This window comes from Dermacentor variabilis, chromosome 2 (genome assembly GCF_050947875.1).
Source record: "Dermacentor variabilis isolate Ectoservices chromosome 2, ASM5094787v1, whole genome shotgun sequence".
Lineage (NCBI taxonomy): Eukaryota > Metazoa > Arthropoda > Arachnida > Ixodida > Ixodidae > Dermacentor > Dermacentor variabilis.
Genome location: NC_134569.1, coordinates 63,739,455 through 63,792,171, shown reverse-complemented (window position 1 = coordinate 63,792,171; position 52,717 = coordinate 63,739,455). Strand labels below are relative to the sequence as shown.

General features: G+C 45.4%; 1 protein-coding gene and 1 long non-coding RNA gene across 2 annotated transcripts; both read left to right on the top strand.

Annotated features, from left to right (window-relative positions):
- Positions 1-35,914: 35,914 nt before the first annotated feature.
- Positions 35,915-42,657, top strand: LOC142570334 (uncharacterized). Its single transcript, XM_075678723.1, has 4 exons — positions 35,915-36,008; positions 38,371-38,477; positions 41,041-41,103; positions 42,535-42,657. The coding sequence occupies exons 1-4, from the start codon at positions 35,915-35,917 to the stop codon at positions 42,655-42,657; spliced, it is 387 nt and encodes a 128-aa protein (XP_075534838.1).
- A 260-nt stretch (positions 42,658-42,917) lies between these two features.
- On the top strand, positions 42,918-43,772 carry LOC142570861 (uncharacterized). The gene is made up of 2 exons (XR_012825699.1): positions 42,918-42,974; positions 43,662-43,772. It is a non-coding gene; the product is annotated as an uncharacterized LOC142570861 (long non-coding RNA).
- Positions 43,773-52,717: the final 8,945 nt, after the last annotated feature.

Below are 52,717 nucleotides of genomic sequence, written 5' to 3'. Positions count from 1 at the left end.
GTGCTGAGTGAGGCAAATTTGATATACGCTTGATCGCGTGAACTCGCGTAACTTTAGCGGGATAAAGCTTGATAACGCAGCGCGCGGGACGGCAGTGCGTCGTAGACTGCTTCGAAATGCTGCTGCGTGTAAAAAGCCCTCCCGTTAGCGGTCAGGGCATCTGCAAGAAAGCGTGGTTCGCTCGAGCGACGAAGACTAAGATCGGGGTTGGCAGCTGTTGCAGTTGAAAGGCAGGTGAACATCACGTGGCGCTACACCGCTTCACCTACAAGAGAGCGCGTTTCACCAGCACGATTGCTCGAGCCGCTATTCGCATGTTTCGTGAGGCCAGAATGCATTGATGAAGAAAGTTTGGCTAGTTTGCGTATTTCACAAGATAAACAAAATTAACCACAAGGGAAGCCAATAGACTGTAAGAAACAGATAGGACAGAGCTATAATCTGAGCACCCGCGCGACCCGCTAAAGAAGGTTTCAGCAAGCGGTCTTTGCAGTCAGAACCACAATGTGAAACGTCACCGAACGGTTGCATATCTAGCGCAGTCCATCACTCTGCCCGTCGATGTGACAGGACGATGAAAATCAGTGAGATCATGTGAACTCACAGTCAAAACTTTCCAGCATTGGCCATTGGTTTCTGGGGTTAGCTCATGAGAGCCCATGCGAATCGTATAGTAGCTGGTCTGCACGTTCCCTTGCTGAGCCTTGAGTGGGTGACTCCAGAAACCTTAGCAACTGAGTATTCCGTCAACCGAAAGTTCTAATTCGAATGTAAGCACCCACATATGTTTTTATAGCAAAAAGCAAAGTGCAAATCTTAGGAGCGAATAAATTGCACCAACCACGGCGAGAATCGCATTTGAGACCATTCGTCAACGAAGTGTTAACATAGACTACACCGGTGCAAAAAAAAAAAAGTGCTGCAGCTTATGAAGAAAGAAAATATCGTACATCCGGAGCACTCCATCGGAGGTACAAGGCTTGCACTTGGTACGCACGAAGGAGTTGTGGAGTGACTAGGGAGGGAATCCTCATAGCTTTTCGCTCCTAGTGAACTTTCCCTCGGTCAGCCGCCTTCGCTATTGGAATGTCCAACTTAACGATTTGTTGGTAGCTGCTCTTCCGAGCAGTTTCAGCGTAAGACTGGTTTTATGAAGTCGGGTTCAGGTTTGTACCTGGTTGGTAGGCTACATGAGAATGGCCCCCCTTCACCCTTCCTCCCGTGCAAGGTAGCCATCCGGAACTGCCTCTGGTTCACCTCCCTGCCTTTCTATGCATCCTTTTCTCTCTCTATGATGGCTGATTGCTTCGCTAGTGCCGCGGACTGTTCAGATATCAGCCTTGATGGTGACAGCTACAATGTTCGCGACAAAAGAAGTGTCCCACATCTTTGACAAGCACGATTAAAGCGAAGCTTTCTTTGCCGAAGTATAACAACGGCTTCTGTGATTCTCGAAGATTTCTTATACTTCGTCCACCCCATTCTAGGGCCACTGGATATGTGTAACTTGACGCCAGTTCTAAAACAATATGACCCATTCTTAGCCAATTCGCTAAAGTAAGTCTGTTCCTCTATGAAGAAAGGGGGTTGGTAGGCTTAAATGTAGTTGTAAACCTACTCATTCCTTATTGGAATGTCCAACACAGCGATATATGACTCGTGCAACTGTCGAGAGACGGTCGATCACGTGTTGTGTTTTTGTAATCTCTATGAGAACGAACGCGGCGTTCTTCATAGGATGTTAAACCGATTAGATAACAGACCATTTTCAGATACGAAGATTCTCGGACCATGACCCCACGCGTCGCAGGCTTACAAAGCGACGCGGGCACTACGTTTCATGAAAGCGACTGGCCTGAGTGAGCGATTATAGGCCTGAAGTTATGGACATCCGCACGTATTCACCCCGATAGTACCTTACCCATCCCTCTCCTTTCTTTTCTTCCCTTAAACTCCTTCCCCTGTGTAGGGTAGCAAACCGCACGTGCGTCTGGTTGACCTCCCTACCTTTCCTTTCTTCCTTTTCCTCCTCATCTTCCTTCTCCTCCTTTTATACGTATGTGTCGTACTTCGCGCTGCATGCACTTTCCGTGAGCACTTTTCCCTCGACAAGGAGACAGACAGAAGCAAGGAAAGGCACGCTATTTAACCAGTTGCATGTTCGGTTTGCTATCCTGCATTTGGGAAAGTGCGTAAAAGACTGAAAAAAACACGAAGAATGGAAGAGAGAGAGAGAACTAATTGCGTGCACACTTGAAGGCGCACAGCAAGTCTGTAAGCTCCCAGAGACTCGTAGAATTCAAGTACTATAGCAATGCCCCGGTTACTTTCTGCGCCAGCCACGCTCGGCTATGGCCCAAGCATACATCACAAGGAGTTCTCAGCAACAGAGGAGGAGGCTGTGCGCGTGTTTTCCACGGCTGCTGCTACCTTGCTAACTCAAGCAAAAAAAAATTAATTATGGGCTTTTACGTGCCAAATCCATGATGTGAAGGTGAGGCCCGCCGAAGTGGGGGACATTGGAAATTTTTGAACTAGCTCGGACTCTTTAGCAGGGAAGAAGTTTGGGCGTGTTTTTGGGATACATACAGACTGGAATACATAGCGCAAAAAGTGACACAGGGACAAGCAGGAACACAGGACGAGCGCTAACACGTCTTGTGTTCCTGCTTGTCCCTGTGTCATTTTTTGCGCTATGCATCCCACTCGGACTCTTTAACGTGCACCTAAATCCAAGTATACGAGTGTTTTCGCCTTTCTCCCCATCGAAACGTGGCCGCCGTGGACGGGATTCCCCCCCGCGAGTTCGTGCTTAGCCGTCCAACACCATAGCGAATAAGCAACAACGTAAGATCTAACTCAAGCAAGCCTTGCGGCATTTATATTACAACATTGCGTTGGATCAGCTTGTTTTTGGCTAATGTGATATAGTTAATCGGTACGTTTGAGGCTAGACTGTATGCATTCTTTGCAGAAACTGATAGGAGATGAGACTAAGAAAAGACGTCGCGCTCAGTCAATAGCAGGGTCTCACTTCGAGTCCCGGCCGCTGTTCATATATATTTGTTTCTCCAATATATAACATTTTTGGAAGAAAAAATTTTATTTAGACCAGGAGCAGGCCCTTTCGCATAGGTTCAATTTCTTAACACAAGTTCAATATTGGCATTCATTAGGTCCACGAATAAATGCGAGCAAACTACGTCGTGTCTGTCACCGAGACCGGAGTTAGACAATCGTTTAGAATGGCACGAGGGCGGATGACATGCCTGTCCAAACACTCCCGACAAAGAGCAATCTTGATCATTAATCACGGAAAATATATGAAAAGCCTCCGGAGCATTCGGTCTGTGGAAATGCGAGTTTGACCAGAAGCTCTTTTTCTGGCCAGCACACCGAAGAACAATCGGCTTGAAGTCGGGGATGAAGGCTGGAGTATTTAAACAGCGAAGCTTTCGGTCATGTCGGAGCTGTGCAAAGATACGCTTTCTTTTTGCCTCTAACTTTTCGGGGCTAGGCGTGTCGACATCGCGCTGCCCGCATGGCATGCCGGATGAAGCTAATGGGGAGTTAAACACAATTTGTATCTCAAAAAAGTTCGGCAGATGTTACACGTACTCTGTAACACAAGAAGGCGAAAGCCTCCTGCACATTTGGTAATACATGAAGTAATACGATCGGGGTGAGACTTGTTTGTAAGACATATTGATAATGTATTAAGTTATACAATCGGCGCCGCCGCCGCCGCCGCTCCGACTGTGACGTCAACGCGCAGAGCGCGCCCTTGCGCCCCTCCGCTTTTCGGTGGAACAACACCTCGTTCGACAGCAGTTACTAAACTTAAATTTCCGCAGAAACATAAGCTTGCTTAGTTTTGGGAATGAGCAAGCATTATACCGTTTGTAGACCTCGGAACGTCGTCAACGCGCTCATTTTCATACACTGATGACGTGGCGCCAACTTCTCCGCCCCGCCACGTGCACTGGTAAATGATGCACGCACTAGTCAGCGACATGGCTGTGACGTGACGTATGTAATCAGGCACGCACTAGGCATACCTTTACTAATCCCGAACCGTGAAGCAGCGTTGGATTCAGGGAATCGGGCTCGCCTCGCACCCCGGAGGTCCGGGTCCGGTTCAAGCCCAGGCCGAAGTATACCAAATTTTCTTTGCAAAACGACTAATTTATTTTGTTTACAGGAGCCTACTTGAGAAATATTAGATGAATCAGAGCATTTTTTACGTGTTTTTACTGTTTGCGGTGTCGACCATTTTTGTCACGGCGCTGTTTCGCCAATGTCACCGCCAAAGGCACCGCGAACATAGACACCTAAGGCTTTCGCCTTAAAAAGAAAGTTATACCTGTCCCGGTGGTGGGACTCCAACCGGCCTACCGAGTCATAATAGCCCAACCACGATGGCGCTAACGGCATTATATATTTATATTGACAGGCCAGCTTGTTTATGTTTCTCCGGTTACCACTTTTCACCGGCTAACAAATGTTAAACCTTATCGTTCGGCGCAGGCCCCGCGTGCATGTATCAGAAGTTTCTCGAATGTTATTAATGGTTCTATCTGCGGTCGCTTGTCATCGAACCTTGCTTAATCTGGTTGTATGCGCTGCGCGAATTGTGAGCACATTCGGAAGGGCACAGCGACTACGCTGGAACCTTTGACGAGTAATGTATAAAAACCCGACGCGCTTTACCCGCTGATCCGGTTTCGACGCTCGCCGACTGTGCTCGCCCCTATCGCTGTGCGCGAGTGTAACTTGTTTTTCTGGGCACAGATTCGCTCAATACGGAGTTTCTTCATGATTCAGAGTTTTTGCTTCTTTGTTCATCACTACAATGTGGCAATATCACTATACCACACAGGCATTTATATAGCTTTACTGAATAACAACTTAACCACTGTCTGTTCTCCCTCGTGTATGCTAAGATTTGCTGTATCATGCCATCGCAATGCTATCGTCGTCACCGTCATACCATCGTCATTGACGTCAAGCCATCGTCGTTGTCGTGCCATCACCTTGCCAGTGTCTCAGCTCAAGCAGGTGCTCGCCGCATTATACTATGATGTATGGTGATGAGGCTTTACTCATTGCAACGGGTGGCCACACTATTTCGTCTTAATAAAAATGTGAATGGAATATAGACACGGAACAATCAAGAGTACACCACCAGCGCGAGTGCCTTGATAGTACCGCCTCTAGAGCACACTGACATGCAGTGTCATCTGGCAAGCTTTAACGCTCTAGTTGTCTCGTCTCTATGCGCAGCTAAGGCCCCAGAGATGGCGCTAAACAGTAGGCGGAAAACGTCGTGGTTTTAGCCCACAATGCAAGATATTTTGTAGACACTGGCCAATATGTGTGGCAACGGAACGACCAATCTAAGCCTTAAATTTAGCACAAAGAAATCAGGAATTACGATCCTTAAGAAAGTAAGGAAGGAAGGAAGGAAGGAAGGGAGGGAGCACGGAAGGAAGGAAAAAGTGAAGAAGGAAAGGCAGGGACGTTAACCAGTTTAGTTTAACCGGTTTTCTACCCTACACATGGAAGCGGGATAGGGGATGAAAATAGGAAAGGGAGAGAGAGAGAGAGACGACATAGCACAGCACACACATCGTCAGTTAGAGTCCATCACTATTGCGTGGTACGTGATATTGTCATAGCCACAGCCACTTGTCCAATCCCGTCTCTTTCAAAAACCGAAGTAGTCCCTTCTTCGCCTTTAGCTGCGATGTCTTCTGTCGGCGACATGTGAAAATCGTTTCGAATGACAATGGTCTAGTGTCAAGGTGCGCTAGAACGGATGCCAGGGACTGTCGCTGAACATTATATTCAGGACAGTCACACAGAATGTGTTCTAGCGTCTCCTCGCAAAAACAGGCATTGCAGAGAGAGTTCTCGGACAGTCCAATGCGAAATGAGTAAGATTTAGTGAAGGCCACCCCTAGCCATAAGCGATAAAGCAGGGTGGCCTCACTTCGGCTGAGTCCAGTTGGCATACAGAGATGCATCAAGGAGGGCAGGTCGTGTTGACGATTGCTCCGGTTGGTCTGGCTGCTTGGTGTGCACCATAGAGAGAGCGTGATCTCCCGTGCAAGCACTCGAAGTCTGCTGGCTGCGCCGGACCGTGAAAGTGGTATGGCCTCTTCCTGTGTGTCTTCAAAAGCTGTCCGAGCGGCTTTATCGGCGTCTTCATTTCCTATGACGCCACAGTGACTTGGCAGCCACTGAAACGTCACGTGATGTCCTTTCTCATGTGATGTATGCAGTAGGCCTCTAATATCGAGCACGAGCTGTTCGAATGGCCCGCGACGCAGAGCTGATAGCACAGATTGTAGGGCTGCCTTTGAGTCGCTGAAGATTGACTATTGTTGAGGTGGTTCCCGATTGACGAAACAAAATACAGCGCGAAGAGCAGCTAGTTCCGCAGATGTCGATGTCATTGGGTCGTCAATCCTAAAGCTGATGGTAATAGCTCTTGCTGGGACAACCACAGCACCGGACGAACACTGGATATTTGTGGAACCATCAGCATAGATATGTACACTGTCCGCGTACCTCTTGTGCAGAAGAAGCAGAGACAGTTGTTTCAGCACAGGCCACGAGAGCTCAGATTTTTCCCCGATTCCTGGTACACTGAGATGGATTGTGGAGCTGACTTATTAAGACAATAAGGGGGTATCGATGGTTTAGATGCAGCGGTGAAGCACGAGCAAAGTTTGTCGTTGTACTTGACGATGGCTTTAGAGAATGGTGCTTGGTGCCTGTCTGAAGGTAGTGTTGCAAGGTGGTGATATGGGGCACGTGCAAAATGTCTGATGTGCGTTGTGAGGGCTTCCACCGAAAAGTGAGTTTGCATTGGATGGTCCCGATCAATCACAATAGTTGCCTCTGTTGAGGTACATCTGGGCAAACCCAGGCAAACCCTGAGTGCTTGAGCTTGTGCTGCCTGCAGAACACGAATATTTGTCTTGCATGTGTTATTCAGTACAGGTAGACTACATCCTAAAAATCGAGAAAGAGATGCTCTGTAGAGTTTCAGCATTGCTTCTACTGACATCCCCCACGTCTTTCCTGTCAAGTATTTAAACAACTGGGAAGTTGCTGTCAGGCGCCGTTTCATGTAGGCCAAGTGCGGGCTCCAACAAAGGTCTCGGTCAATAATTACGCCAAGAAATCTGTGGGTTCTGACATAGGAAATGGTCCGCCCATTGATTGAGATGACATAAGGCGTCATCGGTTTGCGAGTAAATGCCACTAGTGTGCATTTTTCTGGTTATATGCTGAGACCTTGTTTACACAAGTAACTCGCTGTCAAAGTTGCTGCTCTTTGAAGCTGCGCACGTATCTGAGGACGTGTGACTTCCGAAGTCCAGACACAAATGTCGTAGGCGTATATTGAAATTTTTGATGGTAGCTGGCAAGTATTCAGCAAGCCCAACAAGAGTGAGGTTGAATAGTGTTGGGCAGAGAGCACCGCCTTAAGGAACGCCCCTGCTGGTATAGCGTCGCGTAGTTGGGCCATTGTCAATTTACACAGAGAATGATTTTGCAGATAGCTAACTTCCAACCCACAAAAAGACTCGACCACCGAGGACAACCATCGCAGGACCGTCGAAAATGGCTTCCATGTAATACGTCAAGGTATGCGCCTTTCACATCTAAATATAAAGCTGCAGATAAACGCTTACGGGACTTTTCGTGCCGGACATATGAAACGAGATCAACTACATTGTCGATGGAAGAGCGGTCACGTCGGAAACCAGCCATGAAATTCGGATAAATCTTGTAGTGTTGAAGGTACCATTCCAGGCGGACAATGATCATCCGTTCCATTATCTTTCCTTCACAGGGGGCCAGCGCTATTGGGCGGTAAGAGGTGAGCTCTAGTGGGGATATGCCCTGCTTCAAGAGTGGCACCAGGCGGCTTACTTTCCTTTCTTCAGGAACATTTCTCTCCTGCCATGAGGAGTTGTAAAGACCCAACAATTTTATCCATGCGGATTTTCTGAGATAGCACAAGGCTCAGTATGATATACCATCTGGACCCGGAGATGAAGGACACCTGCAGAGACCTAGTGCCGCCTCGAGCTCCTCCATTGTAAAAGGAAGGTCCATGCGGCAATCACGGGAATGGGGGACGTCGCCTCGGGCTGGAGGATCTGGACGAGTCGCTTGGTCTGCGATCCGTGCACAAAAGTCTTCTGTGACATCGATGTCTTGCCGCCCTTGGAAAAGCACGAGCACCTTGAATGGAAAACGCTGTTCCGGAAGGCAATGCAGACCTTGCACCGTTTTCCAAATGTGAGACAGTGGCTTGCGGGGGTCTAGTGTCTGACAAAACGTTGTCCAACGTTCCGACGCTAACCTATCCATACGACGCTGGATCTTCTTTTTCATCCTCCTGGCTGCCCTAAGGTCATGGATTGATTTCGTACGCCGATATCGACGTTCCGCCCAGCATCGAAGTGCTTGAAGTCGCTCTAATTCCATGTCGAAGTCATCTCTTGGAAGAGATCGTCATCATGCGAGTGGCGTTTTGCATCGTATATTTAATTGCTTGCTCTAACCAAGAGGGTAGGGCTCGCGGGAGGCATCTTCCATTTCAGATTTGAAGTTGGCCCATTGAATTGTCCGAATGGTATTCCGTGGGCCTGATCTAGACGACAAGCATTTGATGTTCAGACAGGTGGGAATGTGATCACTCCCATGTGTCTCAATATCTGGAAAGCACACATCTGGCGAGAAAGTTAGAGACGAAAGCAAAGTCGAGGCAGCTGCCGTATGTCACGCCTCGAAGAAAGGTGGGGCTACCATCGTTCAGGAGAGTAAGGCCATAGTTGTAGGCGATGCTTGCAAATCTTCGTCCTCTTGCATTCGTCCTTGTGCTTCCCCATGCTGGATGGCGTGCACTGAAATCTCCTATGATGACCCATGGGGCGGAACAAACAGTCAAGATATCCGCTAATCTTTTAGTATCAAAATTGCTTGAAGGCGATATATACACGCCTATGAGAGTAAACAAGAGTTTGTTCTTTTTAACTGTGATGCATATATATTGATTATCGTCGTGGGGCGCAATTGGTTGCAAAACATAGGTAAGTTCACGACGAACAAAAACGACAATTTTGCTGCATGCACCATTTGTCGAAGAGGTGATAATTTCGTACTCTAACAGTGTGAGTGGTTTAGACAAGTTGGGCTCACAAATGACGATGAGAGGAAACACATTGATGTACACAAAATGTGGAAATATTAAAGAGGTGACTATGGCACTCTTGCGTTCCATTGGATGACGGATGCTGCCGTGGCTTCTTTTCGGAAGGATGGGATATGGGTAGCCATCTTTCTAGTGGAGGGATTTTACGCCAGGTTCATTAAAGTTGTACGCCAGGTTCATTAATACTGGTCAAATTGCTGATCTTAAAGAATTTGGAGGTTACAGGAACAGTCTAAACAAGGAAATAAGGAAAACCAGAGATAACTATTACCTACAAATTTTTTTATATTGTTAAGGAAACTCAGAAAAACTGTGGAGGAACCTTGGTAATATAATGGAGCGGACACAACGCACAGAAGCTATTCAAGAAATTGGACTAGAAGGTCATCTGCTGTCCGAGACAGACGTGGTGAATGCGTTTAACGAATGCTTTCTGAACAGAGAAACACAAACGCATACACGCCCGAGAACCACTCTCTCCCTACCTGGAAACTCAAACACAATCTTTTTCCATCGAACTAACGTTGACGAGGTCTGCTCTGTATTTATGGCAATGAAAAACTCTAAAAGCTGTGATTCGCACGACCTGCAGATAAGACCCATAAAATATGTCATACACAATATAGCCCCCATCCTAGTCGATATCTATAATACCTCTATTGCTGAAAGCATCTTTCCATCAGAAATGAAAATTGCTAAACTCATTCCAATATACAAGAAGGCAGACAGGCTCAATATACAAAATTATCGCCGATATAAATGTTGCCTCACTTTTCTAAGAGACTTGAAAAAATAATATTGATTCAGTTATCATCCTTCTGTGAAAAATATCGCATTATCACGAAAGCTCAGTATGGCTTTCAAAAAAGCAAGTCAACACAGCGCTTCTAGACCAGAAAGATCATATACTTTACTCAGGCCTTCGATCATATTAAGCATAACTTATTACTAACAAAGCTTGGGACGTATGGCATCAGGGGCCTCCCACTGCAGTTAATTAAGTCATATTTAGAAAAAAGACGGCAACATGTGCACATAAATAACCTTAAATCGTTTCCTCGAGAAATAAAAACAGGAGTCCCGCAAAGAAGTATTCTCGGTCCGCTGCTTTTTTACTTATATATAAACGATGTTGTTCTGATCTATCGGAAGGCGAAATTTATCATATATGCAGACGTACAAGTGTGTTTATTTCATCGGCATGTTATACTAGCTTCATAACTAGCGCAAATGAGTTTTTCCAGAACATATTCACAAGGTCTACAAAAAGATATCTAGAATAAATTCAAATAAGACAAAAGCCGTAATTTCTTTGCGAAAGGCACGAAGATTCCACTAAGCCACACTTTAGAGATGAACAAAGTCAGCATAAAATAATCAATGAAACTGAAGCATTAGGTACTTACTTCTCTAGTACGCTACACTGTGATCGACATGTAGACTCTGTAGTACAAAAGCTTAGCCATATCACAGGAATGCTAAACAAGAAGAGATATCGTCTACCAACATCCGTAAGAATATTAATTTACCACTCATTATTTGCATCACACATTAATTATACACACCTTGCGTGGGGCACACCAACTGAATCTAACGTCAGGAATATACACTTACTACAGAAAAAGATCATATGTATCATAGCAAACGTGCCATATCACAATCACAGTGAGCACCTCTTTAAACACGACAACGTACCCACAATCTACTCCCTATACCACCGCTCTCTACTTCGTATATGGCGCTCAAACTCAAGCTCTGAAAACAGCGTATTTAATAAAATTGCTTGTCTGCAAAAAATACAGCTCCCTATATTACCCGTCATGGAGAATATTGGTCTATACCACATTCAAGAACCAACTATGGCTCGCAAATGACGAAAAGTAAGATACGTTACTAAAATACCAGACTGCTTAACTTGTTTCATGACGCCGGCATTGACATCATTAACATAACACGGTCAGAACTGTTGTCACTTACCCGAACCTTCTAATAAATGAATCAAGTGTTTATTTCTTTTCCCCTGTATTCACATATGCGTGTTGTTTAATGTTTGCAGTGACATAACTTTGCTCAATCTATTCTTTCTTCTAATCACTCCAATATTAATCGAGCATTATTTCTTTTCACCTATAAGTATGCATCCTCAAGTGTACGCAATTTTCACTTTTATTTACGTATTGCCAAGTGTATGTAATGTGGTGGTTTGTACTGTCTGCATTCTCTTTCTTGCTATTATCGAATTTCCTTGTTCTACTATCGAAAAATATCTTGACTTGATTAATTATTGTACTTACCATTTACATGTAATGTTTATGCATACGGTTGATTGCGCGACTCACTGCCACCATGTAACACGAAGGCTAAGGGCACCTCAAGCTGCCTCACTGCAGCATTTATCTTAGCCCCCTCCCCTCATTGTATTTTAGCAATGGAAACAAATAAAGAAGAAAAGAAAACATAGGGCACTTTCGGGCCACAATAAATATGAGGTGGTGCGTGCAATCTGGAGCCATGGTGCCAGCAGGGATGTTCGTAACTGCCATTCTGTTCCTAAAATCGGATTTATTGAGGGGGTTGGAAGTAAACCAAAGATCGGTGGCCCGGTTGGCTTTGGGAACCCTCGGCAAAGCCACAAATGAGGCAGTACAAGGGGACAAGGATTGGGCCTCGTTTGAAGTCAGAGAAACGTGGAGAAAATTAGTTTTGAAGAAAGACTCAAGAACATGGATCAAAATAAAAAGGCGGCTAAAGTACACAAGTATCTGTACCTAAAAAGCGTACACTCAGAATGCAGGAAGAGGTCAAGAAAGTTGGCACCCAAGTACAGGGTAATTGAAAGTGTAAATTACAGTGGCTAGAATAGGAGTAGTGTAAATAGACATCCAGGAGTAATAAGAAAGAAGTGAGAAAAACAGAGACCGCGAGTTGTATGCACAGAATGGAAACGAAAACCATGGAGATTTACAAGGATGAGACGAAAGAGATAAGAAAGGCTAATCGGCACAATAACACGAAGAAAAGTGCCTTTTTGAGGATCCAGCTGGTTGCTTAGGACCAAAACATACCGGAGCAAACATTCGCAATTAGATGGAGCATGTGTATGCTGCTACAAAAATTCGGAGACCACTCAGCACATCCTAATGAAATGGGAAGGGATTCATCCAGCCAGACCTGTACGTAACGTACAACTTCCAGAAGCGCTTGGTTTTAAAGTAGACGGAAGTATCAGCAGCCGAGATAAGCAAGAAACGTTTACACTATTGGTGAAAGAAAAGCCGGCAAGAGACTGATACAACCGGTGTAAGAATTGGGATCGGGCATGTCAAAAGGAGTAGCTGGCCCATGCCATCGTCCGACTCATCCGCGCTAAGGACGTTGTTGAAGGGAGGAACTTGTTCTCATCGAGAACGAGGAATACGGTATTTATTTACAATTTCTACGTGAAGGGTGGAGAACGTTACATGTCATCAGTCTAGCAAGACTGAAAACGAAGCACACACAGCAGACGAAAACGGCTGCTTAAAACCCCCTCTGTCCTCTCTACAATATCAATATGAAGGGTGGAGAACGTTACATTTCATTAGTCTAGCATGACTGAAAATGAACCGCACACAGCAGACGAAAACGGCTGCTTAAAACCCCCTCTGTCCTCTCTACAATATCGATATGAAGGGTGGAGAACGTTACATTTCATCAGTCTAGCATGACTGAAAATGAACCGCACACAGCAGACGAAAACGGCTGCTTAAAACACCCTCTTTCCTCCCTGCCTTCCAACCTTCGTCCAAACGGAGCGTTCAAAGTCGTCGAAGGACCCGCCTTTGAGGGTGAGGGTTCACACATTCACTCCCGCACTTTTGTTTCGCTCGTAGACAGGGGTTGTCCTCGAGTGATGTCCACAGGTGATTCCAGAGCTGACTCCGCAGTTAGCTGCCGCGTATGTGAAACGGCCGTGACGATTACCGGAGTCTGTGGGGGAACGCCGTAGGACACCCTTCTTCAGGAGCTCTATTGATCCAGTAAAGGCGACAGCGAACGCGCTAACAATGCATGGTCCGCCAAACGTGTCTAGCCTTACTGGCGTCGTAGCGCTGTTGGAAGGAGCGCGTTGTCGACTTCACGAAGTGATTCGTCGCAGTGGGCTGGGAAAGGATAGGAGGTCACTATCCACGCTGGCTGATCGTAACAGCTCATCCATGGCCATGAAAATCTCAGCTGGCCAGTGCTGATAACCACTGGCAGCAAGAGATTTCCTGGTGGCAAGGGGGATGACTTGGCTTGCAGCAACCAGCTGCAAAATGGTGACATACACACCAAAACATCTCGCAATGACAGGCAACAACAAAGTGAACCCTACAACACGGCTCTGCGCTGAGATGAATTATCTAGGATCCAGCTTTGAACCCGCCAGGATTCAAACAAAACATGAGTGCAGAAACAACAAATACTACATTTCGCTAGGCAAATTTCAAATAAATTTCGTGCCGACCAAGTTAGTAATCAGTTATGGAGTCCATCTAAATGAGAAGGGATCGTCTTGGCTTAACACAAAAAAGAAACAATAACAACAAAAAAATTATACGGCATCCCTAAACGCAGAACAAGTTTCCAGTTAGCTTGCTCAAGCTATCCGCATTGTTATGCAAGTTTCCCTTCTTATAACAAACGGCGAAGTATTGTTGGAGGGCGATGCTTCATCGGAGCAAGCGGCCATTCTTTTTAACATTTGACTGAGCCAGGGAAGAGGGCAGAAGTCAGTCTTGAAGATGAATCTCACTCCGCACAAGTAACACCACAACTTCTGGGCTGCCCAAACCAAACAGCCACATTCATTCTCTGCAGCGCTATAGGTTTCCTCTCTTACGGTTAGTTTACGCTGGCATCGAGAATAGGGTGTTCCTCATTATCATCACCTACCTAAATACCACTAACGTTGCACGTTGGGCTTTGTTGGTATATCATGATGGAGTCAAAAGGCATAGCGCATCAGAAACAGGACAAAAGAAGAACACAGACAACACACGCGTTTTACGCTATATATTATAACTTTTAACAACGAATATTTATTGCGGGATCACAGCATACATGTACAGGTTGTCCCACATAACTTGAGCCAAATTTGGTTAAAGATGAAAGGCACTCCGGACGCGAGTTGAACCGAATGCATAATGTTGGCACTGGCCTAGAGTTAATCAGGCTATTTTTATTTTTCCCTTAACTAACGGATTAGTTATGTTTAATTATTAAACCTTTTAAATATTGGCTGCAGACTCCAAGTGAAATATGCAAAGTTGTAGAACACCTTGAGAAAGCTCTCAATAAATTGTTTTCAACGCGATATATCTCATGTGGTCCGTTTTTCCGCGTCCCAAAGAAAGCCCGCGAAATATGAACAAATACCACGTGACGGGGTGCTTGCGCACTGTTATTGTGCTGCTCCCAAGCGTGCGAAGGACAATGGAATGACATCGATGAAACGACAAAGGCGTTATAACGAAGACGGCATAATTATAATAAGATGACGACTTTTAAAATATGACGATGTTGAAAAGACCACATCGTGGCGGCAACGACATGAGGGAGATGAGATACCTGCCGTGGTGGCTTAGCGGCTTCGGTGTTGCGCTGCTAAGCGCGAGGTTGCGGTATCGAATTCTGGCCTTGGGGCACCATTCCGATGGGCCCAAATGCAAAAACGCCCGTGTCCAGTGCATTCGGGGCACGTTCAGGAGTGCCATCCTCCCTCCCACTTTCTTGGGTGTTTGTGTATATTTGAATTTGAATTTATTTGCAGCAAACACAAACAAAGGCAAAGTTGTGGGTGAACAAGGAAAATAGCTGTTCAGAACAGCTTAAGGAGGCCTGGAAACCACAACACTGAGCAGCACACGGACAATTGGTGAAGAGCCCAATTACCACACAACACACATTGAAATGTAACAGCCTTTCATCTTGCAGGTTCTAGAAATTAGATATCTGCTTAAATATAGGGAAACAAAACAGAAAAAAACAACTTCGAATCAGAGATGAGGTCGTAACAGATCCATAAATAATGCAATACCATAGGATACCTAAAAAAGTTCAACGCAAACAACACAACTATATGACAGGTTAACAGGAATTTAATGCCAGTGGGATCCTATTTATAAATATGCTTCTCAGTTGGCTTATTGAAGTGTTAGTCAAGTCAATGTTTTTGTCATAATACATGGTGCTCAGTATTGGGGGCAATAAGAACTGCAGCCTCTGTTTACCGTAATTTGTACGACATTTTAAAACGTTCCGCTGTGCCGGTCCTCGTGTATTATATGTGGTTACGTTTTCTACTAGCTTAATACATCATCATTATTAGCTATTGCGAGTTTCTACTGTCGGCATAGTTTATATCTGTGCATTGAGGTAACCGGAATAAGATTATGCTTCGGAAAAAGGCCCGCTGTGTGCAGTGGCGTAGCCAGAAATTTCGTTCGGGTAGGGGGTCTCACGTTGGAACTCAGCCTCCGCCTCGTAGAAGTTGTCGTGGGATCAAATACATGAATAATACCTCCTTTGCAATTGCCAAAGATGCTGCAAACGAATTTCTGAACGCTACGCACTGTCGAGACAAGTAAAATATGTAATTTTTCATCAAACAATTTACTCGTATGTCCCAAAAATTGCGCCCGAAATAATTGATATCAACGTTTCCATGCTTTTTGTCTATTCCATAAGTAAAGAACATATCACATAAGCTTTGGAAGTATATCAGTTCGTAACCAGCAAAGCACCGCATGACGCTGATATGAAAAATGTAAAGGCCATAAGATGAACACTTTGACGACAAATGTTTTAATGACACTTTTTCAGTCAAGAACCTTGTTTAAATTTTGTTTATATCCTCCTGAGACCGGGATGCATTTGGGTGCACAGATTGCCCCCAAACTTTCAGAAAAAATCAGTAGGGTTATGAAGGTTAAAAGTGTTAAATATTTTTTCAATAGCCCTGATAGTTTCAGCTCAGCGCGATGTCCAATATATTGAGCACTGGGATGCTACCCGGTCTTTTTTCACCCAGCGCGCACGTAATGACGTACCGCAGATATTGCGCTCAGACTCGTGTGAAAAAATATTTTAATAACTCGAAAGGCAAAATAGTGAATAAAGTACGTAAAAGAGCATTCCTCTGCTCAACAAAAATTTTGCTCTTGAGTTCACTTCCTGAGGGCAATTTCAAAACACCTTTTTGTCCTTGGTGATGCAGCAGAAGAGCCGACATTTGGTGCAAAAGAACTTTGTTTTTATGTCGCAGCCCTGTAGTCTGCAACGGGCAGCGTTTGCAGTGTCTGCCAGCATTGAGCAGGGGGTAGTGCTCTTTTCTTGGGGTTCTCGAGGAGGCAGTCAAGCCTGCTTTGATGGCGGATGCCACTCGGCTTCGTTATCACTCGCCGTTTCACCCTGCTTCTTCCCTTGAGCCACGAGAGTCTCAGCAAGAGATTGGTGGAACTGCATATATTTGGGTATGCGCAAGCAGATGTCCAATAAGTTGGACAGCGCGGTTTTATGAGGATGAAAGCCTTGGCACAGGAGTACTGTCTCATATCTGAAAAATGTCCAATATATTGGACAAATCCCCATAGCGGGGTCCAACAACGACCAGGGAAAACTCTTAATGAGGCTGTCATTTGTTCCAATGTATTGCTCAGGAGCAGTGGCGTAGCCAGAAATGTCGTTCGGGGAGGGGGGTGTTACGTTCGACCTGCGGGGGCTGGCGCTCTTCGGGGAAGCGACCGCCGAAACCTGCCCGCTCCTCCGCGGCGACTCGCTTTGTAACGACGACAATGCGCCTCGTCAACAACCCGTTTGCGCCGGCATGTCTGCTGCGGTGACTCCGCTTTGTAAGGACGACAATGCGCCGCGTCCCCAACAGAACGGCGCCGGGATGTCTAGACGCAGTCGGCGGACAAAGTATTGTTACTGGATTCGCCGTCACCATCACGGTTTGTTTGGAGCTGGGGGACTCCTGGAAGAAGATGTTTTGCGGCGCCGTCTGACGGGCCTTAGAAATCGTCAGTCAATTGACAGACGCAGCGGCCACTGACAGCGGGGTCAACTCTAGGATCAGATTCGCCTGCTCAGGGCAAGACCCGTGTCTGCGAAAACCCGCTCCCCTTGGTGTGGTCTTTGAAACCTGTGTGAAAGTGAGTGTGTAAACCCTCCCCCTCAAAGGCGGTTTGGCTACGATGGCTTTGGACGCTCCGAATTGGTCGAAGGTTGAATGGCCGTTTTCCCTCACCTAGGGATCTAGGGAGGACAGAGTGTTTATAAGCAGCCGTTGTCGGCTCTTCAGTGTGCATTCTCTATCATTCATGCTAGACTGATGAACTGTAACGTTCTCATGTAGATACTGTAAATAAATTCCATATTCCTGGTACTCGATGAGAACGAGTCCTTCCCTTCAGCAACGTCCTCAGCGTGGATGAGTTGGACGACGGCATGGGCCAGCTACCATCTATTTCATGCCCGACGCCAACCATTACAACTGGCTAGCAGCGGTGAGACGAACTTTGCGACGTGGTACTGTGTCTGCGGTGAGTGCTTCGTTCTTGCTTTGACTCTCGAGGCTTCTTTTCGTGGTTGTTCTGTTTAGAACAGTAGGGAAGTTGTATTGTTGATTGTTAGCTAGGGTGTGTTTACCTAGTTACATGGACATGCTGTTAAAGCAATTTGAAGTCGGGAATGACATAGGCTTGTTCCTACGAAATTTTGAAAAAACTTGCGAGAAGATGAACTTCGGTCCAAGTACATGGCCACAGCGGTTGCTGTTTATGTTGCCGTGTGAGGCTGCGGAAGTAATCGCTAGACTCAGTGCTCAAGATACATATGATTATGCGAAAGTTAAGGCTAGTCTTTTGAAGAAGTATCGCGTTTCAGCAGAAGCTTTTCGGCAAAGGTTTAGAAGCACGGTCAAGAAGGCTAGCGAGGAATATCCGGAGTTTGCATACGGCTTAAAGGCCAACCTAGTCGAGTGGTTGAAAAGCGCGTATGCGTACGAGAGCAGAGACATGATTATTGAATGCATGTGTCTAGAGCAGTTTCACATAAGCATCCCACAATCTGTGCAGCTGCGGGTGCAAGACAGAGAAAATGTACACTCTGTGGAAAGGGCGGCTTAATTAGCCGAAGAGTACGCAACGCGTAGAAAGCTGAACGCCGAGGACGGAAATTGGGACGGTTGAAATGGACCGTGGAAACCATTTCCGATCAATAAGGGTTTGCAGACTAGACGACCGGAGCCTGTGGACGTGGAGGAAAAGACCTCAGAAAAGAGCGAGAAGTCAAACGGGGAAACCGTACAAAAAGAGCAGAAAAGAAAATTCGAATCTTTTAGACAGATCCGCTGCCATAAGTGCCACGAACTAGGACATATCGCGGTAAACTGCAGAAGGCCTAGCGTAGTTTTCTCCTACGTGGATGAAAAAGACGAGAATATGGAAATGTTAGGCCCATATTTTCACCACCTGCAAGTTAATGGGAAACCATGCCGGGTGCTGCGAGACAGTGCCGCCACTATGAACATTGTTCATCCGTCTTACGCGACGTTAGATGACTTCGCGGGAGAAGTAGCATGGATCAAACAGGTTGTAGAAGAACACAGCGTTTGTCTGCCCATGGCCAAAGTCAAAATCAGTGGACCGTTCGGGGAGCTCGTGACCGAGGCTGCTGTTTCCAAATTTTTGTCGCTGCAGTACCCTTACATTTTTTCGAATCGGTCGGGTCAGTTACTGCGTGACAAAGGGCATAAAATGGGAGAGGGCGTAGTACAGGCGTTGACGCGAGGTTAAGCTCGTAAAATCGCGTTTCTTTCGGCTGAAAATGCACAAGCTTCTCCAGCGGAAGTAGCAAAAGAGGTAACTTCCGTAACCGAATCCGAGCTAGGCTCGAGGGACAAAAAAAATGGTTGAGGAAACACAGCCAGCTGACCAGCTCAATAAGTGCGTATCACTACGGTGTCAAAGTTCACGCCTGCAGGAAGAGCCAGCTGACGCAATCGCAAGCGAGGCAGGGTCTTTAGTATCATCGGCCTCAAAGAACTTTGATCAACTCTTACGTGTGGACAGAGAGTCACTGGCAGCCGAGCAAAAGAATGATGATAGCTTAGCTAAATTGCATCACACAGCTAAAGAAGGCATTGCTAGGCGCAACGTGACGATCAAGAAAGAGGAGGATTGTTGTATCGGCACTACAGAGATCGAAAGGGTAGGATTTTAGATCAGTTAGTCGTACCTACTAAGTACAGGGAGAACCTTTTGAGTCTCTGTCATGGAAATTTGTGGCCTGGCCACCTAGGCATAAACAAATCAAAGGAAATATTGCTTATGGAATACCACTAGCCTGGTTGTTTCAAAGAAGTAGAAAACTTTGTAAGATCATGCGACGCCTGCCAGCGCTCGTGTAAACCAGGAGAAGCATGGAAAGCTCCTCTAAACGTAGTGCTCTTATGATCAGAACCTTTCAGACGACTTGTGATACACACGGTAGGGCTTCGACCAAAAACAAAGTCGGGTTACAGGTACTTGTTTACCATGCCGTGTCCGACTACAAAGTTTCTAGAAGCAATCCCTCTGAAAGAGCTCAACTCCACCGAAGTAGTAGACGCATATTTGACAGTATTCGCACGAGTTGGGTTTCAAGCCGAAATTCAGGCGGATCAATGGTTAGTATTCACCAGTGCACTGACTTCTACATTCTTACAAAAGTGCGGGGTAAAGTTGATAAACACTAACGTCTATCACCCTCAGTCAAATAGTGTAGAGAGGTGGCATTCAGTGCTTAAACAAGTTTTGAGGGCGTTCTGTTACGAGCACAAGGCGGACTGGGAGAATTGTCTTCCGGCCACTTTGTTTGCTTTGCGAACGGTTCCTCATGAGGCTACAGGGTTCTCGCCAGCAGAACTAGTGTATGGGAGGACACTCCGTTCTCCACTAAGAATGTTAAGAGAAATGTGGGAGGAAAGAGGAGAGAGTCCAACAGTGGTACAATACGTGCTAAATCTGCTGGTACGGCTAAGTGCAACCCAAGAACTTTTCGAAAGAACATGGGAGTAGCTCAAGAACGCCAATTTCTATTACGACAAGAATGCGAGGCTTCGTACGTTTAACGCCGGAGACCAGGTAATGATCCTCAAACCTGCTAGAAAGAACAAGCTTGAAGTTCACTGGGACGGACCCGTTAAAATGTTGCACAAACCTTCAATACTAACTATGGACTGAAAATGCCTGGTCGCAGAAAGGAGGTGAGGATACACCACTACAATATGATGAAGCCGTACCTGGAGCGGTGCGGAGTCGTTGCCTGTACCATCAAGGAGCAGGATGAAACTACTACGGAGTTGAATGAGTATAAGGCAACCTCTAACTCTGAAATCAGCCTGGAAGAAGTGGTAAAACATTCATTAAGCTCACACGCTCTTAGACCCGAGCAGCTAAATGAAGAGGGCAGTTAGGGGAATATCTCTATAAATTCAGCGATCGGCCAGGTAAAACCGAATAACGCATGAAATAGAGCTGACATCAACCAAACCCGTAAGATCAAAGCCTTACAGGGTGTCTCCACAACAGAGAGAAATTATGGAGGCAGAGATACAGCACATGCTAGATTTGGGAGTTATTGAGCCTGCTGAGAGTGACTACACGTCGCCACTAATACTTGTAGAAACCCCTAATAAGGACCCTCGTCCGTGTGGTGACTACAGGAAATGAAATTCAATCACTACGGATCAGCTGTTCCCGATACCCAACACTGAGAAACGAATCGAACGAATTAGCACTGCTAAATACATTTCAACGATAGGTCTCGTGCGAGGTGTTAGGAACGGCATGCAGAGGTGCCGACACGCAAAGTTTTATCATCCAGCTGCAGCTGCGAACGCGGCGAGCTTCCCCGAAGCGACCATGGAAGCCTTCACCACCTGCCGCGGTGACTCGTTTCGTAGGGACGACAATGTGCTTGTCAACACCCCCTCGGCGCCGCTATGACTAAACGCGGTCGGTGGACCAAGCATTGTTCGTGGATTCGCCGTGTCCGCTGTTTGAAGCAGGGGAGCCCCTGGAAGGTATCTTGCGCGGCCGTCTCACGGGGCTTAGAAGTCATGGACGCACGCGGTGGCATTGTCTGCATGGTCAACACTGGGATGAAGAGGCGCCATGCCAGGGCCAAGCCCCGTCTCTCCAAGAACCCACTCACCTCGCCGTGGTCAGTAAAACCTGTGTGGAAGTGTGTATAACCCTCCCCCTAAAAGGCGGGTCGACTACGATGACGTTAGACGCAACGAATTGGCGGTGAACTGTCGTTTTTCCCTTACCATGGGATCGAGGGAGGACAGAGTGTTTATAAGCAGTTGTGCGGCTGCTGAGGGTGCTTTCTCACGCAGTCATGCTAGACTGATGAACTGCAACGTCCTTATGTAGATAGTAAATATACTGTAAATATAGTAAATAGTAAATATAGTAGATACTGTAAATAAACCCATATTCTTCGTTCTCGATGAGAAGCAATCCTTCGCTTCAACAACGTCCTCAGCGTGGATAAGTTGGACGACGGCATGGGCCAGCTACCATCTATTTCATGCCCGACTCCAAACCCTAGCAGGGGACACTGGCAAGTTCCCCTTTCAGAAAGTGCCAGCCGCTATGCCGCGTTTACCTCACCTGTAGGCACTTTTCGCCCTTTCGCCCTCAGCTTCGGGCTGAAGAACGCACCGTTTAGCTTCTCTATTTTAAAGGATATTGAACTAAAAGACTTACAGGAATTCGCCTTGCCATATCCTGATGATGTAGCAATTTTTCGGAGAGCTGGAAAGAGCTCGTATAGCACGTCAAACAGGTGTTCTCACGGTTGAGGGAAGCAGGCTTAACGAAAAAGGCGGAAAGGTGTAGGTTTGGCTGCTCGCAGGTTACTTATCTGGGCCATGTTGTCGGCCAGGGCACAAGACGGCCGGCCGAGCTGAAAATAGCTACGATTGGAGATTTTTGACAGCCGCGCACGAAAACAGACATTCGTTAATTTTTGTGACTTGTGGGGTACTATCAACGGTACATTCCGAATTACTCGCAAATAGCTGTCCTTTAACGGACGCCCTCCGAAACGGAGCACCGAATAGCGTGCACTGGGATAAGGACAAAGAGAGCGCTTTCCAAAATTTGAAGACGCTATTGGCATGTCGTCCTGTGTTTCGCGCGCCAGACTACGCAAAGGAATTCATAGTTCAGTGCGACGCAAGCGACAGAGGTATGGGCGTGGTACTTAGTCAGGTCGGCGATGATAATGAGGAACATCCTATCCTCTATGCCAGCCGTAAGCTAACTCTAAGAGAGGAAGCCTACGGTGCTTCAGAGAAGGAATGTGCTTGTTTGGTTTGGGCAACCCAGATGTTGTCGTGTTACTTGTACGGAGCGAGGTTCATCTTCGAGACCGACCACTGTCCTCTGACGTGGCTCAATCAAATGTCACACAAAAATGGCCGCTTGCCCCGATGGAGCTTCACTCTCCAAGAGTACAACTTCTCCGTTAGATATAAGAAGGGAAAGTTGCATAGAAATGCTGATGGTTTGAGCAGGCTGATTTGAATTCTGTATTTAGGGATACCGCCTAAATTTTGGGGTTGGTATGGTCAATTTGGTTAAGCCAAGAAGATCCCCTCTCATTTAGCAGGACTTCTTCCATGATTGCTCAATTTTCAGCACGAAATTCCTTCAAAAATTGGCGTAGCGAAATGCAGCATCTGTTGTTTCTGCACTTATGTTTTCTTTGAAGCCTAGCGGGTCTAAAGTGAGATCCAAGAAACGTCATCTCGGCGCATAGCCGTGTTGTGGGGTTCGTTTTGCAGTTGCCTGTCCTTTTTGGATGTTTTGGGGAGGTGTCATTATTTCACAGCTGGTCGCTGCAAGCGACGGCATCCCCCCCTTGCCACCAGCCATTCTCTTCCTGCCCAGCGGTTATCAGCACTGGCCACTCGAGATTTTTCGGGCCATGGAGGAACTGTTATGTTCGACCTGCGGGGGCTGGCGATCTTCCGGGAAGTGACCGTTGAAACCTGCCCGGCCCGCTGCGGCCACTCGCTTTGTAAGGACGACAATGCGCCGCGTCCCCAACCAAACGGCGCTGGGATGTAAAGATGGAGTCGGCGGACCAAGTATTGTTATTGGATTCGCCGTCACCGTCACGGTTTCTTTGGAGCTGGGGGACTCCTGGAAGAAGATGTCTTGCGGCGCCGTCTCACGGGCCTTAGAAACCGTCAGTAAATAGACAGATGCGGCGGCCACTGCCTGCGGGGTCAACTCTGGGATCAAGAGGCGCCTGCTCAGGGCAAGACCCGTGTCTGCGAAAAGCCTCTCACCTCGGTGTGGTCAGAGAAACCTGTGCGGAAGTGAGTGTGTAAACCATCCCCCTCAAAGGTGGGTTGGCTACGATGACTTTGGATGCTCCAAATTGGTCGAAGGTTGAACGACCGTTTTCCCTCACCTAGGGATCTATAGGGAGGACAGAGTCCTTATAAGCAGCCGTTGTAGGCTCTTCAGTGTGCATTCTCTTTCAGTCATGCTAGGCTGATGAACTGTAACGTTCTCATAGATACTGTAAATAAATCCCATGTGCCTCGTTCTCGATGAGAACAAGCCCTTCCCTTCAACAACGTCCTCAGCGTGGATGAGTTCGACGACGGCATGGGCCAGCTACCATCTATTTCCTGCCCGACGCCAATTCTTACAGAGGGGGGGGGGGGGGGGAGGGGGCTCACGTTGCAGCTCGGCCTCCTCCTCATAGAATTTGTCAAGGGATCAAATGCATGAATAATGCATTGCCATTCCGAAAGATGCTGCAGACGAACTCTTGGACGCTACGCACTGTCAAGACAAGTGAAATACGTATTTTTTTTTCATAAAACAATACACTCGTATGTCCGAAAAATTTTGTCCGATATAACTGGTATCAATGCTTCCATGTTTTTTGTCATTTTAATAAGTAAAGAAAATATCACACGATCTTTAGAACTATATCAGCTCGAAACTAGCAAAGCAGTGAATGCCGCTGATATGAAAATTTTAAAGGCCCTGAAATGGGGAGGTGGGCGGCAATAAATGGAGGACAAATATTTTAACGAGGCTTTGTGATTCAAGAACCCTGTTTACATCTTTGTACATAAGCAACGGCCAGGGAAAAATTTCAATGACGCTGTCCTTTGTTCCACTGCATTGCGCAGGAGTAGCTCGCACCGTGTATTGTAATTGCACCGAAATTATAGATGCAAGACAGAGCACATATAAAAAGCAGGAGTTCTTCGAAAGATACGAGGGCGAGTCAAATGAAAGTGAGCCAATGGGAATATATAACAAACGGGGTACTTTATTTAAAAGTAGTCTCCATGAGCATTTAGACATTTGTCCACGCACGATCTCCTTGGCAGAGTGGAACACCGCACATACAAGGCGCACAAGACTGCACAGACTAAACCCGTCACTTCTACTCCAACCTCCAGCGGGTCTACACCGACGTGAAGCGTCTCTTCTGTGTCGGTTATGGCTTGGAGTTGCCTTCACGAATGCCTACTCAGCACTAATTGGAATGGCTAATACTCCTGCATGTGATGTTTGCGGATGCAAGGAGAACATTGACCACTTACTGTGCCATTGTCCACACTTTCAAGCACAAAGACAGTCTTTGTCCAACACATTGAGGAAACTAGACGATCGTCCTCTAAGTGAACAGACCATATTAGAGCACCGTCCCGACCGATCATCGGCTCAGAAGGCAGTGAAGGCACTTTTGTGTTTTCTCAGAACTTCTGGTTTGCTCGAGCGACTCTAACTGAAGTGCTGTGCGTACGCGTATCTACACCTTCTCTCTCCCTTCTTTCCCTTCCCCTTCTCCCATCCCCCAGTGTAGGGTAGCCAACCAGACTATTGACTGGTTAACATCCCTGCCTTTCCTGAATTCTCCTCTCTCTCTCTCTCTGTCCAACCGACTATAGTCGCGTCATTCCCGTCTCATAAAACTCCTTGGGCTGCTCCTTCAAAAAGTCTGTAACTGACTCTTTTACGTCATCGTCCGATACGAATCTGGTTCCCTTGAGCTGCTTTTTTTTCAATTGCCCCAAAATGAGGAAGTCGCAAGGCGACAGGTCTGGGCTATATGGCGGATATTGTAGCGTTTCTCACTTGAGCTTTGCCAGTTTAGTATTAACATCAGCGACGTGGGTACGGACATTGTCGTGGAACATTGTGACCCCATTCGTCAATTTTCCACGTCGTTTGTTCTTGATCGCAATGCGCAGCCGATCCAGTGTTTCACAATATCGGAAACAATTGACATTCTCTCCAGGTTTAGTAAATGCTATCAGTAATGGCCCCTGACGATAGAAAAAAAAAACGTCAACAACACCTTTCCGGCGGAAATGACGGCCTTTGCTTTTCTGTGGGTGATGAATTCGAATGTTTTCATTGTAAGCTTTGCCGTCGTGTTTCAGGCTCGTAGTAGTGGCGCCATGATTCGTTCTCGGTCACAACTGCAGACAAGAAGTCGTCGCCCTAATTGTGGTACGGGATCAGATTAGTCAAGGCAGCGCCGAACTTCTCCGTTTTCTGGCGGTGGTTAAAAATCTTGGGCGTCCATTGCGCACACAAGAGCCGATAACTGAGATGTTAATGAATTAGGGTGTGCACCGAACCGTGACTGATGTTCACACGCTATGCCATTTCATCGATGCTTATCCTCCGTTCTTGTATAACCAGCTCATCAACCTTTGCAGTTGTATTGGGGGTGATTGCACGGTGGCTTTGGCCCGGTCATGGATCGTCTTTGAAACTTTCACGTCCTTCTTTGAACCGTTTGCTCCAACGCTTGACAGTGGCCAATGAAATGCAATGTTCAACGTACACGCAGCCATACGGCGGCCAATTTTGTTTTGGAAAAGACATTCAGCTGTCAAAAACCACACGACACCACGTTGTTCAACTTTTGAAGTGTCCATTATGTCACGCAACCATGTTCAACCCAGTGCATGAGAGCATTAAAGAGCCTCTATCCTCACACCTGCGTGTTACTTTTGTAAATGAGAGATGCCTGTGTTCTACAGATAATGAACAGAACCATTAGTGCGCGTGGTTGGTTGGCTCACTTTCATTTGACTCGCCCTCGCACATTTTAAATGCGAAGATACAATGGAATATACAACTCCGAAGATACAGCTTGATAAAGGGCAAAAAAGTGTCACTGGAAACAAAGTTCGCTGCACGCACAAACAAAACCTCGCAATAAATTATTTAAATATACGTATAAGTCTCCAACGAATCTACGCATCTAAGAAAAAGTCGCGTTATATAATGCGTCAAACAAGGCCAATGAGCATGTTGCGCAATCGCAGATTCACAGATCACAGAACCCTAAGGCCCGCCCCTCCTGCCTCCACTCCCCCTCGATGTATCGCACGCGACGGAAGGTGCCGCGCCTCCTCCCCGCTTTTCTCCCTTGCGCACACAAGACTAAGACACCACCATCGGATCACCCATGCCAACCCCCCCACGCCTTTTCACTCGCACATACAGCATGCGGCGCGCGGTGACGATGTAATCGCCCTTGGACTTTATACTTAACATGAGGGGGACGGCGACGGCAGGAACGCGCCTAGAGTGTCCATATAATTGCTGTCGTAATAATATCATAAGAATATCCGGCAACTGAAGCGTCTCGTGCCCCATTACTTTGCGCAAAAGAAGAAGCAACAAAAATCGAACGTTCAGTATGCGACAATTCGCTGCGCCGCAGCGTCTTTTGTGCGTGCGTGCGTGCGTGTGTGTGTGTGTGTGTGTGTGTGTGTGTGTGTGTGTGTGTGTGTGTGTGTGTGTGTGTGTGTGTGTGTGTGTGTGTGTGTGTGTGTGTGTGTGTGTGTGTGTGTGTGTGTGTGTGTGTGTGTGTGTGTGTGCGTGTGCGTGCGTGCGTGCGTGCGTGCGGGGGCACCGAAATGAAAAAACGCAAAGGAAAGCATGCTGGCCACAATTGAATGCCTACTAGGTCACCTAATGTGGCTGCCGAAGGAATAGCGAAGAAAACGTGAGACGTTTGGTCCACAGAGAACCACATGCATACTATCGTACACCGATTTTCAGGAGAGGTTGTGCTCAAGCGAACGCGTTGCAATACGTCGAGTCCCCACAGTGATGGCTGCGAGCGACCGTTGTTTCTTTTCTCGTCTGCTAACCCGAAAGCATCCGAAATGCTGGCGGGCGAAAATCTATTCGGCCAGAGAAAAACGAATGCGCACCGAAGAGCGCCGCGCGGTGGTCGGGGCAATACGAGAAAAATGCATGCGTTCTGACTGGCTCTCGCAGCCCTAGGATATAGAGAGAACAAGAAAATTGAAGAGGCTCAATGTGTCCTCACGAATAAAAGTCAAAGTAGAAAAACAAACAAGAACGAAGTTACCTTTGCTGGCTTTAGTGTCTTGACACGGATGCAGTTGAAAAGAATGTTGATATTCTTTTCTGTGACATGACGACACAAATGAACTACCGCAAAGCTTCGTCTCATCGGACCACGCTGCGTGCTTGGTCAATTTGCGTAATAGTGTGTTGATTTGGCTTGTCTCGTTGTATGTTCCGATGTACGACTTAAGAAAAGTCAATGCACCTATGGCGTCGAATGTTTATAACAACATTAAACCCACAAAGTTCCGAAATTGAAAATCTAAAGCACGACTGTAGAAATGTCGATGCACTTTTCACATCAAAAGTTTATGAAAACTTTATACCCATGAAGTTTCGGAATTGAAATTCATGCACTACGTAGATTCCGCGGCCTCCGCGAGATGCCACGACGAGCCCGCTCGCCATCAAACGCCCTTGAAACTTCGTGCTCGGATTGGACTCCTTGCGCTATGTGACTCACGGTGCATGGACATTGCCGCGAAATCCAGCCCGAGTTTGCAATGTACGCGCTGAGATGTCTTTTCGAGCGTGAAAAAGACACTCTAGATAAAATACAGAATGATTTCCGGCGCCGGGGGGTTGTTTTGGTCGACGGTGCATGGACAGCCCGAAAAAAATGTCGAGGGGGGGGGGAAGGGCTGAAGCCCCATAAGCACCCCCCCCCCCCAGTTACGACCCTGCTCAGAAGCAGCTGTCACCGGCGGTCGTGTATTGTGAGCAATTGCACCGAAATCATTGTCGCAACACAGATCACATATAAGAAGCAGGAGTCCTGCAAAATATACGAGGGCGAGTCAAATGAAAGTGAGCCATCGCGAATATATGACAAACGGGGTACTTTATTTAAACGTAGTCTCCATGAGCATTTAGACATTTGTCCCTCTGACTAACGAGTCGCGTGATTCCCGTCTCATAAAGCTCCTTGGGTTGCTTCCTTCAAAAAGTCTGTAATTGAGTCTTTCACGTGATCGTCCGACACGAATCTGGTTCCCTTGAGCTTCTTCTTTCATCATCATCATCAGCCTAGTTACGCCCACTGCAGGGCAAAGGCCTCTCCCATACTTCTCCAACTACCCCGGTCATGTACTAATTGTGGCCATGTTGTCCCTGCAAACGTCTTAATGTCATCCGCCCACCTAACTTTCTGCCGCCCCCTGCTACGCATCCCTTCCCTTGGAATCCAGTCCGTAACCCTTAGTGACCATCGGTTATCTTCCCTCCTCATTACATGTCCGGCCCATGCCCATTTCTTTTTCTTGATTTCAACTAAGATGTCGTTTACCCGCGTTTGTTGCCTCACCCAATCTGCTCTTTTCTTATCCCTTAACGTCACACCCATCATTCTTCTTTCCATAGCTCGTTGCGTCGTCCTCAATTTCAGCAGAACCCTTTTCGTAAGCCTCCAGGTTTCTGCCCCATATGTGAGTACTGGTAACACACAGCTGTTATACACTTTCCTTTTGAGGGATAGTGGCAACCTGCTGTTCATGATTTGAGAATGCCTGCCAAACGCACCCCAGCCCATTCTTATTCTTCTGGTTATTTCAGTCTCATGATCCGGATCCGTGGTCACTACCTGCCCTAAGTAGATGTATTCCCTTACAACTTCCAGTGCTTCGCTACCTATCGTAAACTGCTGTTCTCTTCGACTGTTAAACAATACTTTAGTTTTCTGCAGATTAATTTTCAGACCCACCCTTCTGCTTTAATTACCCCAAAATGAGGAAGTCGCAAGGCGACACGTCTGGGCTGTATGGCGGATGTTGTGATAACATGATAGAGGGTTAAACGTATGAAAAGAACTCGCAGTGCAACTACATTACGAGCTTGAGCACTCGCAGAGCTTTTCAAGATCTGTCACGTGTCTTAGATGTATTGTGCAGTTACCCTCCCATTCTGAACTCAAACTTACAGCGCAGACACCTAAGACGGACCACAAAAGGAAGATACGACACACACTGGCGCTGTGTTTGTGTGCTTGCGCTGTAAGTTTAAGTTCAGAATTATGTACCAACTAGGCCCAAATGAAGTTTTACTGAAATACCCTCCCATTTCCTCACCAAAATCTTTCCATTCGCGAACTGGTAGGCGTTGTGCGCTATCCACTCCCGGGCAGTGCGCAGTAAGTCTCGCTTATGTCGCGTCATGTTTTCAGCAATCTAAGCGTGCAGGTGAGATGCTTGCAGCTCTTTGCGTTTACGCAGCCACGCGTCACATGTAGGCCGTCGCGTGAATCGCACGATTATTCCTGGAATATTTTCATGCTTCGCTCGAAGACGATGAACACTCCCAACGTTTCGTCATGTCAGGACCGGCACGTTCAATGCTTTGCCACGTCATTCAGTTTGCTTTAAAAAATACTCATTTACTGTGACTGGTGTGCCATGCACTTCTAAGTTACATCTCCTGCGGCGCCATTCAAGGTCGTGTACGCAGTCTTAAGGACTTCAGTGTCACAAAGTGTCGCGTTCTTTCTCGAGATCAGTAACGCGCTTTCTCAGGCTACTGATTTCCTTTCTCTTGTTTTACCTGTCGGCCAAGAATTTCGTCATACTTCTTCGACATTAGGTCGATAGAAGCATTAACTTCCTATACCTGCGACGACAATCTGACAAGTTCTCATCAAGTTTATGAGTTATCTCCTGCTAAGCGGACGGAAGTAGCGCAAGTGCTTACGTTGTCACCGGTGTCTGTTTCTCCCGTCCTGCAATGTATGCATCGCCATGCCCTGCCACCTTTTTCGCATTTTCCCTTGAACGTAGTCTCTGAACAGCCAGACCCCTCCCCGAGGTGCTAAGCATGCTTGCATTCTATACAGGTCATGGCACGCTCATCCAGTGGAGAGTCTTTCCACACGCTATGCACCCGTCAGACGTTGCCACCAGGGTGCTGTTAGTAGCACGACAGAGTTCCGCAAATAATAGCACGCAGGAAATTGCAAAGCTCAAGTGAAGTACACAATACAGAAATAAGTAGCACGGTAGCACATAACGTAACATGGCAGCAGCGGCGGCAGAAGTGTGGAATACCCACAAGAGTTCAGAAAACGTTTTACCAACCTGAAAAGAAGAAAGACAGTAGATAAGATAGACGTCTCGTCACGACCACGGCTGCTACTCGTTTGACCAGCCAGGGGCTCTATTCTGAACCGTTCTCAACATTCCGCCATTTTCTTCGAGGCGTGACGTATACGCGCGACGCACACAAAATAGCGCTGATGGCCTCGTTTTGCTTTCGTAACGCGACGCAAACTTGACATTTTGCCTAAGAAACTAAAATGAACGCACCGAACCTAACGTTCGGTGCCTAAAATAAGCTAATAAATAAAGCAGCTAGCTCAAAGCCTACAATTACTACGTCGAAAACGCTTCTCGCTTCCGTCGTCTGCTGCGTACAAGCCGTCGTCTGTTTCATTAGCTAGGATTCGTGTACCCGGGAAACGGAATGAATCATCGTACGTTGAAGCCAACGCGCTCGTTTTCTACCTTGAGACAACATACGCGGCCTACCAGCGGTTATGAGCGCGCGTTCTACGCCACGTTATCACTATCTCGCGAAACGTAAGTGACTCATGCCCGACTTGGCTGGCTGAGAAAGGCCGAATATCACCGATAGCGTTGCGCGCGCCAGAGATATCCGCTTGCGCGACTAAAGCGCCGGCGCTGCCGTCTCTTGTTCAGTTCGCTGGTTACTCGCACCGCGTGAGGAAACTTGAGGGCGCCGCCTTGCGCACATTCCTTTTTATAAATTAAAAAGACGCCGTTGTCATAATTCGTGACTGTGCGAAAAGGCATTATTCTTGATTACAATGCAAACGCAGCAGTGAAAAGCAGTGACAACGTTGCAGAAAGTTTGCTATGTTCCACCAATATTATTTCATATCAACGCGTTCTTTTCGAAAATGACGACACATAACACAAATACCAACACCACCGCAGAGCGATGCAAATACTATGAGCACGCATTATGAACAAAAAGATTTTCATGCCGCCAAACGACGGGAGAAATGTGGTGATACGCATTGCTCTCGGCAGCCATTGCATATAGCTGCTCATTAGCATAATTCGCGCGGATCGTCGCAGCACAAATTGAGGTGGAAAATCTCCCCAATGGCGGCCCAGCGCAACGTCACGCAACCTAAAATTGACGTTTACCAAACAGCCCTTCCGTTGACGCTCCCCATGGCATATTCCTCCAGCCAATAAGGAAGCTGACATGGCGCCTATTTTGGATCGCCACCACATATTCGCGATATTGCAGATGCATTACAGTGGCTTCTGTACGCTACCGCTCACTTTCTTTTTAAAGCGCTAACGTCGCAATATAGCTGCCGAGGACCAAAAAAAAAATGTATTAATAGTCGATAAAATTTGCCGCCCCAAATCACGTTTCATCATCTTGATGAAAATGCAACATTGCATTTTGCCAAACTCCCGTTTCCCGGCACAAATTGTCAAGGCAGCTGAGCTCTCGACAGCCAATCAGAGAGCCAACATGACGGATAATGACGGCCGTGCAACCGTCATGCGCGTCGAGAGCTCTATTCAAGTGGCGTGTGTTTTCGTAGTGTTGCCAGCAGAAAACAGAAAATTCGTCAGGGTCCAAGGGTAGTAGATGAAGGCACAGCCACCTTTTCAAAATGAACTCTGCAGCGGTGGAAAGTTCACGCACACACAAAAGAAAAACACTTGAGCGTGAGCCGATCCCTGCAGTTGAGGCCTACAGCAGGTAACCAGGAAGGCATCGGCAGTCGGCTTCCAGATACGCCAAGATAGCATGAGCGCGAGGTCGCGGGATCGAATCGCGGCCACGGCGGCCGCATTTCGATGGAGGCGAAAGGCGAAAACACCCGTGTACTTAGATTAAGGCGCACGTTAAAGAACTCCAGGTGGTCAAAATTTTCTTAGTCTTCCACTATGGCGTGTCTCGTAATCAGAAAGTGGTTCTGGCACGTAAAACCCCATTATTTCCTTTTTTTTAAGATAGCACGAAAAGCGGAAGGAAGACCAACCTCAAAAGACCAAATACAGTGGATAAGATGGACGTCCCGCCACCTGCGCCGCTGTCGCTCGTGTCAGCTGTTCAGGTGTAGCCCTGGGAGTGTTAGCGAGTGCCGTTCACTGCCAAGGCGACGGACTTGGAACATCATTTTAACCGTATATGTCACAAATACGTGTTCTTACGAGCACACAGCTGCTCCTACGCTCGTGTGCTACCCCATATGCTACCTCACAGTACCGAGACTGCTAAATTTGCGGCCCTCGCTGTGCAGTAATGCGATAAGAATGAAGACATTTGAAAGACTCAATGCATTGCACGTGCAAATTGAGCCCCTTAGATCAATTTGCACATCTAATGTAAAAATTAAGAGGCTGAATTTATACATTTTAATTCAGCATAACAATTAAATTCCTCTCTGCTTTCTCTGGCTTAATCTTTCGTCACTTCGTGTGGACGAGGTTTTAGTGACATTTGAAGCAGTATCGATAATGTTAAGTCTATGTTACCAAGCCATTTGGTGATATTCATTGAAAGTAGCGTTGGAGCCTCGCTCAAACAAATGAATTAAACGACACAATTGCAATGTATGTTTCGCAGTGCGAAAATCAATTTTAACGTATGTGAATCAAAATCATATCTAGATTCCGTTCACAATGATTTACTCAGCCAATCGTTGGATGATTATTGGCGTTCTTAAACGCTGAAATGGTCAGCCAGTACGCCGAGACGTTACATCTCCGGATGGTGAAGTTCATAGGTAGAAATAAAGAAAGTAAAATATGATATATAATGTTTCTTAAGAGTGTTCCCGTATAGCTTGCTGATACAATAGTTTCAAGCATCCATTATAACTTCAATTCTCATTGTTGTCAAGAGGAAGTTTTAGCTCAGGGGCTCCAATCTAAATACAAAGAAACGGAGAAAACAATTTTGTTCAACAACCATTGCACCGATTTTAATTAGATTGGTTGCATTTAAAAAAAAACAGAATTTAATGACCGTGAGAAGAGAATGTTTGACTATTAACATTTTCATAAACATTGTTGGGCACATCCAGCATTGACACATTGACACCTTGGACACATTTGACACATCTCAGAAAAATTAGATGTTTTACGGCCGATCTTTCATGACTGTATGGCAGTTTGTACTGCCTAGGTGCGCATAAGCGCTTGTGCTTATGCGGTCTCATCCTTACTTTGTGCAAATGTTATGGGAAACAATAAACTTCAAGCTTCAAGTTCGAACTATAATCGTAGATCACACGGCTAGGCTACTAAGAAAGCCTAACGTCAGTCTTACAGTGATGCGCAGATTGTTAGAGCTCCGTTGCAAAATTTGGTAGAACAGAACTATAAAGTTTACAACTTTGTAACTCAGTAATGGAAAATGATATTGCAATTCTATAAACAGCAACTAATAATACTCAAAGCGTTCAAATTTGACGTATTTATGTACCGCTCTGGAAATGCTATCATTAGGTAAGTAGGATTTGCGGAAAACTTTTGTAAACATTGCACAAAGATCACGTTAGCTGTACATAATTATATCAAATTTGTCCGCTTTAGATTTTCTAAGAAATACAATTTACGGAACTGTGATATTTATTGTCGTTGTAGGGTTACCGATTTCTAAACTTGGTGCTTCTATATTTTTTTTAAACGCTTACTGATCTATGGTAGCTTCTGTAAAGCATTCTGGACATTAAATCAAAATTCTGCTTTCAACTGTCATTAGAATTTAACCTTTTCTCTCCAATGAAACACATGTCATTCAAATTGGTCAAGGGGTTGTCTCACAAAAGCGTTTCTGCGCTTTACATGTATTTGAATAGGCGGTATCGCAGTTTCCCCTAGCTAAAGCTCTCTCTTAATAGATTTTGTTCGAAAATTTATTAGGAAAGCTGACCGAAATAAGAATTAGAATTCTGTAGCAGATTCTAAAATTTGAACGCATTTTTGCTGTTATTTTTTATACCAATACTACAATAGCACCTTATATTACACTCGTAGTGTTTAGAGGCACTTCTTTCATGTTTCTTGGCGTCTGTCTGAGGTAGTTTACGCATATCAGTATATTTTCTACACACTTTATTGAAAGAAGAATTTTCAGCAACAAGTCTTTAAACTATGTACAAATTGCCTACACTAAATTTGCCCGCCGTGGTTGCTCAGTGGCTATGGTGTTAGGCTACTGAGCTGAGCACGAGGTCGCGGGATCGAATCTCGGCTACGGCGGCCGCATTTCGGTGGGGGAGAAATGCGAAAACACCCGTGTACCTAGATTTAGGTGCACGTTAAAGAACCCCATGCGGTCGAAATTTCCGGAATGCCCCACTACGGCGTGCCTCATAATCAGAAAGTGGTTTTGGCAGGTAAAACCCCACAATTTAATTTAAACTAAATTTTTTGTTAGATAGGTAAGTTAGCGATCTATCGAAGGCAGATGAGTCTGCAGACTTTATCCTAAAGAACAAAGGGTACTACAATTGCTAATACGAGAGAACTAATAAATCGTTCAATCTTACAGTTCACGGTATGCGCAAGTTGTTTCTTTAAATGAATGTAAATTTACCTATGTGAGGTGAATGTGCAGAGAGTTTGCGTATGAGTCTGAGGTTACGATGTTGCCTTGTTGTGTTTCCTCGTCACGAATTTCGCTGTGCACGCGCAGATTAGCCCAGCTTCTTGTGTGCTTTTTTTCTGCCCACGATGATACTACTTTAGTTCCCTCCTTTCTATGTTTTGCTGACGATGCTGTTTCAGCTATCTGTACAGTCTGTTTAGTGTATCGCCTGCGTGATTTGTTGAATATGAAAATTTGATGGTTCGAATGCTCTATGTAAACTGAACTTGATAACTAACTCCGGACGCTGTTATGCGTGCGTTAATCTTAATGCTCTTCGCAAAACTGTAGCTCTGTTGTGTATTTCCAATCACGTGCCTTAGAACTTATAATTAGGGTTTTAATGCCTTTGGCCTTGCAATTGGGCCTTCTTTCCAGGCATTAACGGCTCCATTTATAACACTTCAGATGAAAACAAATGAACTGAAATCAGTGAGGTATGCTGCTGTCTCCCGAAGGATACGCATTAGCAGTATTTGACCAGGCGTATAGCAGCGAGCAGTGGGTTCTATAAGGAAAGTGCATGCATATACGTGACTCCATGCGCGCATGGCTGCCTCTCGAAAGTGAGGACAGGGCGAGAAAACAGGTCGGTGGCATGGCTTGTGGCTTGCACTTGCTCATCCTTACGGCCGCTGCTCTGTGTCCTCTGGCTACAATAGATGCTCACAGCTACTGCGGCAGGAAAGAAGGTACTGCACCTACTGCAAACTTGAATTATTTTCGTCGACGCGTTTTTTCTTAGCGAACGCTAGCCGAAGGCACTAAGGATTACTTGAGGAAATACTTGCACTCCGAAGTTAGACAGGGAGGCCATGAATGAGGCACCGACATAGAACTGGGGTAGAAAAGTGGGTAGCTTCGAGTGTAGTGCTGAACAACTACGACAGAATCGTCCGGGTTGGTGCAATGTCAATGCAATATAGATTATATGTATTTTTGGCATTTTACGTTGTAACGCATTGTCACGGCCTTCTTTTGAATTTCAATTATACAATTTATTTATGTTTACCGTGTTAGTTACTTCCCTGACTCGGGAAATTCTCTACCTACAGTATTATAGTCAATCTGTATTATTGTTTTATAAGGTATGTATTTCTTTTGTATTTTGCGCTATTAATCTGCTCAATTTTATTTGGTTGATATGTTTACCTTCGTATGCACATCTAACATTGATTTGATGCAATGTCACCAATGCATTTCATATTATGTACCACACTGCTAAATGCCAACAGGAGCGGCAGCCATTTGCCGGGCCTTTGTCGCCTTTTGCTCCTGCTCCCGTTTCTGTGACAGAAGCAAAAGTAAACCTTCACTTTCGATCAGCACGAAAATCTCACGAGAAAATAAAAGCACGTGGTTGCTGTTAAAGTAGGCACGTACGTGTTTGCTGTCGTAGTAGGCACCTGGCGTGGTGCCAAGCCGCTTGATTCGGTGGGGTTCGGCGTTGTTTTGCCATTGAAAATCCCGTTTGCGGTTTTCGTAGCTTGCGTTTCCCGTGCCCACAAGAAATGGCTTCTTGCGCATGAAGAAGGCCGACATGTCGCATCGTTTTGGATCATAAAAACTCCCTCGGCAGGATACGTAATGAAAATGGCTCATTAAACTTTCGCGTGTAGATTATGTCATCAGGTCATTACGTGCCACGTACTTAATTGCATGTGTGCTACGCTTTGCCTTCGGTCTCATTGCATAGTACTCTCAGCACTCCGGAAATATTTAGCTCTAGTAGTAATTTCCGACTAATCACGCTGTGCGGTGCTACCGAATTGCCATTCTCGTGACATCACCGCGAGGTTTAGCGTCATCGGGATGCGCCGCCATAGAATTATGAAATCAGCTATAACAGGTGCGACGTCCAAATTTTCTCTATGTTCCGCAGCACTCGCTTGACAACAAGGCGCGCTAATGGAGGTTGATTAAACTCTTATTGTCCACACGCCGAACAGCTACCTTAAAGTGCCTCTTTTTATTATTAAGGTGAAAGCTTTAAGTAGCTCGTTGCAATAGCTCACAGCAGAAAAAGAAGCCACGTCAGGGCCAGTCATACAAAAAAGTAGATGAGTAGCACAAAAAATATCGCCATCAGCAATAGCTCATACCAACATAATTTGGAATGACTCATAGATCCCCCGTAAGCAGCCCAAGGTTCAATGGCTGAATATGAAAATAGAAACGAAAGAAAGAAAGAACGAAAAAAGGTAAAAAATGAACGAAAGAACAAAGAACGAGAAAACAAAGAAACAGAGAGTAAAAGAAAGAAAATAAGAAAGAGACACAAAGAAAGGAAGAAATGAAGAAAGAAGGAAAGAAAGAAAAGAAATACCGAAAAAAATTAGAGAACGAAAGAAAGAACGAAATAACGCTTAGCTAGTGCGTCAGGTGCTCGCATGTGTCATTGAGGAGATCGACCTACACCCAATACATTTACTTCCCGCTGCAGCTCGTTATGTCTTGCAAAAAGACTGACCCCTCTGATCGGATATAATGCATTACCACGTGTACAGCAGGCTTTGACCTTCACGTGTTACAGGAGCGTAACATGCTGCAGATTTCTTCTTGCCCGTGTCTATTCACGGTTTTCTGGTTTCTTGGATTTAAATAGCAAGTGTTTCGAGATTATCTCTTACAAGACTTTCCTGGCAACATCCGTAACAAAAGTCATCATGGAGTAAAAACTTATCATCGTTCTATTTCAACTTCATGTTAAACTATCTAATCATGAGCGTCGGTTCTGCCTGCTCCTGTTTTTATCCTGAAACAAAATCTTTCGATATATCTTTGTTTCTTATTTGGCCTAGCTACTGCGCTGTCCTCGATTTGCACCTCAAAATTTAATGTTAACACTTGAACGGTCGATTCACTGCTTTGCTGAACTTTGTGTTTATGTGGAAGGAGTAAGTCGGTATACATTAGCTGCGCTGGGTGCTTAACTTTACCATTTCCCTTTGCTGATTTCTTTTCGCTTAGAAAGTGCTAAATGTTTCTGCAGTATCTATTTTGTAACCATGGCAGTGTTCTCCTTCGGCAACAGTCTGCGCAACCTTTGTGCAGGCGTCGTGAAGAGCTTCCGTAGTGCTTCTATTGGGGCCGAATTCTTGACTCGTTGCGGACGCCATTTATTGCTCAAGTACAACATTGACACTGGTGCTTTCTACAAGGTATGGCCAGAGCAGCACATCAAGTGAGGCTGCCCATCATAAGCTACCATGGGAGCATGATTGCGTGAAAACAGATGCTAAGATTTAGTTATGCGACTGAAAAACTTCAGGCGGTCCAAATTAATTTGATCCCTTCAGTACACCGCGCCTATATTATTAGCCCAGTGTTGCCTTGGGGCTTTAAATAAAACGACAAAGTGTTTCTCATGTGCAATAACGATGATGTTTCTGTTGCTGTTGAAGCTTCATTGATGTTGATGTTGTTGCTGAGGTTCAGGGAACATCTAAGGGATATGCAGGAGTCACAACCCGTCAGCAAATGGTTAAACGCTCAATCCTTATCGATGTTATTGCGATATTGGTCCAAAAGGCAGTGTCAAAATCTGTTGAACGGCTAACATCAAGCCTGTCGGAGACTAGTTCAAGTGTTGACATCCGAAATGATTCCACTTTTCGGTTCTGCAGCGAGTTGCAATGCTAGCTCGCAGATTCCTAACCATCCACTTACATCGAACGTTGAACAGCTGATCGATGCTTTGCCAGTTATCGTAGAAAACACTGAAATTACAAGGCTATCAACTTCAGCTTAGCAGAGCGACAACACATTCTTCTCTGGGTCAGTATCTGAGAACATCCAAAGTGTATAAATGTATCTTCCGACGCTTAAACGCACAAGGTCACCTAATGATAATTGATCGATCTCTGTCCCGTACTGAAGAACCAAAAGGTTGGTTAAATATAGTTTTTCCAAGACAGATTCTAATCCTAATTCATCCAGCTCTTCCCTCGGATTGAAACCCACAAAGCACAGTAAAGACAGTCTTTCGAAGACAGATTTTCTTAAAAGTGAGTAATTGAGAGCAAGTGGTTTCTAAATTAGGTATTAATTCATCAGAGGTTATTTAAATGTATACAGTGAAACTGCCATTCCATTATTTCTGCAGCTACAGATTTAATATATCTTTGTTCACAATTTTCTAGCAACACTATTCTTTTGCAGGAAACTTAGCTCTCAAGTGTCCAAGATTTTCACACAATAAATTACGGTTTGTTTCGATTAGACCGTCCATCTAGAGGCGCAGGACTTGCTTTCATAATAAGAACCAAAATATGCCACAAAGCAACAATATCTTATCTGTATATGTCTACAGAGTCCGAGATACTAGCAATAGATGTAACTCTTCCTGGTCCATGTCCCACAGGTGTTCAGGAAACTTATTGCCTTAATACCGAGGTCAAATCTTATAGGAAAGAAACTGTGACAGCCAGAGACTTGAATTCCCATCATGTGTCTTTGGGGTTCAAAACGGACTCATGTGGAAAGCGATTGTCGGACTGTGCAATTAAATTTTTTGTTGCCTAAACACGAAGGTAGTTACGTTTATTCAGGTTGTTTCTAAATCGGCATTGGATGCAACATTTGCCGGTTCGAGAAATGCCGTCACTTCTGGGTCTACTGTCGCTTCTGCCTCAAACAATGACCATCTACCCTATTATGTTCGATATTGTATGGTCTCTTATTTCTTTATAGTCTCCGGCGCTCAATTTTGTCGATTACCAGAAATCTCAGAGTGTCTTGAAAACGGTCCACAACTCCCAGATAACGGTGCCAGATGACATCAAAACCATGAGGCTTTACTATGTATTAAATAGTTCCTTTGAAAAGTCTCACTTTAATGTTAGCATAGATAAAAGCACTACCTCTTCTTGGTGGAATTCTGAGTGCACGTGGGATTATAGACGACGAAAAGTCGCTTGGAAAAAGCTACTTTACAATCAGTGTCCGAGTAACTGGAGGGATTATAAGCTGACAGCTGCTGCATTCGAAAGAACAGTGTCGAATGCCAAAGACAGGTATGACGAAAAACTTCATGACTTCCTCTCTAAGCCCAGCAACAAATATTATCGGTTCAGATTCTCTCGATTTAGAAATTTCATACCGACACCAGCGAACATTGCGTCGATAATTCCTTCACCACGCGAGGTATCTGCTTCTTTAGAATTCGTAGGAAAGGGCTTAGCGCAACGCGTAACATCACGTTTGCCGAATGGGCCTGCAAACGGTCGGTCTTACCGACCGACCGACCAAGTGGAATGGTTGAAAGCGAAAGTCAGCACCGGCTTATTCTATCTTGTACCAGCATATGGACATTTGTGGGCCTCCCGGGTACGTTAAGCAAACCTTTCAATGGCCCTTCGGGTATCTGAGCCTTGAAGCAGCAGGTTATAATAAAGGTGCTCAAGAAACTGCTCCCATAATTAAGCTTGTTTACAATAGAAAGCGTGCAGGTCAAATCAAGAGAGATGGATCATGCTCGTCCCAGTCGCGTTTCTGAATTGGACAATAATTATTGGTGCCACAGGCGAACTCTTTGTCAAAGTTTGGTGGGCCACTTACCTCTTCCCTATCGTTGCATTTCTCATCACTTCGACCGTCGGCCATAGTACTTAGTCGGATTTATGTGAGCTCAAGGTAGCAAAACGTTATAATAGTAAAAGAGAGCTGTCCACGCATTTCCCTCAAAATACTTTTTTATTCATTCCATGTCGCTGTTATACTCAGGTCGTCGAACGCTTTTGCCTGGTCACGCATCTCTGCTACGCGGTGGTTGAGAAGCACAGTGACGTAAGTTCGCCTAAAATATATAGATACATATTTAAACATATTTTTGTCTAATTCTGTTTCTCTGACGGTAAGTGCGAGTTCATTGACATTTACTTTTGGCATTTACTTTTTACACTTACTATACAGGGGGCCGCTACGAACGGCGAGGCCACGCAGGCCCTGCCTTGAAAGCGTTCTGCGATGGGGACAGAATCCAGGAGCATCGAGGGCCGATAGCTTCGTGCGCGCTGTGTTGTCGCCATTTAGTTCGCGTTGAAGCGAGAGGCAGCGCGAAGGTGAATTCGCTCACTCCTGCTGCCGCGCTTTCTTACTCCAGCGTTCTCACGGCGAGTTTCCGCGGTCATCGAGTGAGATGTGTTCATGATTGCGTGTGCGTGCATGACACCATGCTTGTAATTTTAATCAGTAAGCGAATGTTTAGAAGTTTATATGGCCGATAAATCAAGTATCCGTACTTCATAAAACTGTCTACTAATTTGCTATTGCAATTGATGCTCCGCCTTTCAGGCGAAACTGCAACTTAACAAAAAGATTTTAGCTTACGTTGACTGCATGAAACGCATGAAAAAATAGAACATAGAATACATAGAACGCGTGAAAAATGTTGGCCCTTCCAGCTCTTCTTTGCTCGCTGTAGCTCGCGTCTTGATTACTGAAACGATCATTGACGTTCACAGACGCATGAACGCGTAGGAATGCTTGACTCATGAACGCACTCTTGTCGATTGGCCAGTTAAGCATGTGGTTCTGAGGGAAACCTTAAAGAGTTTGAGTTTCAATTTTTTTTTTTACTAAGCGTCGGGGACCACCTGTCTTGGCAGCGTTTCACGAGAACTGGACGTATATCCGTCATGACAATCATTTGCATCAACCAAAAATAGCACAACCAGCCAAGCCAGGCAGCACTGCGAAAGGAAGCGTCAACGCATGTGCCTTTGAAACGAGCAAGCAACGCTGCGAGTGACTCCGCTAGTCACGCACGCTGAAGCCGTCACCGACAACGTGCTAAATGCACATTTCTTCGTTACCCCTTTCACTGCTCTTAGTTCAGTCACAATGCGCTCTCCTGCGGCAACCTAGCTCGGTTCAGAAATCAAGTAGCTCTAATTACTTAAAGCGCAGCTCTTAGGCGCCCGCTCCTGGCTTGAGCGTTGACGTCCCTCGGCGTGAACGCGCGAACCCGCTCGTGGCACTGCTCGCGCGCACGTCGTCGTCCTCTTCCACAACTGTGTCCGATGCCGCTCATCATGCGAGCTTCCCCATGCTGCCCCTCTCTCTGCGAAGGTGGTGACGACACTGGCCCACTGCCAGTCGGTGCGGTGATTTCGGTCTCAAATTATTTGCCTCAATATGTCGTGAAATGAAAACACGTATCGAGTTGCGTTCAAATTGCGCATTAGGGAGTTTCGTAACACTTTTCTTTTCTTTCAGAACATGACGTTGTTTCAAGACAAAATTGTGGACTGTTACCGAAGATATGCCTTGTTGGTTGTCGCAACGCGCCCTATAAGTACTTCTGTACACATGCTGGCATGCTTTGAATGCATTAAGTGAGTGAGTGAGTGAGTGAGTGAGTGAGTGAGTGAGTGAGTGAGTGAGTGAGTGAGTGAGTGAGTGAGTGAGTGAGTGAGTGAGTGAGTGAGTGAGTGAGTGAGTGAGCGAGTGAGTGAGTGAGCGAGTGAGTGAGCGAGTGAGTGAGCTAGCGAGCGAGCTAGCATTTTTTTATGTCAGCTAATCCAGACGACATTGGGGCTTATGCACGAGCATTCGTTTTGCTTGATGAGCCACGCCTGTGTCTGCATTTTACCTTCCAGGATCTGCTCGGCGAGAAACTGAGCAATAACATCGACAAAATTACAAGGGAAACTGGGGTAAGCTGACGTTTTGCGAGCAAACTCCTTTTGCGAGCAAACTTCATTCCAGTATATTCTGAGTAATAATTGGGAGGGGATAATCAATCTCCCTTCTACGACGGCGTGAGAGAGCAACCTGTTGCTCAAAAAAAATAAAATAAAATCTCGCCTTCTTGCACATTATCTTTAGCACTTACCGGATCAGAACACTCACCGCAGTTCCTCTTTTCTTTTAGTTCATCTAAAGGCGAATGTCTAAACATACTTATTTACTCAAGTGCCACAATCGTACAGTTTAGGTCCGCGAAGCAAGCCAAGGGTTGCCAAAGGGCGATACAAACTTGAAGTAATCAACAGTCAACCAATAGAGAAGACTCAGCTACGAAGCCACCTTGCGGCGACGCTTATGGTCTTGTTCGCCCGCCGCTAAACAGTTTACGGTAGTTATCTATGGATGTAAGGTAATATTTCAGACTACTACCACGCAGCTTGCAAAGTACTAATTCAAGCAATTGACATTACTACTACATTTCGCCAAATCTAGGCTGAAAAATGCTCTAGACAGTCAAGAATCTATTGTAGTTCGAGCAGTGCTTATGTCGTGAGTACGCACGTACACTCCACATCGTCTATCCTTAATCATTCTACGCCTTGTATGAACGCCCAGTGCACTTAAATTGGTGCTTTTCATTCCTCTTTCCGTAGGTATGCATGAAGAAGAGAATGCCGAAGGACAAAGACGTCATGCTGGGCGTGATCCGCTACATACGGCGACTCTTCTTCACAGCATGATCCTACTGAAATGCTGTGTGCTAACGTACTTTTATATATCCATTTTATTCCATTGAGTTGACGGCAGCCACTGATACATGTTGACTGCACGTCCTTCCATACAGGTTAGTTGCAACGTGTGGGAACTGATCACCTGAAGTTTAGTAGTCGCAATACGTAGTCATCGGACATCAACAATGTTGCTTTCCAATTTAAGGATTTATAGTGCATCATACTTTCTTTTGCTTGACGCATCAGAAAACTTATTTTCCGATATTAATCATCTCACCGCACACATTCTTTCTTGAAATGTTTGTCCCTTTTAAGTAAAGCTACTCCGCTTCGTTATGCTTAAGCCGGTATTTCGGCAGCGCTTACTCCGCGAGCAATACTGAGAGTGAGGATATCGAGCAGCCTTCCTTAAAACCCAGACAAATTAAATTCACATGACAGTATCGCCATGACGCAGTCTGTAACAGTAAAACACGTACTTGCGCTCTCGCGTTCTCGAGTTCCAAGACAATTTAGCATTCGGAGGCCGTTTCTTTTGCGCTCACGTTGTCTACAGCAGGCTAAACTGATGCACCCCACGTCCGTGACATTTTTGTGAATGCGTAAGTCAAGCGTGACAAAAAGTTGCAGACGAGAGAACAACGCCACATAACGTTTTAACAGGTCACTGCGTAAATGCAGAGGTTGGCGTGGCTCAAGCAACAGTAGAGATAACTTAAGCCACAGTGTGTCACTCGGCTGTTCAAGCGGTAATGATTCGCCGTAGAGTCACGTGACCGTCGAATCACGCGAACAGCGCCGCGCATGTTTCAGCGACCGTGTTTCTTCGTTTCACCTTCGGACACGCCAAGCCCTCTATGCGCTTTCAAAAGTGTGCTGTGTGATACTAAAACATTTTTACAGTGGCATCTGTATATGCGGAGTTGGGATTTTTTTTTTTTAAATAGGCAGGCACGCTGTCTTTCTGTCCTGTGTTCGTGCAGCTTGAATAGTTAAAGTTGTAGAAGTGGCTCGTCGCGTAGAATTTAATAAATCTGCGGCTGTACATGAGCTGCGACTACCAAATGTTTTCTAAGGCAATATGGAGTATTTGTTTAATTTGAATGAAGTGATGATATTGAAAAAATTGAAAACGTGTTCTGCGGCTTTTTCTATAGTGGTTGACAATAACGAAGCATATAGTAGATCACATGAGGTACATGAAAGCAAGCAAGGAAACAAATAAACAAACAAAAACAATAAAAGAACAACTACCAAACAACCTGCCAAACAAACAGACCACCAAACAAAGAAGAAAACAGACAAGCAAGCCAACAAACAATAAAACGAAGAAACAAAAAATTGTCAAGCACTTCAACTCACACACGTTAAAAACGGTACATTCCTCATACTAAGAGCGCTGTGGGCTATAATTATGTGTGGATTGGAAGACAAGAACACGAATGAAATTAGCAGCATCCCAAGCTTGTTGCAAACGTCAACACGTCCTCCGCTGCAATGACGACAAATGTACAGCTACGCACAACAATTAAACAAAAAAATTCTAGCATATATAAAAGCTCGAAAAAGGGTAGAAAGAAGATTTTCGCAACAATCCGGGGCAGTTTCGTAACCCGCCGTGGTTGCTCAGTGGCTAAGGTGTTGAGCTGGTGAGCACGAGGTCGCGGGATCGAATCCCGGCGACGGCGGCCGCATTTCGATGGGGGCGAAATGTGAAAACACCCGTGTCCTTAGATTTAGGTGCACGTTAAAGAACCCCAGGTGGTCTAAATTTCCGGAGTCCTCCACTACGGCGTGCCCCATAATCAGAAGGTGGTTTTGGCACGTAAAACCCCATAATTTTAGTCTCGTATAAGAAATATATTCGCCTATGTTTTTCTCTTCCGCGCTCATTAAAAAAAAACATAATTTGAAGCCGCAGTAAGAGCAATAAGGCGTCAATGTCAACCTCAGTTTTTACAGTGTCCAAACTAAGCAACCCACGATTTATGTGACTAAGATTGTTACACTATCAAGGTGAACACGACAGCACGACCCATCAGTGTTTTACTTGATTACCCGCCGTGGTGGCGTAGTGGCTTTGGCGTGGCGCTGTTAAGCGCGAGCACGCGGGATCATCTACCGGCCGCTGGGGTCGCATTTATATGCGGGCTAAACTGCAAAAAAATCTCCTGGGCTAAATAACCCAGGGCGGTAAAAATAACTCGTAGTCCCCCACCACGGCGTGCTTCATAATGATCGATATCGTGGTTTTGGAACATAGGACCCCAGATTTATTTTCCTTTATTGAATCTACCACCGACGCACAGCCAGACAAACTTCTCATTCTCAGTCAGCCCTATACCGCGAAGCATGATGTTTCGGGCGCAGCGCATCATAGCGATGGCTACTCGGACGTCCGAAGGCAGGGTGGTCCGCATGCACTCTTGCGGTGTCAGTGAAACGAAATGTCAATTCATCGGAACTACGCGAATGAAAATGGAAGCATCAAAAGAAAAATGAGCAAGCAATTCATATTCTTCACTGTACGTCTCATTCGCAAACACATAATAGCTGGCCGACTGTATCGTGTTACAGATCTACTAGTAAAAGCGATTCATTTGCTACCTGCGGTGCCATTAAATGCCTGTTTAAGCATGTATTCATGAGCCGTGATTGCTCCAGCCATGGACGCTCGATCAAAGCGCGCAGAGTTCGCGCTTGTTTCGGAGAGACAAAGTCGTACCGCTCAGTGTCTGTCAAAATAAAGTCACGCAGGAGTGTAAGAAAAGGCGGAAGGTCTCGTCTCCCACTACTTTCACGAAGCACTGCTGCCTACACAAAGGTACGGGATGGAGCGACAAGACCTTCTCGAACCAAGTTCATAGACATTTTCGGAGTACGCACGAAGAGGTTGGCTTTTGTTTAGTAAGAGCTTCGCGGTTAGGCTTAAACATGTGGTATACGTTGTTTACGAAAGTAATGTCCCCTCGACGATGAAAACCTTCATAACCAGGAACTATACCGCAGAAACGCCGCAGTGATTGGTGGTGAAGAGCAACTCAAAATTTGTTGAAAAAATATGGGTTAAGGGCATCATGGGACCCCTTTGAAACACATTCCTAAAAGCGCGCAGAACTTTTGGTGTATGGGCTATTATTATTATTATTATTATTATTATTATTATTATTATTATTATTATTATTATTATTATTATTATTATTATTATTATTATTATTATTATTATTATTATTTGTTTTGAAAACATATATACATCTAACAGGAAAGGGAAAGTGAGGAGCAGGCTGGCAACTGCCACCGGAAGGGGCACAACGCCTGCCTACTCTTCAGAAGGGAGGTGACAGCAACACAGAAATGGAAGATAGGAAGGAGGGGAAGAAAGAGGAAAGAAAGAGGAACAGGACAAATTTAAGAGAATAAAGTACAACACACAGTACAGATCACACACACTAGGGCCGGTCACTGAAGGTCACGCAACGACAGAATGGTAAATAGAAGAAATAGTATCGACGCTACATAACGAAAAAAGGGGGTAATGGCGTGCAGACATTGCATTGCGAATCCTTACCAACTAGTTCAGCTTTCTTTCGTTCGACGCTTCAAACTTGAACCTAAGTTAGTCAACTCTAGAAAAATTAGTAGAGCGCGATGAGCCTGATCAGGTCGAGACGCACAACCACTGGGGTAGAAACACTCGTCGAGTGTCGTACAGCGCAGGCCAAGGAGATCATAGTCTCTCACTAGCCACACGCGCTCCGCACCGAGAGCGGGACACTCAAATATCAGAAAACACGCCGAATAAGTGCACTTCACGTCTTGCGCATCCTCGATCTCTTTCTGTGGCTACTATGTCCAACCGGCCGAAATCCCGCGACGACACCTTATTGCTGTGTCCTCGTTGGCTAAGAGGGCTTATACTCGGAAATTTATTTGGTGCTTCTCATTGGAACGACTAGCTGGATAGTGGTACGTGGATAGCGATAGTTTGCAATGAACAGGTTCCCGCATTCTTGTGGTTTTCAAACTTCAGCCATATGGTTAACCTCCCCACCTTGCCTTTCAGTACTATTTCTCACTAAGACGTGGAAGCCAATAAACTGAGCAAGTGGTAGCCACGATGCAAGGGGTGGGCGACGTACAACTTGGCAGAGGCTCAAATTTCTACACTAGCTGGACACAAAAGAACAAAGAAGTTTGCAAGTGCCTCCCGTAATTAACGCAGCTACATATCAGTCACTTTTCCTCATTAGTTTGTTTTTCTTTTATTCGCCATTAGTTATTGCAGATATTTTTTGTAGATATAGTATGCCTGTGTGTTTGTGACATACGCGTGCGTATTTCTCAACTACCTATTGGGATAGTCGGCTCTTGTGTAGCATACCGTCGCATTGGTGCGCAGTTGCTAAACAAACAAAACACGTACTTGCACTGCAGGTATTAAATCACCAGAAAGTAGAGAAAACAAATCCTGGAAAAAACATGGTTATAAAATGGCATTATACAAAGCACGGCGCTTTAGACAAAAAAAATGACGTTATCCAAACCGTTGTGCTTTAGACAGCCTACTTCCTTAGGATTTTCTTTTTCATTTCAGTTATTGAACCTCAGGGCCAAAGGCATTAAAGAGGGCAGAGGTTACAAAACAGAAATACATAAATAAATACAATGCATATTACAGAACAAGTATTATCATTCTCCTGTTATACAATGTTAGCTAGTGCAGAACGAAAATGCTGGTTATCAATTATGTCGACGATATCTGCGAGAAGGCGGTTCCATTCGCGTGATGTGCGAGGCAAGAAAGACTGAAATGCAGCTTTAGTGCTACATGTTTGAATGCCAAATTTGTGACGATGGTCAATGCGATTTGACACGTATCTGGGGGACAAAATGAGGGAATCGCGTAGCGTGGGGTGATGGTATAGTTTATGAAAAAGGCTCAAACGAATTGTCTGCCGGCGGGATCCTAAAAGAGGTAAAGAAATATTAACTTTCATGCTTGTTACACTTGCAGGACGGTTAAAGTTGGACAAGATAAAACGAGCAGCGTTATATTGAACCAGCTCAAGTAAAGTTATCAGTTTTTCATTATGCGGATCCCATATCGCGGAGGCATATTCCAAATTATAACGTATTAGTGTTTTATAAAGCAGTAATTTCAAAGAAGATGGAGTTTTGGAAAAGTTACGGCGCACGTAGCCCAACATGCGGTTAGCTTTGTTAGTAATGCATTCAATATTGCGCGTCCAGTTAAGGTCAGCAGAAATATGAACACCCACGTATTTATATGAAGTAACCGCTTCTAACACAACGTTATTTAGGTAGTATACAGGCGGAGAGGGCGGAGAGTTAGCACTTCTTGATAAGCGTTTAATTATTAGAATTAGAGCCTATTCAGAAAGTGAGAAATTGAAACCGAGCAGACAGTGAAGTCATGTCTGCTTAGCAGAAATGCTACGACTGTAGCTTCATTTAATGTCATTCTGAACTGCTTGACGCAGGCTTTTGGTAAACAAACTGCAGCGCCAATGTATGTCAAAGCACGTTTTAAGACCTGATATCTTGGAAGTGGTGCTAATCGTACGATTTCTGCTAAGTAAAAATGACTTCACTAGAGTGCGACTTGACTTTTGCAGTTGCACACTTGCACACTTGCAGTTGCAAGTAACGCCTGCCTATTCAGGTAATCCACCTGAACGGGCCGAACTGCGCTATCTGCGCTATCTGCCACAGGTGATTTTTTAAATAAATCTGGTCTCAAAAGAAAAAGACCATATATATATACAGTAGAATCTCGATAAATGGAAATCGGTTAAACGGAATCAACGCTTAAACGGAACAAACGCTTCGCAGTTGGTTGGTTTTGTATTAAGGCAATGTAAAAAAATCCCGTTAATCGGAACTCGAATTTTTCAGACCACCGTATTAACGGAACCGAAAATCGACTCGAAACCGCAACTTGACGTTCACGCAGAGCCCCATCGCGGTACGCATCACCGTCTCCCCACTTGTTATTTGTGCTGCGATGGGCATTCAATTTGATGAGTATGTTCAAATTGACAGTGATGTGGCAACATGTCCGGAAAACACCGTGGAGAGCATTGTAGCTGATGTCTGTCCCCCCGATGAAAGCGAAGACGAGGATGAAGAAGTCGAACACGAGACTCCCTACTCTGATCATGTGGTGACACCTGCGCAGGCGGAATCGGCAGTCCAAATGCTGAAGAGTTTCTTCCAACGACAACAAGGTTCTGAGCTGTTTTTGAGCAGCCTGTCTAGTATGAGTGGTGCCATTCAAAGAAAACGGTTGCGAGAGCTCAAACAAACAAACATAGAGTCCTTTTTCACAAGCCAATAAATCGCAGTTCCCACTGATTTCCGCGGAATTGTGGACTGTTCAGATTTCTTTTTTTTTTAATTTTAGCAGTGCTCTGAAAAAAAGTTCGTTGCTTACCGCTTTTGTGCAATAAAGTTTGTGCCCATAGCGTACCGTCCTCTTTAATGCCTAGATTTTGCATCTGAGATCCGCTTCAGCGGAGACTGCCAATTGCGCGCACGCCTGCCTCGTCGGGATCAAGCAGTCTGGAACGGATTGCGAAATCCTGAACCTCCTCTCTCTAAACAAAACTCCTGATAAACGGAACATATTTTCCCGGTCCCTTGAGGTTCCGTTTAACGAGAGTCCACTGTATATATATATATATATATATATATATATATATATATATATATATATATATATATATATATATATATATATATATATATATATATATATATCATCAGCCTGGTTACCCCAACTACAGGGCAAAGACCTCTCCCATACTTCTCCAACAACCCCGGTCGGTCACTAATTGTGGCCATGTCGTCCCTGCAAACTTCTTAATCTCATCCGCCCACCTAACATTCTACCGCCCCCTGCTACGCTTCCCTTCCCCTGGAATCCAGACCTTAACCCTTAATGACCATCGGTTGTCTTCCCTCCTCATTACATGTCCTGCCCATGCCCATTTCTTTTTCTTGATTTCAACTAAGATGTCATTAACTCGCGTTTGTTCCCTCACCCAATCTGCTCTTTTCTTATCCCTTAACATTAAACCCATCATTCTTCTTTCCATAGCTCGTTGCGTCGTCCTCAATTTGAGTAGGACCCTTTTCGTAAGCCTCCAGGTTTCTGCCCCGTACGTGAGTACTGGTAAGACACAGTTATTATATACTTTTCTCTTGAGGGATAATGGCAACCTGCTGTTCACGATCTGAGATTGCCTGCCAAACGCACCCCAGCCCATTCTTATTCTTCTGATTATTTCCGTCTCATGATCCGGATCCGCCGTCACCACCTGCCCTCAGTAGATGTATTCCCTTACCACTTCCAGTGCCTCGCTACCTGTTGTAAATTGCTGTTCTCTTCCGAGACTGTTAAACATTACTTTAGTTTTCTGCAGATTAATTTTTAGACCCACACTTCTGCTTTGCCTCTCCAGGTCAGTGAGCATGCATTGCAATTGGTCCCCTGAGTTAGTAAGCAAGGCAATATCATCAGCGAATCGCAAGTTACTAAGGTATTCTCCATTAACTTTTATCCCCAATTCTTCCCAATCCAGGTCTCTGAACACCTCCTGTAAACACGCTGTGAATAGCATTGGAGAGATCGTATCTCCCTGCCTGACGCCTTTCTTTATTGGGAGTTTGTTGCTTTTTTATGGAGGACTACGGTGGCTGCAGAGCCGCTATAGATATATTTCAGTATTTTTACATACGGCTCGTCTACACCCTGATTCCGTAATGCCTCCATGACTGCTGAGGTTTCGACTGAATCAAACGCTTTCTCGTAATCAATGAAAGCTATATATAAGGGTTGGTTATATTCCGCACATTTCTCTATCACCTGATTGATAGTGTGAATATGGTCTATTGTTGAGTAGCCTTTACGGAATCCTGCCTGGTCCTTTGCTTGACAGAAGTCTTAGGTGTTCCTGATTCTATTTGCGATTACCTTAGTAAATAGTTTGTAGGCAACTGACAGTAAGCTGATCGGTCTATAATTTTTCAAGTCTTTGGCATCCCCTTTCTTATGGATTAGGATTATGTTAGCGTTTTTCAACATTCCGGTACGCTCGAAGTCATGAGACATTGCGAATACAGGGTTGCCAGTTTCTCTAGAACAATCTGCCCACCATCCTTCAACAAATCTGCTGTTACCTGATCCTCCCCAGCTGCCTTCCCCCTTTGCATAGCTCCCAAGGCTTTCTTTACTTCTTCCGGCGTTACTTGTAGGATTTCAAGTTCCTCTAGACTATTCTCTCTTCCATTATCGTCGCGGGTGCCACTGGTACTGTATAAATCTCTATAGAACTCCTCAGCCACTTGAACTATCTCATCCATATTAGTAATGATATTGCCGGCTTTGTCTCTTAACGCACATCTGATTCTTGCCTATTCCTAGTTTCTTCTTCACTGCTTTTAGGCTTCCTCAGTTCCTGAGAGCATGTTATATTCTATCCATGTTATACTTTCTTATGTCAGCTGCCTTACGCTTGTTAATTAAATTCGAAATTTCTGCCAGTTCTATTCTAGCTGTAGGGTTAGAGGCTTTCATACATTGGCGTTTCTTGATCAGATCTTTCGTCTCCGGCGATAGCTTAGTGGTATCCTGTCTAACGGAGTTACCACCGACTTCTATTGCACACTCCTTAATGATGCGCACAAGATTGTCGATCATTGCTTCAACACTAAGGTCCCCTGAGTTAAAGCCGAATACCTGTTCTGTAGCTTGATCTGGAATTTCTCTATTTTCCCTCTTACCGCTAACTCATTGATCGGCTTCTTATGTACTAGTTTCTTCCGTTCCCTCCTCAGGTCTAGGCTAATTCGAGTTCTTACCATCCTATGGTCACTGCAGCGCACCTTGCTGAGCACGTCCACATCTTGTATGATGCCAGGGTTAGTGCAGAGTATGAGGTCTATTTCATTTCTAG

Excerpts from the sequence above, each read along its gene's own strand:
- LOC142570334 (XM_075678723.1), top strand. The coding sequence starts at position 35,915 with ATGGCTTGTGGCTTGCACTTGCTCATCCTTACGGCCGCTGCTCTGTGT. Across the intron at positions 36,009-38,370 it reads CTACTGCGGCAGGAAAGAAG|GCGTCGTGAAGAGCTTCCGT; the intron begins GTACTGCACCTA and ends ACCTTTGTGCAG. Across the intron at positions 38,478-41,040 it reads ACACTGGTGCTTTCTACAAG|GTCGTCGAACGCTTTTGCCT; the intron begins GTATGGCCAGAG and ends TGTTATACTCAG.